Raw genomic sequence first — 72,089 nt, 5'->3', positions numbered from 1 at the left:
CCTGACTTGTTTGGAGAGCTCCTTGGTCTTCATGGTGCTGCTTGCTTGGTGGTGCCCCTTGCTTAGTGGTTTTGCAGACTCTGGGGCCTTTCAGAACAGGTCTATATATATACTGAGATCATGTGACAGATCATGTGACACTTAGATTGCACACAGGTGGACTTTATTTACTAATTATGTGACTTCTGAACGTAATTGGTTGCACCAGATCTTATTTAGGGGCTTCATAGCAAATGGGGTGAATACATTTGCACACACCACTTTTCCAGTATTTATTTTTTTGAATTATCCTCAGGCGGACTATGAAAATGTAAGTCTGTGACTTCTGTACTGCATGTAATATATTGTGTTGTGTTTGTGTATTTTTATGCTGACGTCATGAAATGAATTTCCATGTCAAATCAAAACAAATTTTATTGTCCGCATACACATTTTTTGCAGATGTGTTCCTAGCTCCAACAGTGCAGTAATCTCTAACAATTCACAACAATACACACAAATCTAAAAGTATAAGAATAGAATTAAGAAATATATATTATTAGGACGAGCAATGTCGGAGTCCGGGGTATAAATACAGTATACTCATTCCATGGTTTTTCTTTATTTTTACTATTTTCTACATTGTAGAATAATAGTGAAGACATCAAAATTATGAAATAACGCACATGGAATAGTGTAGTAACCAAAAAAGTGTTAAACAAATCAAAATAGATGTTATATTTGAGATTCTTCAAAGTAGCCACCCTTTGCCTTGATGACAGCTTTGCACACTCTTGGCATTCTCTCAACCAGCTTCACCTGGAATGCTTTTCCAACAGTCTTGAAGGAGTTCCCACATATGCTGAGCACATGTTGGCTGCTTTTCCTTTACTCTGCCGTCTGACTCATCCCAAACCATCTCAATTGGGTTGAGGTCGGGTGATTGTGGAGGCCAGGTCCTCTGATGCAGCACTCCATCACTCTCCTTCTTGGTAAAATAGCCCTTACACAGCCTGGAGGTGTGTTGGGTCATTGTCCTGTTGAAAAACAAATGATAGCCCCAAACCAGATGGGATGGCGTATCGCTGCAGAATACTGTGGTAGCCATGCTGGTTAAGTGTGCCTTGAATTCTAAATAAATCACAGACAGTGTCACCAGCATGGTGTGCACGCCTCCTGAGTCGGACAAGAAGTCCACTCCGAATACCTCTCCTCCGCCGGTGGCATCTTGGAGCAGCCTCAGGGATTAGTTAAATTGCTTTGGGGGTACATTTTACATTTTAGTCATTTAGCAGATGAACAAAGGATCCAATTCGGGAAAGTCGTATTTCTGAGTTTCCACCGCTATGATATCCACAATTTATTTCCGGCTCTATGTTATAATGCAAAAAACGTTCTGTGCTAATAATGTAAGAAATAACACACAAAAAATTACAAAATACTGCAAAGTTGCTTAGGAGCTAGAAACAAAGCTGCCATGTCTATCGGCGCCATCTTGTCATGTAAATAGACAAGAAAGTGTATTGTATCATAAAATATAAATATATTATGCAAATATAAACAAATATTGACATTAGTCATTTATTTACTATCTTTTCTAACAGAATGTTCACCCTGTGAGGTGTATTTTCCACCCTGTTAGGTGCATAATCCTAACAGGGTGGAAATGTGGAGCCTAAATTAGCCATAGCTCTGTGCGATTGAGCTAACATAATGAGAACTATAAGCCATTAAATAATAAAATATTCAAGATCTTTCTTCATTATTTCATAATCCTACTTAAATCTCTCTTGTATATCAAATGTATTTAAAGATTTAGAAATGGTATTAACTTTCTCTATACTTTAGCCTAACAGGGTGGAAATGTATGAGTGAGACAAACAGACTAACATCATGAAACATGGAAAAAAAATAGTGTTTATCCTCCTGGGACACAGCAATTCATTTTTGTCCTCTCTAGTGGACATCAGTTCTTGGTCCGTATCTCTGAGGCCATTCAAGCCGCTGTATTAAGTTCTGTTGTCCCTTTGAGATGATATTCTGGGCATTTCAATTATATCACATGTTCGGAGTGTGACTTTGACAACTTTATCTTCCTGGTTCTTTAAAAAATGGCTGACATCAAAATGTGCACATTTTAAAGGAGGGTGTGTACTTACTAATTATCATTTTTGTGAGTTTGATATTCAAATTGTTTCTAGTAAGTGAATATCTCAGGAATAGTTAAGTGAGTTGTCAGGACTGTGTAATACATTTTGACATTAAATAAGAGCTAAATAAGAGCTAATTAAGAATATTTCTCTGTAGTGGACACCTGGATGCCGCGACTATGTTTCTCACCTACTGTACCCATTGACAGTAATGTTATTTTTTTCATATTTACGTCCTAATGACCACTACAGAGGACAATTTTGCACATACAATAAAAGATCAATAACAATATATTTTTTCACCCCCAAACACTTTTGTAAAAAAATATACAACATCCCTAACTTTTATTTTCGGGTCTCAGGAGGATACATTTATGTAGCCGTTGTTTTACCACCCCAAAGATTATGACACTTATTGAATGTAATGTCATTGTGGGAAGGGGCTGTTTTTTTTAAAGGGAAATTACTACAAACTAACAGGGTGGAAAGTGAAATCAGGGAAACACAGAAAATCTTAATACAATAATCATGAAAACACTTTTTAAACAGAGAATTAAGTAGGATTATGAAATAATGAAGAAAGATCTTTAATATTTTATTATTTAATGGTTAATAGTTCTCATAGAAGTTGATGAATAGCACCCTGGAACATGACAAAAACGCCTACATCCACTAAAAACAAAATGCATCAAATTTACTTTGAAATCCATATCTTTGTGTTTTTATGGTAAAGGACACCTACCTTTATATTTAAAGCCCTTTGGAATGTAAATGTTACACTAAATAAGATATTATCTTTTCTGGGGACAGAAAAGTCACCGGAGTGTAGGAATTAGCCTACCCATCCCATTATTAAACCAACCCCGGTCCACTTCAGGGGGCAGCAGGGGGTATTGGGGTATAAAACCGACCAATGGATGAGGTCGCTCAATCTTTTGTTCTACCGAGAAAGGACTGATTTACTTTTTGCTGCTGTGTGGCAATAGTCAAAGGACAGTTCTTCGTCAAATCAATCCTACTATTTGACACACTTATTTCAGTAATATTAGGATATCCTTAATAAAGCCCTACTGGTACTACAATATAAAACAGACCGGGTTCATCATAAGACTGAAGGACTCGGAAAAGGGAAACTGCTGTGATAATGCAACCGGTCGTTTATTAGGTTTAATTGTTGTATAACTATATGGGTGATACATAGGCGAAGTGAATTAATCGAATCCATGTCTGAGAATATTGCTGCCAAACGCGTTTGCAAAATGTGCAAACCACAGTGCTTTTCCTTTCTCCGTCAGTTCCGAGTTCGACACGCTGGTCTCATTTTCTCCTAGTTTTCTCCTCCCCTTTTCCAATGTGTATGAAGAAATCTCGCGGGGTAATTTTTGCCGCGAATGTTCCTTGCAAAGAAGAGCAGAGCAGTCAGTCTTTCCTTTATCTTTTCTCCGATACAAGTTAGGTCAAATGTTGCATGTCCTGGCAGTGTGACAGTCGCAGTAGGCCAACCACAAAGTAAACTAAAAGTATCTTGACTTGAATACGGCATCTATCCCGTTTTCTACATTCTAACAAATTGCCTGACATGCACACTGGAGCTCAGAATATGGTTATACTGTAGTCTAGCCTTTATTGTCAATAAAGCTGTTGCCTTTATACTGGTGGGTAATCTAAAACATCACGACACTATAGGCTACTGTAGATGTTGTTGACAAACAACATTGTTAATCTAATCTTGTTATTCAGCATTGCCATCTCTAATGTCCCCAAATGTATATGTAAACAAATACTGTAGATTGATTATAAAAGACAGGGAGCATTATTTCTACTGACATTGTTTGATCAAATACAGTACAGGAACAGAGGAGTAAGCATGCCGGTTCCTAAGCTCTTGCCTTGTCTTTTGTGGCAACCAGTCTTTGTGCATTAGGCTCCATGTAGTTGTAGACCACTACACAATGTAGGCTATACAAAATAAACGCACAATCATAGCGTCACCTTGCTTCTCTTGGTGCACGATGGAGAATGATAACCAGTGGCTTTAAAATATGAATCAAGGGTCACCTACCTTCGTCGTCCCTTCCTCCGGGTAGACTCTGCCACCCGGTTTGAGAATCACAGGCTTCTTTCTCGATACTCTCCAATGACGTCTCTCCAACCTGGCTATTCTTGTTCGGGATTGGCGGACTGTACGAAAAGGGGACGTCCCATGGCTATTCATACAATGGTAGCGCTAGAGTAAGAAAAATGTTACGGCCCAGATGTTGAAATTGTGTAAGATTATACAATTATTTTTTATTCCCATTTCGAATACGGTGATTGCTCGACGATTTATGGAAACACACTGTAAAACGCTTGTGTGTAATGTCGACCTCGGTTGATCGTCTCGAACTTTACGGGCAGTAGTGGGGCCAAGTGTTCTTCACCAAGTTGGCCAACTGAAAAACCTTCTGAACATATGGATATCATCTAAACCAAGGCCAACATTTTAGTCATTTAGCAGACACTCTTATCCAGAGTGAGTGCATACATTTTCATACTGGTCCCCCGTGTGAATTGAACCCACAACCCTGGCGTTGCAAGAGCCATGCTCTACCAACTGAGCTACACGGGACTATATACATATAGCCTAACATTAGACCAAACAACCACGAAATGTTTGGTGAAGTTGTCATGAGATTATTCCGCAGTAAACGGTGTCCACTAGTTACCACAGCCACAACAAAATAGATTTTTGGTCTTAATTTAAGGTTAGGGTTAGGCATAAGGTTAGCAGTGTGGTTAAGGTTAGGTTTCAAATCACATTTAAGAACATAAATTGTAGAAATGAGCGGGGGGTTATGACTTTAAGGCTGTGATAACTAGTGATTAACGCTGGTAAACTGATACTTTTGTTGCAACAAAGTTGTCATTTGATAGTTTTTTGCCTTCAACATTCTTAGACGTTCCTCATATGTAATTAAGCCTACGTAGCCTAATAATGTTTTAATATAGGCGTAATCACTTATGCTGTTATGAGCCAGATAGGCCTACTGCAATTCCATCAAAACAAATCCACAAGATTACTACTGTCTGTAGTGTAAAACTTGCTGAAGTTACAAATCATGACACGGATACAATGTATGTAGGCTATCCATCATTTGCAGGGTCTACAATGTAGCCTATCAACTGCAACTGACTAGGTATCCCCTTTCATTACCAATCAAAAGGTAGTGGGAATGTCCATCAACGACGCAACACTGTTTCAAAGTTTGAATAAACTCTTGCCGAATTTCATTTAAATTACACGGCCACAATGGGAGCAAGTTATTGAAATTAGTGTCAAGAAGATGGCGGTGGCTGTGCGTGCTCGGGAGTTGGCCCGAGAGCTTGCACGTGGACGGTTGAAAGTGGGCGGCCATAGAACCTCGTTGAAGACGCACGGCGAAACGCTAGTAGGCTAATTTAAAGGGGCAATATGCTGTTTCTACATCCATTTATTTTATTTTATAAATGATTGATATGTACCCATTGATCCTCGAAGAATATAACTTATAAATGCTTCATGAGCTTAGTTCAACTGTTGTACCCCATCAGAACCCGAAATATTAACTCCAATGTTTGAAAACAAAATATATGTAAACAAACACTGTATAGCCTCAAAACAGCCTCAAAACATGGTTACAACTAATATTTGATATCATGGATGGTCAGACCTTGAATGCATAGCTCTGTCTATGAGAGTGGTAAAAAAATTCCAGCCCCATCCCAGTAGTGGGGTTGACGTTCTTATTGTTTTAACTGCTGATTGCCGCTTTAAGTTCGCGCGAAAGAAACACAAGTTTGGGTTACAAAGTGAATCATTATTGCTTACCATCACGAGGTACAATTTTTGGGTGGATAGCGAAATCATAATGAATCACAGGGACAGATGCAGCAATTTTTCCTATTGATAAATTATAAACCTTTGTCAGTCTCTAATTGGCAGAAAGTAGAAACAAGTTATTCACGAGTTAGATAGTCTAGGACTAGGTTTAGGCTCGGCTGAGTTTACTCAACTCCACAATATATATATCTCGATGGTGTTGAGTTGGAATGAGTGTGGGCAGACTGTACCTCCGACTACATTGAGTCCCTATCAAGCAAGTCCCTATCAATCAGATGTCCATTTTTTAACGCTTTCCTTGGAGGCCTATCTATGTTTGTCCCATGTAACTGCGAGCTTTTCTTTGGGTGCTGAAATCAGTAGTTTTTGATAAAAGTAATATTTTACGTGAGTCCTGACAAGGGAGCAGTTGTTTGTTAAGGGAGAAGGTGCAGTCATTGCATGGACGATTTTTTTGTTTGGGTAGGGGGCGCATAAGATTTTTTTATTTTAATTTTATTTTTACTATGGATTCCAAATCCAACTGACAACTCTATAACAATCAGGACAACAACAGGTATACAGTAAGTGTTAACTAATTGACATTTATACAAGTATCAGTGGTAATGCACACTTGAAGTCGTAACTTCCTACTCCATTGAAAAACAATGGATTAAGGGGCGCATTTTTTGTAATTTTTTTAAACCATTATTTAACTAGGCAAGTCAGTTAAGAACAAATTCTTATTTACAATGACGGCCTACCCCCGCCAAACCCAGAAGACGCTGGGCCAATTGTGCGCTGCCCTATGGGACAGATGTCACATCAAATTAAATGTGTATAAAAAACTATGGATTTCAGCACCCAAAGAAAATCCTGCATTTACACAGGACAAACATGTGTATAAGGAAAGCTTTAAAGAAAAGTTATTTACTTATAGTGACTTGATGTAGTGGCGTTACACTATTCTAGATGCATCGCACTAGAACCCTGTAAGCTTATGGACGATATCCATATTACAGGGATCTAAACTAGAGCTAGGTTTAAGCATAGATCATTAAATCAATAAATAAACATGTAAAGGGTATTGCATTTAGCTGGTAATTTAGCTGGTCAGTTATTTACAGATTATTGGTCTGATGATCTCTCATGGTTTTACTTCAGTTTGTTGTAGCCCAACATTTTTGGTCAGCAGGACTTTTATAGGCCTATATTAGACTTCTAAAGTGGTGTAATGGGTTCGCACGAATGGGTTCGCACGAACCCACTACACCTCTTTGTTTGTCTGAATTCGCGGGTTTTACGCACCAGTCAAGCTTCTGGGAGAGCACGATGGTTCTCTTTTGATTAGCTATAATAGACTTCTCCCAGATGGAAAAATATAATATTGTGAGGGCCAGGGGTCTTTGAATTACTTAATCCAATCACATGATGTTTCTTCAATCATCTCCTTAGGCAAAAGAGAGACAGAGTCACAGTATGAAAGAGTTTATACAGGGCTGAAAAAATGCTCTCAGTAGAAAATAGTTCCATGAGTCCCTCTTCAAGAGGGCAGTATAGATACAGTATTTTGCATTTTTGCAGCAGTCCTGTAATAGTGCAGTTGTGTCATTCTGAAAAGGTTCTTTAAATGTTTTAGGCCTATGACATGACATTCAGAGGTAACTTTACATGATCTGCACCAGCTATATGACAGAAATGTAGCTTCCAGAATAATTGTGTTTTTCCAAAGTTGGGGATAAGTAGGCCTTTTAGGTGCCAGTAGATCATAAAGATAACACCCTGCCCTCCTGACAGGGCTCCAGCCAGGTCCCATCCCTTTCTCAACACCCCGCTTTAGTTTCAGCCCAGTGGAAGCCTGTTATAACCCTTTATAAAGCAGGATCACAGAGGTCAAAGTAGCCTTTGTTTGTCTAGCAACCTCTTCACCATCCCATCCTCGATCTTCCCAAGCATGTGTGAGTCAAGGGATGATAGCAACAAGGGGTAGATAGAAGGTTGAGAGAGTCACAAATGAATGAGATTTGTAGGATATATGAAGGGGAAAAAATGGTTTGTCAATGTGAAGTTGCAACTGGATTCCTGTGTGTTTAAATATTGTCTATGTGTGTTGAAAAATGGAGTGACCAAATAACGATGAAATGGTCTGATTGGCTCCTTGTGAGCTGCTTTGTCTACAGGGTTGAAAGATCAGTGAGGGAATATATGTGGTCTGTGCTGAATCAGTCCGAAAGAGGGAGCACACATCCATAAATTCTACCAACCTTGTAGAGAATTAGTGGCACACATAGATTAGCACACCATGAAGAGTAAGCAAGGTGAGAGCCATTTATATGCATTTAGAAAGGAGGACACTAAAGTGTTTAGGCTACAACAGCCTTTGTCAGAGTGTTCCTAAAGTTAAAACTGTGCCACAACAATGACCAGTTGATTAAACATTACCCATGGTGGATTGTGGCTTATCATTACCCAAAAAACGTAACACCTGTGTGTCGTCATAGTTTTAGGATTACCCAGAGATTCTAATGACATAATGATCAGGATTATTCACTCAGAGTGACATGGTTTAGCCATTGCTGTAAATTATTGACTTTGAGACAAACGCATGGTGCCCATCTCAGTTTGTATGCTAGGCTGTAATAGGCTACTGGGTCAATAGTCTGTAGGGAAGGTTTAAATTAGAAATGTTACTGTAGATGTGCATACCATCAAAAAGTGGTAATAAGCCATCTTGATACTTACCCAGAGTCAGATGAACTCGTGGATACCATTTTTATGGCTATAATTTCATACTGCGCGCAGAGACATAAAAATGGTATCCATGACTTCATCTGACTCTGGGTAAGTAGCAAGACGGCTTATTACCACTTTTTGATGGTATGCACATCTAGAGTAACATTTCTAATTTAAACCTTCCCTACAGACTATTGACCTAGTAGCCTATTACAGCCTAGCATACAGTAAAAAAAAATTATTGCCAGAATCTCGCAGTATCCCTTTAAGAAACAGAAGTAAGTATGTAGGCCTAGATAATATCTTATTTCAAAACCTCAGTTAAATAGAGGGGGAGGTGGGAGAGAATGGGTTGTATTTGTAAGTGAGGGAAAAAGAGAAGGGAGAGGGGGAGTCTGAAAAGGAGAGAAAACAGACACAGGGGTCAGAGGGAAGGAGGGGGGAGGGGAAAATGCTTTAGGGTTGGCTCTGACAGGTGCGATAAGAATTGTCACATGTCCAGGCCCAAGTGAATGTCAGTGTGACCATGGGGGGTCACTATAAGCATGTCACAACCAATCAGGGAGCTAGATTAGGGGTTTGTGGGGTGCAGGGTTTGTATCTCTCACAGTGAACCTGTTATTGCCACGGATCAGAGCTGGGATTGACAGGGGCGAAGGGACAAACACAGGTGGCTGTAACAGTTAAAAAAGACAGCCACGATAAAGTGTGAAAGTGTATCTGTGCATGTAAGACAAGCAGATGTGTTGATATCTAAGGGGCTTTTTGTATGAGATTAGGTAAGAGGGAAAGTTTGTGGCATTTGCAGCAATTTTGTGTCATGTTGGTAGAGTAAATAAATAACATCTTAATTGAAAAATAGTATTATGAACAAAGGACTAGTAGGCAAATGCAATGAACCCTTCATGCAGCTGACAGAATTGGATCATTTTCTTTGGTAAATATGTTTTCACAAGAAGTACACATAGGTATAGTGCAAGTGTTTTCTGGTAGGCCTACTAACTGACCTGGAAGACTATTTCTTGACCAACAGGATTTGTGGTTTATTATCTTGAGCTTGCCAACCCTTTCTACCAGATGTTATGTCAAAGATAAACGTGCTCCAGTGAGCGAGGCTAGGGTCACCAGGGTCACACACACACTTTGCCTTTGTGTAGAATGAACATGCTTCCTCTGTGGAGGGCCCTTCAGGTTTTTACCACAGAGGGAAAAAGAAGAGAAACGAAACCATCTAAATCCTTCAGCTGACAGCAAAACTCAACTTCAGCTGTGTTACAAATCTCCCTTCCATCCCCTCTTTCTTCTACCAGCTAAAACTGCTTTGTCAAGCCTACAAAAACTGTTGATAGGGTCACAAGCGCCTATTGAAATCCTCTTATACAAGCCTAAAGTTTTATTTAATTAATCTCTGAATTGATTCAAATAAATTGTGCAATACCCTTCACAATAGCAGTGCAAAGAGAGCCACAGGGGTTGGATTTGGCTTCACCGGAAGGGTGGAGGGTATGGTATGTGAGGGGTTGGAGAGCATTGGACATGAGCCAACACCTGTCTCTCTCTAGTCTACTGGGTAGGGGTTCAGACGTGTCAGAAGCAGGAAAACTTATATCGACTGAAACACCATTTTTAAGATCATAAGCATTTGTAGCTTTGCAGCCTAGAGAGGAACTTGATGCACACCTCAAATACCTCTAAGGCACTGACCCTCAATTACTATGGGAACCACACTGGTCCCAAATACACTTTAATTGAGTAGAAAGTACAGCCTGCACAAGTGAACATGCATGCACTCACATGCACGTACTCACATAGTAGACTTCACTCAGATTTGAGATTTGTTAAACAGCGCCACCTACCGTCTTGCATTCTCCCTAGCTTAATTCAAAAACTAGGTTTTCCCCCCCCATGGTGAACTAGAATCACATACGTTTTGAGCAGTGGCGGCTCCTGAAAAAATTCTCAGGGGGGGCAATTTTTCTGATGATTTAGGTGACCTACACACATTTAAAAAAAGATATGTCCAGCAACAACATGAAGACAGGGGCAGCATATAAGTCAATACTGATATACACATTACTTGCTTCAAAAAGGCCTCATGGTTGAATTGGAAATATGTGCACCTGAGCAAGCAGGAGCTTTTGATAGAGGCTACTGAAAACATTGATGCAAGTTATTGGTAATAAGAAATTTTTATAGACTTCCATATTCTGCCCTCTTGTATAGATTTGTGAAAATGAACAGTGATAGACATTTTGCCTGAAAACAGAATTTGAAAATAATTTCTAGAAAAGGTAAACACAGCTATCTGTATGGCTTTGTAAATATGAACAACCATATTCTGGCCAATTGTATAGATTTGTAAAAAAAATTGTTTACTTTTTTTAAAATGAAAAATAACTATTTTAAACAACATCAACTGTGAACTGATTTGGGCGTGTGTGTGTTAAAGAGACAGACAGGGAGGGACAAAGAGAGAGAGAGGCTACATTACTTGTACTGAAACTGTTCTCTTCTCTCTTTCAATGCAGCAAAGCGGTCAATGACTTTCTCATTGAAATCAGGCATGCTGAGGACTAGTTTACTAGTTACTTTTTAGCTTGCTGCATGATCAAATTCAGCTGATGCGCATAGCAATGCACGTAATGGCCTTTCTTGAAATGCTCACGCACCTTTTGCCTTCTCTCGCCTCATCACACTGGCTCCATCGTAAGCTTGCGCAATGAGTTTGACTTTCACGTCGTCGGCAAAAAGACCTTTCAGTCTCTCCAAAAGCACACTGGCGATTGAGACTGAGGTTGATTCCGAGATGGGAAGGAACTCAAAAAAGCGCTCCTGCACTTTGTGGTTGTCTCTTTGATGTGAACTTCTTTCAAAGAGACAATCGAGTTGCACTGAACGCTATAGCCATCTTGATAGTAGTACGTGAATTGATTGATGCTGCTACCCGCTCTTTTCTTAGTTACGTTCATGGTTACGTTACGTATGACGAAAGCGCGTAAGTGCAAGCCCTCAGAAACCCATAGAGATTGTATTGAAAGCTCTGAAATTTGAAAAAAATAGATTTTACATGGGAGTCTATGACAGACTTCTGGGCGATTTTCAACCTGACTGAAATCGCCCCAAAAGGGGGGGGGGGGCATTTGAAGCACGACTTTAGCCTGATTGGACATTTAGTGGCAGTGTGGCACTGTGGCAGATCAGACGTCTAGATTACAACACTGATAACTACTGTTGCCGTGATATAATTGATTAGAAAAAAAATCCCTTCCTTTTCCCGTTTGGCAGTGCGTCGCCCATATCGCCCTATTGAACACACCGCCCCTGGTTTTGAGTATTGTGATACCCATAGTTATAGATAGATAATATATTAAATGTATAATACAGATTATAGAAAATATAATCATTTTTATTTAATTGATTTATTATCTATCTTTAAAAAAAATATTTTGCTATTCTATAACCTTTTATTTCACACATTTGGCAGATGAAATGGGAAAGACGATCTTAAATGTATCATTGGCTGGCTATTGTATTTCTCTAAGAAACGTGAGAATCTCTATGCTGGTGTGCAGGTGTTAATGACTGAGTGTTTGCTGCATGGGTATAAATAGAATGAGATATTTATTTGTGTTTGTGGGGGTTTTATGAGTTTGAAAAGTGTAGCTCTTCCAATTCAACAGCCTATGGAGCAGGTCTACTGTAGCAGTGCTTTTACCATGACACCTGTAGCTTACTCCATTCTCTCCTCTCAACTAAGTGCTTCCTGAGCATTATTGCCATGTGGTTTCCAACTGTAGCTTCCTCTGTAGTCTATAGAGCAAGCCCCCCTCTCTGTGTTACCAACCTCTCTCTGGGAGCGCTGTTAGAGTTGAGTAAACAGACCCAGAGTTAAACAGCCTATAAGACACTCTGAAACGAGTGGAGCTCAGCTCATAAACAGCTGGAATGGGATGGGAGGGGGAATGGGGTGGGAGGAGGGGGGGGGGGGGGGGGGGGGAGAAATAACTGGCCTGCAGTATATGTGCTCTAGCTCTTTGTCTTTGTCACATGCACACACAAACAAGCAAGCACAGGCACACACACTATCTCTCTCTCACACACACACATTTGTCAGACTATGCTCAAAGGATTTCAATATTTAATTTGGTACTTAAACATGAAAATAAATATGCAAGCATATTCATATTTGACTCTCTCTCTCTCTCTCTCTCTCTCTCTCTCTCTCTCTCTCTCTCTCTCTCTCTCTCTCTCTCTCTCTCTCTCTCTCTCTCTCTCTCTCTCTCTCCCTCCCATACCCCTCTTCCCATGATTAACCAGGCCTATCGGACTCTATGGTCTGTCGTTTCGTGTTACTTAGTTACCAGTTGCCATGATTTGCCTGGGCCATTTGTGTTTCCATGGTGACTGTGCCCATTCTGTCGTCTCCCGGCTGCCTCTTGGTTTTGCTGTCCCGATGGCCCGACCCACCCCTCTATGCTTCCCTGCCTCACAGTCCCAGAAGGCTGTCAGTGTGTGTTCATGTCGCAACCCAGTGCTCGCCACCATCCCAGATCAGTAATCTAACTTCTGGTGGTCCATGATACCATGCCTTAATAAGCATAGAGAAACAATGATAAACATGTGTTGTAGCACCCAGGCTCTCTCTCTTTCTCTCTCTATTTCAACAACAGCATCTATATATGCATGGATACATCCATATTAGCAGTATCAAATTACATCATAGTACAATATAAATGTGTTTCTTTGTTCCAAATGTCTTTGTTTCTTAGTTCCACATTTCTAATCAAAAGACATTTAAATTAAAAATATATATCTAATAGAAATTTAAAAACATGATTTGATGAACAGAGATTGTTTGTTTTGATACATGGAACTGTGGATGGAATACACAGGACAGGTAACACAATCTCCTCAATCTCCTCACAAGGAAGGACCTCCAGGTGGCAGCAGTCAACCGATCATCTCTGAAAGTATTACATGGAGAGAGGGTCAGTGCGGTGGAGGGTTAACTTGGCATCCTAACTGAGACTGATTCAGTATCACTCCCACTCATTACACCTGCCTCTTATTCTCTCATTCAGTCCCACACTCAGTCTCTGTCCATCTCAGTCACACTCTCTCCTCTCTCTCTCTCTCTCTCTCTCTCTCTCTCGCTGCCTCACACACCGTAAGCTAGAGCTGTTGCACTGCCAAGTGCTGGCCCAAAGTTGATTATTTGAATCAGATTGGTGTTAGTGCTGGGCTGGAGTAAAAGCCTGCACACAGTGTGTGTGTGTGCGCATGCGCGCATGCATACCCATGTCGGTACTCAGTGATGGTGTGCCTATTTGTTTGATCCAAATTCATTTGAGGTTCAAATAAACCAAACCATCACACATTTGTTCCTTTGGTTATGTGGTTTGTCAGTTTGAGCAGCATTTACATCACTGTTCCCGTGGCATCAAGAGTCAGCAAACAACTGAAAAACAACCGAACATTCCTACTCAAACCATGTCCCCAGCAGATGCTGGGACTTATGTAGCCTTGAGCCGGACCTTTCAGTGGGCTGGCTGATCCACTCACCCATTACTAATGCAAGCCAGTCCTGCCAGAGAGATATGTATCAAATACCACATTATGAAACTAAAAGAAATAGCCTCATCTGTGTGGGGCTGGGTAATTAACACACACAAACACATTTTTACTTGGCCTGGGACCTATTGATTCAGTTGAAGCTGGTCATTATTCAGTGTGAGGATGAGGAAGTGAGAGCAGAGGGGTGGGACTATTGTCCAGAATTACATTGTGAGTCAGGGAGGGAGGATGGAGATGAGAATGGGGCATCCCACTCACACTCACCCTCCACTCTGCTCTGCACAGCTGGAGCCTCTGCTGTGCTGCTGTCATGGCAACAGCAGCAGTCACCACCAGCAGCAGTCCCAGCATGGTCCTACACAGAGGCCAGGAGAACTCACACACATACGGGTACAGAGAACACACAGGGGAACATTATAGGACACAAGACAGACGTGCCAAAACATAGACCTACAAGGAGCACAGTGACACATTAAAAAGATGCCAGAGGGCCTAAAGAGCATTTTAACTCAGATCTGAGTATACTGAACGCCTTGGATTTTGTGGGTGAAATAGCACACAGAAAGACAGAGTTGATTAGGCTACATGCTTATGCAATGCCTATCTCACTAAATGTTTAATCTCTCACTATATGTGCAATATTTTTTGGGGGGAGGGCAGATGCACAATTGATATAATATTATAAGGCCTACAATTTTGTCTTCTGTCCAGACCGGACCTGATGTCAGTTTCTTTTTGTGGGTGGAGACTGCGTTTTTCATGACCACCAAATGCACAGGGTGTAATATGTCTTATTCATATCTGAGGAAAATCCACATTGGAGCACCGGCGTCGTCTGTGTAGGCTATCGGACATTTTCTCTCTACGATTAGGCTGCTGCCTATCGTGCGCCTTGTAATTTACCATTCCCTTCCAGATAATGCCTTTAAATTAGCCTAAACTGCTTGGTTTTCGAGGTTGTCTTTACATCGTATTGCTTCTTTGAGAATATATATTTCGACGGAACGTCCGAGGCGGTTCAGGTTGGTGCACACGCAGGTCCCATTCAAACAGGTGGGAAGCAGGGAAACAATCCCCGGTGCGCAAGGTTGCGGTGCGCGTGATTGATGATCAGATAGCCTACATGGCTCAATACCGAGTAGGCCTAAATGTTTGAGAATTGTCACGGATTTCACTTGAGCCTGCATCAGCTCTGACCAAAAATTGTGTCGAATGTCTAAAAGTAAGTCAATAGACAACCACAGTTCAACGTATTTTTCCATCCATGCTTCGCCTGTGTTCTTTGTTGTTTGGTGAGCAGCACTGTTTTTTTTCTCCATATCTCAGCCTCCAGTCAACAGACGGTTTACGCACAGGTGGGAGATACCCGCTCTATAGGACAGCCCCCCTCCCTCAGTTCCTCAGCGGATGATGTGAGCAAGTGACATTTTGCTGTTGTGGTTCGGGACAGCAGGCAAATAGTCTCTGCAAACAGGTGTGCGGCTGCCCGAATCAGTTTCCTACGCCTTTATTCCAGCTGACAAGGAAAGGGAGAAAGCCATCGTAGTTGCGGAAACATCCTCCTCGACGCGGGACGGGGAGAGGAGGGGGAAACCTGCATAGTTGCTATTTTATTATTTGAAGAGCCAAACGGGTTATAAGAGCGAACGCTATGGCAACAAAAAAATCATCATGCACGGATGTAACGAAAAGGAGCCGGAGTCCCGTCGTTTTAGAAGCGGAGATGTTCAGTGAATTTCAGGACTGGTGCCTCCGGACATATGGGGACTCGGGTAAAACAAAGACCGTCACCCGGCGAAAATACAACAAAATCATGCAGACACTGTTGCAAAACGAAGAGTCGGACGGCATGTATGTCGACAATAGCCACATCAATGCCAAATTCAAATTTTGGGTGAAGTCGAAAGGGTTTCAGGTCGGGAGCAACATTCTGGGAGAGCACAAGAAAGGAGCATCAGGGAAGCCCGTCCTATATGTCCCAGTCAAGTCAACGGTAAAGTGTGTGTGTGTGTATGCCAAGTCAACGGTAAAGTGTGTATGTGTGTGTGTGCGCGCATGAGACGGCCCGTTATCATCAATGAAACCTATTTGATTTCACCACAACCACATGCACCTGTCATAACCTATTTGATTACAACTTTTCAGTGTTTTGCTTTCCCCCTTCACCCTAACCTATTCACAGAAAGGTCGGTTTGTCCGACTCTCATCCTTTCAACAGAGCAGTCATACTCCCATCCCCAGCTGCCATAGCAACGCCGGTGCCTATAGAAGCAAAATCGCCAGTGTGGGATATCATTCTGTGGTCGTCTGGCAAATGACTCCGTTAATGTCCTGTCAACGGAACGCTATGCTACTAAGCAGTATTTATGAGTTAATAGCCCATTCACAACATAATGATAAAAAGTATGTCTGGTCCAGACTCCTGACATGTAGGACAATTGAGTGTGCGCGCATACATTGGGTGCCAGCGTTGTGGCCAAATTGTGGGGATGCCGGGATGCTTGGTGTGTCCCTTAGAGGAGGACATTGTATGGAAGGGGGAGGTCAGGGTTTATAGATTATCAAAATAATTGATCATGTTCCTCTTTACCTCGTATAATAGGCCTATAGCATAAATCCACAAAATCCATCCGGTTTTCCATGGGGAGGGCTAATTGCGCACCACCACACATTATCTTTTCGTTTTAATGTCTTGTACTAATTGACAAACAGTCATTTATATTGACAATAATATAATAACTTACGTGCACATGCTATGAAAAGCAAAACTATCCACGGTGCAATCCGCGTAGTTATGTGTGCACCCCACCACTTTACACTGCCCAGTGCAGGATAGATGCGGAACGGTCCACAGGCACTCGTTGCTCTGGTAACCAACCATACCTGCATAGTCCCTACACTTGCATGTCTTTTTATGACTTATCCCCCTTAGTACATTTATCCCCATTCATAAAACGTTCGATTTTGATGTATGCTTACAAATAAATAAAAGTGATATATTGCATTTGTACTGTGTTTGACATGAGAGCACCGTGCGTATTTGGTCCCTCTGAGGGTCTCCGGTGGGAACAAAAGAGAAGGCTATCCAGCAGAAGCATATAGCGCCATCCTCCCTCTATCAAAGTTAAAACCACTGCTGCTTAGAATTTACATTTGAATGATTTCACCATATGATAATCTCGTGCAATATAGCCTAAATGTATTTGAATTTTGTTAATCATGTGGTAATCTGAGGTGAAATTGTAAAATGTATTTAGGTAGGCTATAGGCTACTTGGGGTTGGAAATGTAGATGGATGAATATCCTATCTGATACATTGATTATCTAGGCTGATTGACCAAAGGTTAAGAATACACCCTTTATAGGCACAGGATAGAGGTTGTGTGTGTGTGTTTGTACAGTGCCAGTTGAGACAGACACCATTTTAAATTATGCCTTCAGGGAATCACACCAACCCCCACCATGGTGTTGGGACAAGCTCTCCAAGGACCCTCAAGATTAGTGTGAACAAAATACTAAAATTACAAGAACAGTTTGGAATTTCAGCACCGCTGAGGTGTGGATTATTCGATTGAGGTGTGGATTATTCGATCGATCCTTCCTCAGGTGTCTTACCTGTGTTAATGTATAGCCTTTATTTTTCGGCTTAAATACGTAACTCCACCTGGTCCTATAGGCTAGATAGTTTTTCATGATACATACTCTTGGCAGGTGCATCAAGAGTTGGAGATTTACTTTAGTTTTTCTTTCTTTTTTGTATCTTGGATGATGGAGTGTTAAATAGCCTTTTTCTTTTGTGTTTGTAATGGATGATGTGATAGATTTCCGACCAACAACATTTATTACGCACAGGGATCAATCTACACTTTACATTTCATTATGTCATATTATAGTTCTGAAATGTCTCAGTTTTCAACACTTTATCAATCTTACATTGCTTGTGGGTGCGAAAACCTTTTGTTTTGACACAGATTTATGTCCAAGGCACAAACCCAGAAATGGCTGATGTCACTCTGTGAGGGCCAAGTTTGTCAATTTACAGTAACTTGATCTACAGTAATAAAAGGTTAGCGCCTGGACAGGACACTGTTTTCTACTTCTACCATGCATGCCTGAGAATAGTATGCAAATGATGTTATAGAGGCCTATATGTGATTTCTAGTTCTACTAGATAAAAGGAGAGTATTCCTGAAAATGATGTACCTCTAGTTATTGATGGGATACAGCAGGGGACTCCCTCATGTCCAACCCCCACTTGTGCAAAACTAGACAACAAACAGAACAACAAAAGCAAACACAAGGCAGTCATTTCATCATTAATTAAAGTGGGAAGTAGAAAGTCAAATAGTGAAGTCGAGGTGCAATTAGATGCAAGAAAGGTCCATGTGTATCAATGTGAGTGTGGAGGTGGTTTTTGTGTGTGTTCTCTGGTCTGTCAGCCAGTGGTATGTCATCCTTGACTGTTCCCTTGCTGAGTGGTAGATAGTGTATCAGTCGATTTAATGGTCATGTGCTATCAGTCCTCAGATCTCTCTCTCTCTCTTCTTCATTCTCTCACTGTCTGCTTCAGGCCTATACCATGTGCCACCCAAATAAATGCGTACCAGATACAGAGATTGGGTACACTGTAAAGGGGTTACCATGAATTTGACAGTAATTTACATGCAGCTCAGTGGCAAATCAAATTCTGTATTTAATATTACAAAGCAAGTACTGTGTAATCACACATAGTACAATACCGTAAAATTGATTGTATTATCCTGTAAAAAAGTAAATGCTACCGTCATCTGTCCAAAAGGACATGGCAAAATGCTTAACCATTTAAGGTTTAAGACTAGTCGCCACTCCAATATGTCCCCTATACATTTTAAATTTGATAGGGCATAAGAACCACATAGGAGTTACAGTACCAATCGAAATACATCAATGTTCCCACAATGCACTATCATTTACAGTAGGCTGCAGTAAAATGTTTCAGATTTTTTTTTTATACTGTTGATAATACCTACATTTGCTGTATAAATTACAGTTTTCATTTACAGTGTACTCATAAACCTGTTCTCTCTCTCTCTCTCTCTCTCTCACACACACACACACACACACACACACACACACACACACACACACACACACACACACACACACACACACACACACACACACACACAGAGAGAGAGAGTACCAAACCACAACGCCCAATGCCCTCAGTGCCCCTCCTGTGTGGTGGGGGGCGTGTTTCCAGAGTGTGGCGTTGGAGGCCCCTCTGCAGCTGCTCCTGGGGTGTGCCAAGTTTCACTGAGGGTGCAGGCAGAGGGGCTAAATGAGGGGGAGGTTGATTGGGGGTGGGGGCGAGGATGGCATGGATAGTGGTTGATGGGCAGACAGGAACCTTTTTTCAGTTGGTGTAAACACAGAGAGAGTTATACAGGATAGTCCAGTAGTGGAAGCAAAGAGACAGATACTGACTATAGGGAATAGTGGTTTTAAAGAGTTTTGTAGCACGGGCCTAGTGCAGACTACATTTCAGCCAGCTGATGGGATTGTTTGGAATTTCTCTCTTTCTTTCCCTTGCACACTCTCTCTCTCTCTGTCTATATCCCCCAGTCCTTTCTCTCGCTCTTCTTCTGTATGTCTGAGAGCCTGAGCAGTGCTTAGAGAATCCAGCAGGCCTCAGTGTGGGGATGCAACCAGCTTTCGCACTCATTATGTCCTGATTAGAGCCCAGACAGAGAGGAGGAGGAGAATATAACAATTGATAGACCACGGCACGGTGAGATGTTCTGCATTCATACACTACTGCAGACATGCCCACTGTAGTGGTACATTCACACGTTACCATTACTAGATTCATTCATTCATATCGGCCTGTCATTTTTAGTTTTACATTATTATTAGCAGAGATTTATTGCACACCGATAGATACTCTGCCACCATATATAATACAGTCTAACACTAATCTGGTTTGCACACAATCATTCATTGAGCTATAGGTGTGCCCTCCATTTCAAATAGGAATGTTGTGTTCATTTCTCTCTTGTTGCTCTGAATATGGCACAGAAAAATGTTAGCGGATGAGAGCGGTTGCTTTTTGTTGCCATGCCAACAGAAACCTTTAAATACCTCTATCCCTCATTCACAATCTGGATTTGGTAGGACTTTCTCACCACACACAGAGCACAGCCTCAGGCATGGGACTCCATGTGTAAGATGTTGCAGGAAGTGCTGTCATAAAGGGTACAAAGGGTTAATTGACATCTACAATGCTCTATGAACCTTTATCTCTGGGAGAACTGTAACCCAGTGAATGTATTATTGTAACTTGATGAAAGACAACAGAAAGAAAAGGGTGAGAGGTGTGGGAGTAGTTGAGTATGTCCCCTCTGAGGCAGACAGGGAATGAAGATGAAGTACCAAATGTTTGTGTTCTGCCATCAAAATGGAGTAGGAACGTCATCATTATTTTCCGATTAATTATTCCACGTCTCCTGAGAGCTCCCCTCTGTTAACAGGGCACAGAGTCAAAAGAATAGTGCTCCTTTCATTCAACAACATTTGCATTAATGCTAACAGTTTTGCATGGCACAACTCCAGCATAATCTAGCCAATCTTTCCCCCCTCCTATTCAGTCTCTATGTGTTGGTTTATTATGACTGTACATAGGTATTAGGCCTACAGCAAATGCTAAATACCTTAACAAAAGCCACAACTTTGCTCTTTACTCTCAACCTGGCAAGATTGGGGAGAATTTACCTTAATATAAAAAGGACAAGGGGATATATTGTACTGTTTTAATGTTGATTTTTCAGCAACAAGGCCTCTCTCAAACCAAGTCTCCAATTCACCTACTTTTTTGGGATTGATTGTGTGCTGTGGTTATTTTAGTGCTTTGGCCATATGGGAGTGCCTCCTTAATTTGCCTCCAGTGCCTCCTTAATTTGATCCCTATACAGTTTATTTTACAGAGAATTAAAGATATTGCATTTGGCCCTCAGTGCTCCTTCAAATAAATTATGTGCAAGGCTTCTCTGCTTTGGATGTAGATGACACACATAGACTCATTACACACCGAGAGAGACGATGCAACCACTTATTTTTGTGAATGAGGCCTCTTATAGGACAAGGGGATTCGGTAGGCCTACATATTTTAAGCCAATGTGTTCCTAGCCTTTTGGTAATATATTTGTAATGAATCTCTAATAAGCTGTGCACAGAGTTTGATATCGGAGTGTGTTCTTATGTGAGTGTGTGTGTGTTTTTGTGTGAGAGAGTGAAAATGTGTATGTTACTGTGTGTGTGTCCGTACAAAGAGGGTGTCGTTGATCACGCTGCTCTGTTTTTCCTCCCCTCAGCACCCTCTCTGTTGCCATGGAGAGACAGTTCTTTGCTCCCATAGGAGGATACATTAACACCATTTTTAACTGGCCTGGGGGCTCCCCCCTGTGTGGGAGAGTCTGAGCTCTGCTCCAGATCTCAGCACACACACACACACACACACACATATACACACACACACACACACACACACACACACACACACACACACACACACACACACACACACACACACACACACACACACACACACACACACACACACACACACACACACACACACACACACACACACAGCCTTATGCCTCAGTGTTAAATCTTACTACTACACTCTGCTACTATAATTGTTTTATGCTGTAGCAGGACCAATGTTTAACAAACCCGAACAGTGTAACAGAAATAGAAAATATGTAGTAATTATGTAGTAATAATACAAAGATGATAAAAGGCCCAGATTGCAGAACGTATGTGTAGTACATCAGGATGTTCTGTTTGGGGGTGGTGACTGGAACATCAACAGAAGGATGGGCTCTGTCAGGGCCTGGATGGGTTATTGGGACTGTCACACGCTCTATCATTTAATGATCATCATGGGAGAGAGAGAGACAGAGAAAGAGAGCGAGAGAGAGAGAGCGAGAGGGGGAGGCAGGGAAGGGGACATGGGGGGAGAGCACGGCAGACCTAATGTGGATTTAATGAAGGGGTTTTATGAACTGAGGGAGATTGAGCAAAGGAACGGGGAGAAGAAAAGAGAAAGGGGGGAAATAAAGGAGGGAGGCTGGCAGAAAGAGGAGAGGTTTTAAAAAGAGGGGCAAGGAGATTATGTTTTATACAGATGTAGGATCTTAATTTGAGCCAGTTTGCTACATCAGGAAAATAATCCTGCAGCATCAGGAAATGTGAATTATTATGTGCATTATAATTAATGGACATTTTTTGGGGGTTTATTTTTTGTAAGGGAAAATCAACTCTGAAATGTCAAAGTGGAAATTACAAACCTCAGAAGCCTTTTTAAACTCAAATACACTACACATTCTAAATGTCCTGCATTGCAGGACACAGCTGTATGTCCTCACCGCTGTACCCCCCTCCTACCCCCCTCCCTAATGAGGACACCAGGGCTTTCCCATTTATACATCCATTACCTTGCTGATGGGTTTACAAGGGGGAGATGGGACTTTAAAAGGTGACCTGTCATTACATCTGCAATGAGATAATCTGAGTAATGAGTGATGTTGACACAGCCATCCTTTACCCCCACTGTCCCTCTTTCTTTCCCACACTGTCCCTCTTTCTTTGGGGCACCGTCTACCTGCCACCACCACCCATAACCAACTGCGTATGTTTACAGCTCTCTTCTTGTGTAGTGTAGTCTATTATACATAATATTGTTTCTAGTTTATTTACACAGAGCTATACTGTATCTGTAGTATTGCTACCGGCAGTATTTGTGAAAACATACAACTGTAAATCCTGTATATGTTTTAATGGCTGTGGAGCTTTGCAGTGTTTGCTCTCCCTCCTCCATTGAGGATAAATTGCCTTTTCCATTTGAAATGTTTGCTGTGGTTTCCTCCCTTCCTTTCTCTACTGGCCTGTCTGTGTGACCCAGCTGCCTCCAGCCCCCCCGAACCGTCTGTGTGCAGGACCGCTCCTCTCCTCCGCTCTCTCCTTTCCCCTCAGCGACTCTCTCTCTGCTAGTGTGTGTGACTGCCAGGGGGGTGGGGGGGTGGGGGCGGCTGGGCCGATTCAACCCCTCCAGTCTCCTAGCAACAGAGCTGTTTGGAGCGGGACAGGGAGAGAGAGAGAGAGAGATAGAGAGAGGAGGTGATGGGGGGGGGGGGTGCTGTGTGCTGTGGCTCGGGAGAGCAGTCCTATGGGATTAGAAAGATGGAAAAAAGGAGAAAGGGGAAGAAGGAGAGAGCGAGAGGAAAAGGAAGAGAGACAGTTGGCGTTGAGTGTTGATAGGTTTATGTGGTGATGGTGATTAGGTCTCCCTCCTTCTGTAAAACACTGTGATGCTGATGAGACCACATATTTACCATTCAACAGCTGGTCTTCTCCAGCTACGCAACGTACACCTTGTGGACTATGCTGAATAAACAGATAGAGCATTTAAACATATAAACATGAGGGTGCGCACACACACACACACACAGACAGACACACCAACACCCACACGCAAGCACACACACACACTCACACACACACACACACACACACACACACACACACACACACACACACACACACACACACACACACACACACACACACACACACACACACACACACACACACACAGTGTGTGCATTAATGGTTAAACTACCCCTTGAGTTGTGTATATGTCGCAAGTGAAGAGTTTATCTGTTTATCTTCACTGGCAATCTGCAACCCTTCTAATGCAGGGTTTCCCAATCTCGGTCATGGGCCACCAACTCATCATCAAGCTGTGCAGTGCTAGGGCAAAAACCAAAACCTCGGGCGCAGGACGGAGTTTGGAAAACGCTGTTCTAAGGGTAAATCTTTTGGCAAAATGGATGGCTGGATTGAGTCTGGGTTGATTCCTGCCAAGGGTGATGGAGTCTTGTCTGCTGTACCACAGACGCATAGGAGGCAATAACAGCAATATAAATCTTGGTTAGTGAGATATACAGTATGTTGTAGTGTTAGAGGACAATGGCAGATCTAACACTGGTAGATGTCTGGGTAAGTGCAGTACAAGAGTGTCCCGGGTTGGATCCTATTTTGAGTATGCTGAAAATAATGGACCTGTTCACTATTTTTGTCCTGAATAATGATGATGTCATCAGGAAAATGATACCTTACAGGAGTGATGATGATTAGGATTGTTAGTATTATTATTTCATTATCATTAGGCTATTACATCAAGAACATGCTGACAGGGAGGGAGAGTGGCTACAGAGAGAAAGGAGACGGGCCGGATTAAAACAAACCCGCTCTGTGAGCTGGTTTTAGTTGCCATGGCAACGATCATTACCTTGCACTTGGGAGAGCAGGAGCAGGGAGAATGGGGAAGAAATAACGAACGGGACAGAGGAATGGAGGGAGGTAGAGAAGGACACAGAGCGAAAGAAATGTCAGGTAGCAGGAGCAGGATCAAAATGTCAGAGGAGAGAAAAATAATATATTGTATAATAAAAAGAGTGAGATTCCTCAGTGATGTCAGGCATAACTTTTTATCCTATTTGTTTATATATATATTTTTTTTAGGGGGTAGATCAGCTTTAATATTGCAGATAGATTGTAACTTCCATCAATGTAATTGTCTGCATCACTTCCAATCCCCCGTATGTTTTTATTCCTGTACATAAACCTCAGTTCACATATTTGTTTACATAAAAGTCATTTCTTGAGGAAGTGATACACCAGATGAAATAAAGACCACCACAAGAGGGGAAAAACAAAGTAATATAGAATAGAGACAAATGTAACAAGGAAAAGAAAGAACTTGAGGGAGAAAGAGAGAGAAGGCCCAGTGGTGACCCGATGGAAGAAAGAAAGCCCATGTGGTAAGTAGGCTATTAAGCAACAAGGCCGTTGTAGCGATGTGAGTTCCAACCGAGTGTCACATGACCCTCTGCCCTGCACACCTGCCCAAGAGAGAGATTGTGGCCGTTTCTATGGTGACGGGGTCAGCGGCACTGGAAGCAGGGTGGCTGCTGGGGGTTGGCTGTAGGAGGAGCTGGTACAGTACAGGACTGGTGGTGTTATTTTTAAACAGTGACTGCAGGGATGAGGTGGTGCTGGTGGTGACATTAAATGAAGCCGCAGCTATCTCTCTCTCTCTCTCTCTCTCTCTCTCTCTCTCTCTCTCTCTCTCTCTCTCTCTCTCTCTCTCTCTCTCTCTCTCTCTCTCTCTCTCTCTCTCTCTCTCTCTCTCTCTCTCTCTCTCTCTCTCTCTCTCTCTCTCTCTCTCTCTCTCTCTCTCTCTCTCTCTCTCTCTGCAGTGGAGCAATCTCAGAGAGAGAGACTGACTCTGCAGGGATGAAGAAGCTCTGCTGAGGGGAAGCTAATCTGGCAGCTAATTCTCTAAACACAAGATGGATCGGGGCCCACCGCAGTACACTAGCCTCAGCCCCAGCCCCTGCAGTGCTCTGGCCAGTGGGTGTGATGATACCCAGAGCCAGAAGCAGCGGCCAGAGCCAGTGACATCTGTCAGGAAACACTCTGTTAGGCTAGCCCCAGACACAGACAGGCACCCAGCCTGTAGAGCAGGGAGATACTTAGACACAGACAGGCACCCAGCCTGTAGAGCAGGGAGATACTTAGACACAGACAGGCACCCAGCCTGTAGAGCAGGGAGATACTTAGACACAGACAGGCACCCAGCCTGTAGAGCAGGGAGATACTTAGACACAGACAGGCACCCAGCCTGTAGAGGAGGGAGATACTTAGACACAGACAGGCACCCAGCCTGTAGAGCAGGGAGATACTTAGACACAGACAGGCACCCAGCCTGTAGAGCAGGGAGATACTTAGACACAGACAGGCACCCAGCCTGTAGAGCAGGGAGATACTTAGACACAGACAGGCACCCAGCCTGTAGAGCAGGGAGATACTTAGACACAGACAGTAGCACTGGACATCTCAGTAGAGCTGACCCTGTGGTTATTTGTCCTGGACCCTGCCTGAGCTGCTCTATATTCTTCCCTCCTATGTGCTGATCCATATTGCTCTGCTGAATCATCATCACTGTTCTCAATGCTGGAATAAGAAAATCATCTTGTTAACATTCACACTACGAGCCCTGTATCAGCCAATAGCCTCAGGGGTTCAGATATTTTCAGATTTTCATGACTGTTATGTTTCAGTGATCAGAGAACTGAAACACACACACATGCGCATGCATGCACGCACGCACTTTGCACGCACTTTGCACACACACACACACACACACACACACACACACACCACACACACACACACACACACACACACACACACACACACACACACACACACACAGGCCTTAGTCTTCTCAGGCAGGGTACTGAATGTTTCCCTCTCTGTCTTCCAGTGTGCAGATGCAGGCTCGGCCCAGGACAGCTTGTCCCTGAAGAGGGTGGCAGTGGTGGAGGATTTCTTCGACATCATCTATGCCATGCATGTGGAGATGGGTGCCGAACCTGGTAGAGCACCTAAACACGCTGGCCAGAAGAAGACCTACAAAGCGGTAAAACTGGCACCTAGCCAACAGAAACAATCAATGACAGTTTTTTTTATTGCTAACAAGCATTGTTCAATACTGCAGATACATGTGCAAAATTCTAAATACAGTTATCAAAACAACATGCAACTTGGCAATGCACATCCTACATGTCTCAAAAGCAAATCTTTCTACCAAATGAAAGCTAACGGTCTCTCACGACATGCACACTTTGTCATTCATAGTATCATGACCTACAAAACTCTAAAAACAACTACCACTTGAAAATGTGTCAATTTGTCTTTAATATCATATTTTTCTAGATTAACCAACAGTCATTTTTACAAAAGAAGAGTGGCAAACCTGTACTGTATAGAATGTCCTGCAAGATATGTAAAGAAATAAAGCAAAAAGGCTGCAATATGCTTCAATACAATTTACTGTATTTCTGCAAATTACTGTATTTTGCTTTTTGCAGAGTAATTCCAAAATACAAAAAAAATAAAAAATCCAGTACTGTTAAACAAACAAAAAGGGTATACACACTATGAATATGCATAGCATATTGTCCAAATGAAACAGATATATAACAATGCTAGTCAACCCTGTCTGCTGCATTGGGCCACAAGTTCTCATCCACATCACACTGTATGGCCTCTCGCACAATACACCTGGGAAATAATCTCTTTGCATGCCTGATCCATCCCTGGCAATCTTCTGCAGCAAATTCCAGGCATCCTGCATTCATTGCATCCAAGAGTGACATTTGATCATGTGGATGGTGGTCATAAACTTTCCACCTCCATAAGGAAAATAATTATTCTATTGGGTTGAGGAAGGGAGAGGAAAAGTGACACCATCCCGGGATGGGCTGCAAACCACTCTGTGACTGCATGGGAGTGGTGAAATGCCACATTGTCCCATACAATCACCCAGGTTTCCATATTTCTTCTGACTTGCCCTCTTTCTTCACCTGGCAAAAGCCTTCCATAGAGGTCATCCATGAATTAAATGAGGCGCTCTGTGTTGTATGGGCCAATTAGTGATTTATGTAACAGCAATCCTTCAGAGGATATTGCGGCACACATTGTGATGTTGGCACCCCTCTGGCCCGGGACATTCACTGTTGCTCTTTTCCCAATCACATTCCTTCCACGTCGGTGTATTTTGGCCATGTTAAAACCAGCTTCATCCACAAAGACGAACATGACACTCTAAAATATTGTAAATCCACAGGGCAACATAACAGTCATTCTATAACAGTAGTTTACATTACAGTATACTGTAACTGAAATCACTGCTGAGTGTGCAGTGCTCTGGTGGGTTTTGTTTACAGTAAAAACAGTACTGTATTACAGGATATAGACATCTTACCTGGACATATTGGTACCGGAGTTCCTTGACACGATCAGAGTTCCTCTCAAAGGGAACAGTGTACACCTACTTCATGCTGATATGATGCTTTGTCAAGACTCTAGCAATGGTTGTCGTGCTTACACTTTCAACATTTTGAAATGTATTATTGTCTGCCAACACTCTCTCTTGAATTTCTCTGAGTTTTATGGCATTGTTGCTAATGACATCAATTACAGCTTCCTGTTGAGCAGAGAAAATCCTACCTCTCCCCCGTCCATTTGGTAACCGTTGGGTCCTAAAACAGAAATACAATTACGATTTACTACTCTACAGTAATATTCAGTACAGTTAGATGCCCATGCAGAATGCATATCTTACCTGTTAGTTTGCTGGAAGGTTCTTATAATAGATGACACAGTTGAGCGTTGCAAATTTGGCTGCACTCTGAGACCAGCATCTCTCATTGATAGACCATGATTGACAACATGATCAATGATTGTAGCCCTAATCTCATCTGACACTACAACTCTGGGTCTTCCCCTCAGTCGTCTTCCACCACGGATCCGTAATCCTCTGCCTCTCCCGGCAACTCTTCCACCTCTGTAAGCCACTATACGATCCCTGGCTGGGTCCATGTTTATGTAAAATATATTCCAAAGATGTCCCCTTTTGTAGAGATGGTAATGACAGAAAAATGGAAAACACCTTGGTAGGTCTTCTGTTACGTAATGTAGAATGAAAATCAGCTATGAATAATTAAGAGTTATTATTATTATTTTATTTTTTATTTTATAATTTATATTTTGGTTTTACTGTAGCAATGTAAAAAATTGCAGTCTAATTCAATTTTTAGTCGATTTTGAACTTGAGTTTAACAGTTTTGATAAGGGTATCTTAACATTTGCAAAATGGTCTGTAGATACATAGAGTTTTGTTGGTAAATATGTAATTTGAAAGATGTTGTCATTGAATGCATTTTGTGTCAAAGCAATGACAAATGATCCACAGGTTGCCACATAGAGTGGTGTTGTGATAACTGTATTTAGAGTTTTGCGCATGTATCCGCAATATTGAACAATGCTTGTTAGCAATCGAAAAACAACTATAATCAATAGGCATCCTATAGTCTGTACTTAAGCATCTTCCAATTCTCTTAGAAACTGCCACATAAAATATACATTTTATAGACTGGCTATTTCTTATTCATAGCATCAGTAGTTACTAAGGCAACCATGCATCATCAACAGAAGACAAAAGTATAGTCCATAGATAAACCACATCATGCATTCATAGATTATATTGTTCTATGGTGCAACTGTATTCAACCCAGTCCTAGTGTATTCACCCAGTGTATTCAGGATCTAGTGAGGTCTGAGGTGCCAAGTCTGTGTCTGCAGCTGGGGGGTCTTTGTCTGTGTTGTGAGACAGTGTTTTGGGGAGCATGGCTGTTAAACCCCCTGGGGACCAGGGCCATTTCCCTCTCTCTCCTCTCGCCCCTGCCCTGTAGAGAGGTCCTGTCACATCTCATAGCACGTACCCTTTTGAGAAGGCACTGAGCGCCATTGGGGCATGGGTATAATATGGAGCTGTCACCTTGGCCTTCTGGGAAGTGCAGATTCCTCTGGTCGGCCTTTCCCTCTATGCTGCCCTTGGGGGAGGGGAGAGGGGGGTGAGCTGGGCATCCCTGCTGCCTCGCCATGGTCACGTGAAGGTCGCCTTGTTTAGCAGGGAAACGCCAGTGGGGGCAGAGAAGCAGAGATAAACAGAGAAGGGAGATAGAGCGTGAGAGAGAGAGAGGGGAATATATATGAGTCAGCTGAACCTGAGAGAGAGAGGAGGAGAAAAGGCCCCAGCTCCAGCATGGGATATCAAAGCAGAAATAAGTAGATGGTTGAGTCAAACAGTCAGGATATCAGCAGCAGACGTGTGTGAGAGAGAGAGAGAGAGAGAGAGAGAGAGAGAGAGAGAGAGAGAGAGAGAGAGAGAGAGAGAGAGAGAGAGAGAGAGAGAGAGAGAGAGAGAGAGAGAGAGAGAGAGAGAGAGAGAGAGAGAGAGAGAGAGAGAGAGAGAGAGAGAGTTGTTGGAGCATTGAGAGAGGATTCCTTCCTCACCATGCCAACCCCAGATAACACAGCATTAACATAATCACTGATCCCAGGCTTTAATAACAGTTCATGCCTCCTCTCCTCCTGCCCTGACCTGTGTCCTCTGACCTTTCCCATGGCATAGATAGCGGAGACATACGCCTTCCTGCCCAGGGAGGCAGTGACACGCTTCCTAATGAACTGTGGAGAGTGTCAGAAGAGGATGCACATCAATCCCAGCACTGCAGAGTTCAAAGGTAACTAACTCCCAAGTCAGTCTACTGGCTCCTGTTTATTAATTGACTGTATATATTTATTCTGTTATTATAGCCTTGTTTGATAAGAAAGACTCCTTTCAATTTTATATCTATCTGAATAGCAATAATGGCTTCTAATGCATTAAAAGACGTTACTGTTATAACATATGTCACCTTCCTACTACCTTTGTCAAAATTATGAATTGCAATGCTACTGTAATGAAACATTTAATTGGGCTTCACACACTCAACGCAATGTCCAATCTGTCATTTAAATATATCGTTGTAGGTCTCTGTGAATGTTTCACCAGCCATTTTTAGGGGCAATTAAAGGTGGAGGCCATCATTAAGTCAAATGATGGAACAAAGACCCAAGAGGTTCCAATAGAAGGAGCATGGGGTCCCTCCAGTGGTCATGGTGGGGAAAACAGAGGGCTTCCCATTGTTTAGGTTACAGCGTGGTTGTCATAATTGCCTTTTAATCAGAGATTGATTCTGATTAAGATCAGAGGAACCAGATCAGAAGAATGGACATTCCGGTCAAAGAAAATCAATAGACAGTGTAGGGGTGTTGCAGAGCCCAAAGGGTAAGTGGGAGTACTCAAAAAGCTCTAAATGCGTGTTCTTTTGGTTTGAGCCATGACTGTTTCATGGTACAGAAGACAACAGATCATAGCTTGCTTTACTTGATTATTTGTCTTGAAAATTATCTTACTGTATGTATGTATCTCTATTCTCTGTACAGAAAATGATCGACCAACCTCCTTGGTCCCGGACCTCATTGACTACAACATGCCCCTGACTGCCACCTACCTGAAACAGATGAAACTACAGTGCATGACTGCCAATGAGCGAGTAAGGCATACAGTGTGTGGGTGTGGGAGTGGAGAACGGCTCATAATAATGGCTGGAACGGAGCAAATGGAATGGCATCAAACACCTGGAGATCATGTGTTTTATGTATTTGATACCATTCCATCTATTCCGCTCCAGCCATTACCACGAGCCCGTTCTCCCCAATTAAGGTTCCACCAACCTCCTGTGGTGTGTGTGTGTGTGTGAGAGAGAGAGGGGGAGGGGGGGAGAAGAGGGGGGAAGAGATATAGAGAGATAGGGTGGTGTGGTGGTGGTGTAACATTTCCATAACCACACCTTTCTATTACTTTGCGAGTAGGATAGACACAGATAGGTTTATAATAATATAATAATATGCCATTTAGCAGATGCTTTTATCCAAAGCGACTTACAGTCATGCGTGCATACATTTCTTTGTGTATGGGTGGTCCCGGGGATCGAACCCACTAGCGTTACCAGCGCCGTGCTCTACCAGCTGAGCTACAGAGGACCCTCTCAACTCGAGGACCCACTCAACTGCAGTGTATTGCAAAGAAAAGCCCAGATTGACTCAGTTTATCTTCTTTGTCTTTCTATTCAGCACAGGTCCTAGCTAGACCTACTAGAAATATAACATAAAGTGCCATAAAAAAAAGATGGAGGGGTGAGGACAAAGTTATAGTCAACAAACTAACTAAACAAAGCAAGGGAGGCAGCAGCAGATTTACCAATCAGAATCTAAAGACAAAGGATTTGATTATAAGACACTGTAGGCTACTGTATCGTGAGAGTGACATCAGAGGCAACGCTCTGCCTCATTCTCCTCCAACACTGGACTTCAACGCACACCCGCACAGTAGGATTTTAGTGAAATCACTGGACGGAGTTTTTGACTAAGACAGTCATTATACAATCCGTTGTTTTTTATTGAGGTGAACACCACGATCTTGTCTAGTTAAGCCCTTTTCACCGTGCTTAAACCCATGTTTCTTACGTGTATTTTACACACTTTTATTTACAATATTGACAACAATTTGACCCATCTTCTGTATTAACTAGAAGCGATATTATGCCTTTACGCACTGAACATACACTACATGACCAAAAGTATGTGGACACCTGCTCGTCAAACTTCTCATTCCAAAATCATGGGCATTAATATGGAGTTGGTCCCCACCCCTTGCTTCCATTCAGCCACAAGCGCATTATTGAGGTCGAGCACTGATGTTGGGCGATTAGGCCTGGCTTGCAGTCGGCGTTCCAATTCATCCAAAAGGTGTTCGATGGGATTGAGGTCAGGGCTCTGTGCAGGCCAATCAAGTTCTTCCACACTGATCTCGACAAACCCGACCTCAACCCAATTGAGATGGTTTGGGATGAGTCGGACGGCAGAGTGAAGGAAAAGCAGCCAACAAGTGCTCAGCATATTTGGGAACTACTTCAAGACTGTTGGAAAAGCATTCCAGGTGAAGCTGGTTGAGAGAATGCCAAGAGTGTGCAAAGCTGTCATCAAGGCAAAGGGTGGCTATTTGAAGAATCTCAAATTTAAAATAAACACTACCGTTCAAAAGTTTGGGGTCACTTAGAAATGTCCTTGTTTTCCATGAAAACATACATGAAATGAGTTTGAATAGGAAATATAGCAAAATGAATAGGAAATGTAGTCATTGACAAGGTTAGAAATAATGATTTTTAATTGAAATAATAATTGTGTCCTTCAAACTTTGCTTTCGTCAAAGAATCCTCCATTTGCAGCAATTACAGCCTTGCAGACCTTTGGCATTCTAGTTGTCAATTTGTTGAGGTAATCTGAAGAGATTTCACCCCATGCTTCCTGAAGCACCTCCCACAAGTTGGATTGGCTTGATGGGCACTTCTTACGTACCATACGGTCAAGCTGCTCCCACAACAGCTCAATAGGGTTGAGATCCGGTGACTGTGCTGGCCACTCCATTATAGACAGAATACCAGCTGACTGCTTCTTCCCTAAATAGTTATTGCATAGTTTGGAGCTGTGCTTTGGGTCATTGTCCTGTTGTTGGAGGAAATTGGCTCCAATCAAGCGCCGTCCACAGGTTATGGCATAATAATAATAATATAATAATATGCCATTTAGCAGACGCTTTTATCCAAAGCGACTTACAGTCGTGCGTGCATACATTTTTGTGTATGGGTGGTCCCGGGGATCGAACCCACTACCTTGGCGTTACAAGCGCCGTGCTCTACCAGCTGAGCTACAGAGGACCACGTTACAAAATGGAGTGATAGCTTTCCTTCTTCAAGATCCCTTTTACCCTGTACAAATCTCCCACTTTACCACCACCAAAGCACCCCCAGACCATCACATTGCCTCCACCATGCTTGACAGATGGCATCAAGCACTCCTCCAGCTTTTCATTTGGTCTGCGTCTCACAAATGTTCTTCTTTGTGATCCGAACACTTCAAACTTCGATTTGTCTGTCCATAACACTTTTTTTTCCAATCTTCCTCTGTCCAGTGTCTGTGTTCATTTGCCCATCTTAATCTTTTCTTTTTATTAGCCAGTCTGAGATATGGATTTTTCTTTGCAACTCTGCCTAGAAGGTCAGCATCCCGGAGTCGCCTCTTCACTGTTGATGTTGAGACTGGTGTTTTGCGGATACTATTTAAAGAAGCTGCCAGTTGAGGACCTGTGAGGCGTCTGTTTCTCAAACTAGACACTGTATTTGTCCTCTTGCTCAGTTGTGCACTGGGGCCTCCCACTTTCTATTCTGGTTAGAGCCAGTTTGCACTGTTCTGTGAAGGGAGTAGTACACAGCGTTGTACGAGATCTTCAGTTTCTTGGCAATTTCTTGCATGGCTCAGAACAAGAATAGACTGACGAATTTCAGAAGAAAGTTATTTGTTTCTGGCCATTTTGATCCTTTAATCGAACTCACAATTGCTGATGCTCCAGATACTCAACTAGTCTCAAGAAGGCCAGTTTTATTGCTTCTTTAATCAGCACAACAGTTTTCAGTTGCGCTAACATAATTGCAAAAGGGTTTTCTAATGTGTACCTTTGTATATATAGTATATTTTAAAGATATTGCAGTGATACAGCTCACAGTCAGTTCTGTTTTGAATGAATCTCACCTTTGCGTGCCCAGATGAAATTGTGGCAGCAGGACATGGTAGCCTATGTCATCAATGATGTCACTTTTCACAGCTTTCAGGTCGGAGATTGTGCATGTAGTTTATTCATGCGTAAATGGCTAGATTAATGAATCGCGCCAGAGCATGTGTACGAGAGAGAGAGAAAGAGAGAGAGAATAAAAAACAGCAACAGAAAGAGTGGTGGAGAGTTCTTGTAGAGGGGCCTTCTAATGTGGTGGTCATGGTGTTCCAAACACTATTGGAAGTTTGGGAGGGTGGTTAACATAGAGCAGAATAGGGTAGTCTATTTAATTACATCCCATGTTTCTGCCGGCCGCTGCAGGTCTCCCTCATCTGTTATCACTCTCCAACTCACCCCTTTCTAGCTGTCTCTGCCTCTCTCCTCTTCTCTCTCTCCCTCTCTCAATTCAATTCAAGGGGCTTTATTGGCATGAAATTAACAATAAACAGTAAATATTACATTTTTACATTTTTTACATTTTAGTCATTTAGCAGACACTCTTATCCAGAGCGACTTACAGTCAGTGAGTGCATACATTTTCATAATTGTAGAGTTACTACCCATGACTGTATTTGTTAGTGACAGAGACATGGTTGTTGAATTCGTTCATTACACTCACACAAGTTCCAAAACAATAAAGACATTTCAAATGTCATATTATGTATTTCTCCCCCTCTCTCAATCTATATATCTCTCTCCCCCTCTCTCAATCTATCTCTCTCCAATATCTCTCCTCACCTCTCTCTCTCTCCTCCCCTCTCTCTCTCCTCCCCTCTCCCTCTCTCCTCCCCTCTCCCCTCTCTATCTCTCTCCCCCTCTCTATCTCTCCTCCCCTCTCTATCTCTCCTCCCCTCTCTATCTCTCTCCCCTCTCTCTCTCCTCCCCTCTCTATCTCTCCTCCCCTCTCTCTCTCTTTATTACACCATGCATCACTTGGTACCTAATAGAGCCTTCAGTAAGTGCCTCAGTCCTCTACAGAACACTCAGAGGAGTGCGTTGTGTTTCTTCAGGAGGATATCAGTTTGTGCTTGTTTCTTACTGTACTGTTCTGTATTTGGGGCTCTGCCAACTGTGTTCTCATACATTCATGATATATGCACGGTATTAGCCAGTGTATTAATACATAAGCTAACCCCATCTGCAACACCCCTGGCCTGGCAAGAGCAGTAGATGTTATTTTGTCATGCACACTGTAAAACCAGATACATTTTGGCTACTCAAACATTTGGAGGAAACCGATTACCTAAAACAATTACGTTAAGAAACTTAAATAGCTGAAGTGAGCAGTACTACCTTCATATTTTTTTTGTAAGGTATACTTAAATTGAACGCCCCCCTGTAAGCCACGCCGCTTATAATTTCCCAGTGTGCCTTGCCTTTTCGATTGAATTGTAGAGTTACCACCCATGACTGTATTTGTTAGTGACAGAGACATGGTTGTTGAATTTGTTCAATTTCAGTCCTGTGTCTGTAGGTGAATATTATCATTATTATTGAACCATTACATATATTATAAGGCCTTATACAGTGGCCTGAAACTCATAGTTTACAGGCCATATCAGGCCTGCAAGTAGTGTTTGTCTTAACTCCACAAAGGTTCCCCCCCAAAAATCCAGTAATCTTCCAACCAGGATTTCTGGAAAACCTGGGAAATTGACCAGAATTTTGCAACCCTAACTGTAAATCACATTATGCTGGCTTGCAAAGTAATGTGTAATTCCTATTGGAATCCAGCCAGCGTTAGGCTATCCAACAGTTTGCATTTGTATTCACCCGCAACCTGCATTCATGATGACTGCCAGGGTTAATAACAGTGGAAGGAAACTACCTAAGCCATTTAAACTGGAACAACCATTTCATTAGCAGGTGCAAAAATTCAATGATTGGATTAGTTTAGAAAAAAAAGATGTATCTTTGTGTAGCATAACATTTAATCAATCAATCACTCAATATACATGGAAAAACACAGATATTAAAACCAAATTCAAAAAATCTACCTGCAGTAGAGCATGCTGGGAAAAAAGTTAATTTGTTATCATATCTTTAAAAAACGTAAGAACAACATTTTACATAACAATTACTTTTCATTGACTTTGAGTACAACTTACTAGAAGTATTTAAGTTAAAAATGCCTTGGAGTTTACAGTGCGTATAGGCCAGGCCTCCTTGTAGGTAGATTATTTACCAAAGTCAGGGCAGAACGGCAGATTTTTCCCCCTTGCCGGCTCAGAGATTAGAACCAGCAAACTTTCGGTTATTGGCCCAATACTCTTAACCGCTAGGCTACTCCTGTCTGTGTTCCGTTAGAGTGAACATGTTTGGGGTTTCTACTTTCCACAGTTAAAAATAGCAGCGCTTCAAGACACATTATTTAATAGGGAGATTTTCTCCCTCTTTCTTACCCTTCTGCTGTCAGAGTTCCACAGTGGTGTTGGCAGTGTCAGGAGAAAATGGCATTGCCTAAACTAGGATTGAGTGTGCTTTCCATTTCCATTTTTGATAATTTACTGTTATTATGTGTGTTTAACACGTCCTGAATGCTAGCTTAAATGAAAAGTGGGAAAGGGGAAGCTTTTAGATCTAGCCTACATCCTCCTGAGTGAGAGTGATTTACTTCCTGCAGTCTACTGCTCTCTTCAGCAGCCGTTTTCCTAGACTTCTCCTCAGGGACGAAATCGTAGCTTGATAAGTGTCTCAATCTTCCTCTTTCTATGTCTCGCTCTCTCCTCAGGATGACAGTTCGGTGAGCAGTGAGGACATGGATATGGCTGAGCCCACGTGGGTCTCTGCTGAGCGTCCCCTTGTCCCTGAGCTCAGTCCCCCCAATGGAGAGAGTGTACACAGCCCACAGACCGCACTCAAAGAAGAGGACGGTAAGCTGCCGGCCTTTTTGTGTTTGTGTATAGTATGTTCCTGCTTACACTCATTGGTTGAGTTGGAGTTGGTATGTACATTAAGCAGGTGTGGGGGGCATAAACTCATAGTATAGGATAGGGAGCAGCCTGTGCTGTTATTAATGTACTTATCCAACCAAATCCCCCTTCATGTGGAGTGTTTCACTACCCCAACCCAACCTTCATCCCTAATGCCTAAGGGCATCCACCCACCCCCACCTCCATCCATGACTACCTCATGAAGGGAAAGTGGACATCCACTATAAATAACTAGACACTATGGTTACCAGTTTGTACTGAATAGTGTATTTTAAAAAAGTCAGAGATTTTGCACTGGCTGGATTCTAAGTAGTCAACACAATAGAAAAAAGCCATATGAGGCCTCAAAGGCTCAGCACAACAATGGAAATCCCTGTGAGTGGGGCCTTTTAGATTTGAATGGTGGAAAGGGAGACTTTGATGCCCCCCCCCCGCCTCAGGGAAAAGGCGATGGTTGGAGTGGTAGAAATCAGCTCTCTTTTTGGTTTAACAGCATACCCCCAACAGTGTTATTGTCACACATCAGTACTGCTCCCTCGTACTTCACATGCCAGCCTGTGAGGGTCTGTTTCCCCCCCTTCACCTCTTCCCCCATCACGTCCTTCCCCACCATCCCATCATGTTCTCCCCCTCCTCCCTTCCTCTCTCCTCATCTCCATCCTTCCATCCTTCCATTCTTCCACCCTTTGAAACCTCCATCATAACTCAAGCCTCCACTGCAAAAGCACCCCCTATTAGTTTGACAACTGACCCCAATACCCTCCTCTTCCTATACAAACACAACATATAGCACGTAAACCCCTCCCCCAACACATACACACACAAATAGAGTGAATGCTAAGGAGAGAAATTATTGAGGAAGCAAATACATGCACACATTTACTCCATTAAAAACAACAGCCACACAGTCATCCTCTCAACACACCAACCTAGCTTGGACCATTAGCAAAAACTATATTGGCAGGATTTGTCTGTTTGCATTTTCATTCAAAAATGCTGTAATGGTGAGATAAAAAAAAAAAAGAATGGTAATCTCTGGATTTGTTGAGACTAATTTGAGTGAAGCATAATCTAGTAAATCATTGTACCACCTTGCCTTGCTGGGAATAGGGGCAGTGGTGTTTCCATCGGTGGATTTTACATCAGTGTTTCCATATCTCCACTTTTCTCTCTCTCCTACTCTCTCTGACAGATGACGACTCCTCTGAGAGTGGCAGTGGCCACGGTCTACCAGCCCTGACCCCTCCAGAGGCGATGGTTGTGGGCGGTGTCCCTCCAGACGGATTGGCTCCGTACAGGGAGGTGACTGAGAACGGGGTGAGTGCTCCCCTGGACTTCAGCACCACCACCTCCTCCTCTTCCTCCTCAGAGGACCAGCAACCAGTCAATCTGACCGACAGACTGCTGCCTGTGGGGAGCCCTGTTGGGATGCCCTACCCAACTGACTCCACCAGGAAGTGCCCCGGGAAACCAGACTACGGCAACAAGGTAAGGATAGCAAGGGTATTTGAATAGGGCATTTTGATAGTGAACTTGAACATTCCTTTGTGTCCTCAACTGTTGCTTTAAGAATGGTGTGTGTGTGTGTCTGTGTGTGTGTGCGTGTGCGTGTTTGTATTTAGTCTCCTCAGTACAGCTCCGGAAGCTATGACTCAGTGAAGACTGAACTGAGCATGAGCGCTGAGGACTTGACCTCTGGGCGTGCTCAGATCATTGATGATGATGATGACGATCACGACGACCATGATGACAGTGACAAGATCACTGATGCAGAGGGAATGGACCCAGAGAGGCTGAAAGCCTTCAATGTAAGGTTCCCATCTCAACTGTCACTTCTAAATATAGACTTCAAGGGTTATATTACTTAGCAATTGGCCTTTATGCAACGCAGTTAGTCTTTATGCAACGCAGTTGGTTTTTATGCATGTAATGTTCGATGTGTAAAGGATCGGACCAAGGTGCAGCGTGGTAAGCGTACATAGTCATTTATTTTAATAAACACCGACAAAATAATAAAATCCAACAGAACATGAAGTTCAAGAGGCTAAACATCAAACAAGCCAAACAGAAGCAAGATCCCACAACTAAGGTAGGCAACATGGCTGCCTAAGTATGATCCCCAATCAGAGACAACGACGGACAGCTGCCTCTGATTGGGAACCACACCCGGCCAACATAGAAATATATAAATTAGATTTCACACCCTGACCAACCCAACTAGAGATCTCAATGTCAGGGCGTGACAGTACCCCCCCCCCTGGACTGGGTACCGGTGAAGCGGACTGCCCCGTCTCTGGTAGGGAGCAGATAACCGGAGCTGGACTAGGCACCGGTGGAGCGGACTGCTCTGGCACTGGAGTGAAGCAACTGACCGGAGCTGGACTGGGCACCGGTGGAGCGGACTGCTCTGGCACTGGAGTCGAGCAGCTGACCGGAGCTGGACTTGGCACCGGTGGAGTGGACTGCTCTGGCACTGGAGTGGAGCAGCTGACCGGAGCTGGACTCTCTGGACTGCAGACCGTCGCTGGAGGCTCTGGACTGCAGACCGTCGCAGGATGCTCCAGGCCATGGACCATCACAGGAGGCTTCGTGCCATGGATCATCACTGGAGGCTTCGTGCCATGGATCATCACTGGAGGCTTCGTGACATGGATCATCACTGGAGGCTTCGGGCCATGGATCATCACTGGAGGCTTCGTGCCATGGATCATCACTGGAGGCTTTGTGCCATGGATCATCACTGGAGGCTTCGTGCCATGGATCATCACTGGAGGCTTCGTGCCATGGATCCTCACTGGAGGCTTCGTGCCAGTGTGGGGCGCTGGCACAGGACGCACTGGGCTGTGGACATGTACCACTGGTTTGGTGCGAGGAGCAGGCACGGGCTGTACCGGGTTGGGGACACGCACCACTGGTCTGGTGCGAGGAGCGGGCACAGGCCCTACCGGGCTGGAGACACGCACCACTGGTTTGGTGCGAGGAGCTTGTACGGGGCGCACCGGGCTGGAGACACGCACCACTGGTTTGGTGCGAGGAGCTTGTACGGGGCGCACCGGGCTGGAGACACGCACCACTGGTTTGGTGCGAGGAGCAGGCACGAGCCGTACCGGTCTGTGAAGGCACACTGGCGGCACAGTGCGTAAAGCCGGCGCATAGCCTGGTGCCTGCACGGTCACACGCTCCTCAAAGCGAGTACGGGGAGTTGGCTCTGCTAAACCTGGCTCCGCCAGCCTCTGCTCTAAGGACCGAGCTCTCTGCTGCTGGAGGGTTAACTCCTCTCTCAGCTCCTCCTGTTGCCTGGCCAGCTCCTCTCTCCGTGCATCCACTGACTTTTCTCCCTGTGGGCCTCCTGCAGCGCCTCCTTCTGAAGGGAGAGCTCCTGCTCCCTCTTAACTAACAGCTCCCGTAAGGCGGTGGTCTCCTCTCTCAGAGTACTGAGCTGCAGGTCTTGGAGGGCATCTATCATAGCGGCTTCTTCTATAGCTATCTCCCTCTCCACAATCAGCCCTTCCAGGGCCTCCTGCTGCTCCGCCAACCACCACGTGTGCCCCCCAAAAAATGTTTCTTGGGGCTGCCTCTCGGGCTTCCTTCGTGATTGGGACCTTTTGAGTCGCAGTTATTTTTTTTTTTTGCCTGGGCCTCTTCCTTCGCCCAGGGTCCCTTACCGGCCAATATCTCCTCCCATGTCCAGAATATTTTCCGCACCTGTGTCCAGCGTGTCTGCTCCTCTTGGCCACGCTGCTTGGTCCGTTGATAGTGGGATCTTCTGTCACATTCGTTGTGTAAAGGACCGGACCAAGGTGCAGCGTGGTATGCGTACATAGTCGTTTATTTTAATAAACACCGACAAAATAACAAAATCCAACAGAACGTGAAGTTCAAGAGGCTAAATATCAAACAAGCCAAACAGAAGCAAGATCCCACAACTAAGGTAGGCAACATGGCTGCCTAAGTATGATCCCCAATCAGAGACAACGACGACAGCTGCCTCTGATTGGGAACCACACCCGGCCAACATAGAAATATATAAATTAGATTTCACACCCTGACCAACCCAACTAGAGATCTCAATGTCAGGGCGTGACAATGCAACCCAAATATCAACAAAGAAGTCATGTTTGCTCGTTTTCAAAATAATATGAATGTCAGAGTTAAAATGTAAAATGGCATGCTTCAACCTTGGAGAAGACCATTATCCTGTTCATTTTAATATGTCTATGGTATTCACTATATCTTCTCTCCTCTCTCCCCCCTATTCATCCCCTCTCTCTTTCTTTGCACCCTATTTCATGCTCCACTGCCCTGACTACTCTCCCTTTCTGCTTTGGCTCTTTTTTTCCCTGTTAACACCTCCCCCTCCTACTTCCCCCTACTCTACACCCCCATCCTCTCTCTACCCTCTACACCCCCCATCCTCTCTTGTCTCCCTTCTAAACCCCCTCTTCCCCCTCTCCTCCCCTCTACACCCCAACCTCCTCGCTCTCCTCCCTTCCCCCTGTATCTCTACCTTCTCAGATGTTTGTTCGTCTGTTTGTGGATGAGAACCTGGACCGCATGGTGCCCATCTCCAAGCAGCCCAAGGAGAAAATCCAGGCCATCATTGAGTCATGCAGCCGACAGTTCCCTGAGTTCCAGGAGCGCTCACGCAAGCGCATCCGCACCTACCTCAAGTCCTGCCGCCGTTTGAAGAAGGTTGGTTTTGAGGTAGGCACTGTTCCCCTCCGTATCCTGATTGTTTTTAGAGACTAGGACGGCCAGGATTTGTAGAAAGCTATGCTTTTTTATCTGCCAATGTACATGTTTCATGAACATGCATAAATATTCACAAAATTCACTCGCACATGAATGTTATAATGTACACCTTTAACACTGTCTCTGTTTTGTCTGTGCTGTCAGACACGGCCCACACCCCCCCACCTCACCTCTGCCATGGCAGAGAACATTCTTGCTGCTGCTTGTGAAAGTGAGACACGCAACGCTGCCAAGAGGATGCGACTAGATGTCTATCAAGACCCTGTGAGTGTGTGTGTGTTCACAGCAAGTGTGTATTTGTTCATGAATGTTATTTTAGAGTGTGTTCATTTGTGTGTTTGTTTATCCATGACAGTAGATAAAGAGCATGTTCTTCTGGAATATTTACAGAAAAGTTGGTAACATCACTAGCAGTATGTACAGTACAGATGTTCTATCTTAATTTGACCAGTTTCTCACAGCAGCAATATAATCCTGCAGCAACAGGAAATGTGAATTATTATGTGGATTATTAATGGATATTTTTGTAGGGGTTGATATTTTTTTGTTGTTACAATGCATAAAGGCTGACATTTTAAAGTGGACATTACAAACTTTAGAAGCCTTTTTAAACGTTGAATACACTACAATTTGCTAATTCTCTGTGCGACAACAGAGTGATCAAATTAAGATAACATCTGTAAGTAGCTACAGTATATGAATATACTGTATATCTTGCTAATACTTTACATGTTCTTATTACTATGTTGTTCTTCATGTAAGTACAGTGTCATAACTATTGTAACTACTCCTCTAGGAGGAACCTGCTACTGTTGATAAGAACGGCTCCAGGGACCCAGCCTCAGGGGTCCCCTCAGGCTTCTCCCTGGCTGCCTCAGCCTACTCCCAGTCCCAGATCCAGGACCCAGTCTACACCAACGGCACCAACGGAGGCCTCAACTACAGCTTCCACAGTTACGGGGCAATCAGCAACAACCTGCCGACCACCGGTGCCACCACACAGACCAATGGTAATTACCTTTTACACTATTCCTATATTCCTAGACCTAGAGTCAATGGGAATGTGTTTGTCCATGTGTGTTTGTATGTGCCTGTATCTATATTAGTGTGATTAATGATTGCCTGAATTGCATATCAATAATGTTACATTTTCTATAGGCCCTCTGTATATCAATAACCTTGTGCTTTCTTTACTGTATGGGGAATCACACTTACAGTACACTATAATTTCTCTCTCCAGGTCCCACTGATCTCAGTATGAAGTCTGTGGCTCCCACCTCCTCCTCTTCCTCCAGTTCTAACAGTCACGGTGGCCAGGGTGGAGGCGGGGGAGGAGCCTCGGCTCAGCTCAGCCCCCCTGAGGTCACAGCGGTGCGGCAGCTCATCGCCGGGTATCGAGAGTCTGCCGCCTTCCTGCTCCGCTCTGCAGATGAGCTGGAAAACCTAATCCTGCAGCAGAACTGAAACAGAACCAGACCGGGCCGAACCGTGCCGTGCCAAAACCCGTCTCCCCAGGCTGTCCTTCTGTACTATCCCCCTCAGTCACACACAGTCAGACATATAGACACTCAACTGAATAAAGAGTCAAAGTAAAGAATAAGAGTGAAATTGTATTGCACAATTGGGCCAGATACAGTAGATGGTAGATATCTGGAACACATTCACAGTTAATATATCACAGGAGCAGAAACAATTAACAGAAAATAGAATCCATAATTTCACACTGATCTTATTGCCCAGTTAGCTTTTGCCATTCCCATAACAAACCTACACCCTACCCACTTCATCCATTCCCCCAGAAACACCCTGAAGTCAACTACTTCAATGGATGTTATTTTCTCAACTCTGAGGAGGTATTTGTCAAACATGAATTGCTGCTTCAGATTAGACCTTCTGTAACTGATCTGTTCATCTCAACAGTAGTTTTTAAAGTTTGAAGATTTAGGTATGCAAACAGGGATGTTAAATCTGTAGGGTAAAGTACTGTAATGTTTCCAAACCTATAGGCTTTGAATCATAGTCAAAAGGTTACTGCTTCTGGGAAAAGTGTGGAACAAGGTGCAATATGGAAGATAATCAGTAAATGTGCATGTATGGATATGCCATTTGGCAAGTCAAGCCAATGTCCACATAGTCATGATGGCTCAAGGCTTTTTGTGAGACTTTGTGCAAAAGGAGGTCTTCTTATTGTACCTCTACCTCCTCCTCATGCTTTCAGTCTCAGTGTGATGAGCTAACCTGAAAAACAAACATCCCATACTTTGTGATGCTCCACTGGGAGCAGAAACGTTAGTTGTCAATCAGGAATGCTGTGTAAATGGAAGGGGAAGAAAGAAATAATATCCCATGGCAGAACTGTAGCTTCATTGTTGTTTGTTTTGAACGTTGCTCTTCTTTATCTTTAACATCATAACTGAAGCCTTTCATTGAATGGCACCAATCAGACAAATGTGAATAGGACAGAGGACCTGACAGAATGATATGAAACTTAAGAATATATCATAGTCCAATTGCAAGAGTTTTGTAAGAGTTTGTGTTGGTGTAAGTCAGTCAGATATGAACAGCACATGGTTGCACATGAACTTTGTCTCATGAACGTCACATGGTCGTCTCATGGAATTATATGAGGAATGCATTGCGCTCCTTGTAACGGCTGTTGGCATGCTATAGAAAAAGATTTCCCTCCAAATCCCACCATATCCTCTCCACCTCAACTCCTCTTTCTTACCCGTCTTTGCATTTCTCATCAACAGAAATTGCGATATCAAACACAAAAAAAGAAGCAAAAGACAATCTTGAAAATGTGTGATCGCGTCACAGTTTACTCTCACAATTTCTTGCTATGGTGTGTGTGCTGTATGTGAGGGGCAGCACAGAGTACCGTAGCCATAAGCAGAGCACATCCTTTCTCTGAACAGATACACAGACAGGCCAGTCAGTGGAGCACTCAGCACTAAGAAATGTGTTGCAAGAATTCTATTTATCTACTTTTGTTATTGTTGTTGACCGTTGGCATTATTGTATGTTGTTTTTGATTTCTATTTGTTGTGTGAAGTGATGTGGAGTGGCCCTTTTGTACAAGACATTGTAGACAAGTTTGCTCTGTAACCTTAACATTCGAAACAAAGAAAAACTATTATTTTACGCAGTCAACCTGGTCAGCACCTTATAGATTTGTCAGATAATTCATATCAGAGAGGAATATATTTCAGTGTCATTTATCATAAACGATTGATGTCAGCAGCACATATATTTACTGAACTGCTGGGATGCTCATTCCAAGAACCGGTCAGTCTATGTTTAAAATGACATGCACAAAATAATCTGTAATTTATTAATGGTCACCATCCATGACATAATTGGACTGCTTTATTATATTTCAAATGTATAATCTATTGCAAGTTTGGAAGCACTTTACAGCTCAGGATAAAATAACATGGGACATATTTGTAACCGGACGTTGTTACAGAACATCATACTTGATTCACAAATTCAATTTACACATTTAAGCTAAACGTGCTTGACAATGGGATGGTGATGGTGGTGTATGTGATGAGAGCTGAAATGAGTGTGTGTTTTGCGTTTCACTTGTCTGTATCGATTTAAATGTAGATATTTTTGTCCACTCAACTGATAATCGTATGCGGGGCACAACTTTCACTGGAGATGGGGGTGACATGTCCCTCCTACATTCTAAAATTGAATTTTTGTCCCCCGCAGTTTTATCATTGGAATGTGATACAAAACAATGCAACGGTGGGCTTTAGGACCATGCGGACGCCTCCGATCGGTCGGGTAGGCTGTTTGGAGTGTTTATCCGAATGAATAAAACATGCACAATACTGGGTTATAAAGTTTATGGCAAGGCTCAAGCAAGACTCAGCCAATCTCATTGTCTTGAAAACTTAATTACTTAAATCTGAATTTTTACTAGCAACACAAGTACAGTGCTGCATTAAAATCTCATTCTATTTTGCACACATCAGACTTCCGGATTTGTATTTTAGCTAAACTAGTCAGGCTTTACAAATGGTTATTTTGAAAAATCATGGGGGCTCAGGCGTCTACGCATTTGAACGCAGTTAAAACGTTAATTTGGATAGACTACTTTGGATAGACTTTATCAATCAACTTGATAGCTACCTGGGGCTCTGTCCCGGTATTCTTAGATGTCTTCTGTGTCTCCTCCCCTTGACCCTTGTCTACTTTTGGCCAGCCATCAGGAAACTACTATCTACACTTCATTATGTTACTGATGCCAGGTTGATCTTAATTCTATTCATTCACAATTAAATAATGCATCACTTTGCTTTGTGTGTTCAAAAAAATGAAGAGATAACGTTCTCTTCTTAATTTGTCTTAAGACTACGAGCTACATTTTATGTGTGCTGCAGCTACTGTGACCAATGAGAGAACCATTTGTAGACACATTTTAGTGGCCAGTGGGATTTCTCTTTGCATAGGCAGGACAATGTAATGTATAGATGTTTGATTAAAAACGTAGCGTAAAAGCCCAAGTAGCTTGTGCATTGCTGATGTGGTCAGATGTTTGTATAACTGTTCAAAGGGTTGTAAAAGAAACATTTAAAATCTAAATACTTTTTCTGTGGGGTACAGCACTGTTCCAGAAAAATCTACGCGGCTTCAACCCTTGCCTGTTTTAACTTATCAGTTGGTGGTGCTCTGTAAAACGTATATTGTTCTTGATATTACTTTATTTGTTACTTCTCCTGCGTTGGCCAGAGACTGCAGTTCGGTGCGGGGGTGTAATTTACTGTATACCAATGTGACGCTTTGTATTTTTTCCTTCTGGTTTTTTGGACTCAGTGAAAGTGTGATGTTTACATGTACAGATTTTTCAAAATACTTTTACTTTTCGTCCATGTTATTTTCTCACCCTACCCCACCTGCTACGGTTTATATTTACTCAGACATTTCTTTAGTGCATTGCATCAAATGCAGACAGATGCTTACTGCTTTGAAAGGTTGTCAGGTCAGATGACATTCACATGGCCAAAGTGAGGATAGACTAAGACAACCAGGTTGGAGTGGTCTCTGGTAATGGCTGATAGCCCTATAGGGATTCTGGAGTGAGAGGGAGTGTCACGCCAGTTCAAAGTGCACCATGAATAGCCTTTGTCTGAGATTTATCAGTAGCATAATATGATACACGGATCCCCACTAAAGGATTGCAGAAAACCCACACGTTTTCCCCCTTCTGAATAGCCCTCTTTAACATGCTGATAGCAGCTCATGGCGGCTGGTGCCGAATGGATTCATTAGCATTTAACTCAATTACTGAGAAACATTTACATTTGATATTTTAGTTATTTAGCAAACGCGCTTATCCAGAGGGACTTCCAGTTACTGAGTGCATACATTTTTTTCGTACTGTCCCCCCGTGGGGATCGAACCCACAACCCCGGCGTTGCAAACGCCATGCTCTACCAACTGAGCTACACGGGACCATTTAATAATAGAACATGTGTACAGTAGTTGAAACATAGTGGCAGCCAATCATTTTATGATGATTCTATTATGATCACATTCCCTGGTTGTTATAAGGTACACTTTGACCTCTCGTAACAGCTCCTCAGTGATGTGATGTAAAAGCCATTCCCCTCTCCTGGTCCTCAAGGGGGAACACAGGAACCTCAGGAAACACTGAATCTCTGAGTTAATTTTTTATCCATTATGATCTTTACTGATGACAGTAAAGTATCTCTACCTATTACCATTACATTTATATAAAATGTGTATCATTGTTTTGTACATTTATCATTGTGATCTAAAAGTGGAGCTTTTTCCAGTACCTGTGACTGAATATGTAGAATTTTTTTGAAAAGTGTTTATAGGTATAAATATTTATTGATATATGTGAAGCGACTAAAAAGACAAAAGAAAAGGCAGAAAATTGTAGTTTGTTTGTTTCATGCAAAGCCGCCCAGACGGGATATTCTCTGCCTCTTACATATCACTATTGATGAGGGACTTGTGTTTGTTTTGAAATAGCGCTTTTTTCAGTGTAACGTCAACGCTACGGTAAAAAATGTTGGTTACCAACAGCAGCATTGCAAGGCTCTGTACTGAGATGTCAGTAACTGAATAAAACAGTGCGATGAGCTATCAACCGAAACTTGGCTACTTGGATTGCTTTCTTGGATTGGGGTTGGAGAGCAGAAAACGTATGGGAGAGATGGAGAGATGGAGTAGCCTTGTGGATAGATGTGCTCCACAAGCTCTTCTCTGTTGCCACGGTACCTCTTCAGTCTCTTTGAGTCTATACACTACCAGTCAAAAGTTTGGACACACCTACTCATTCAAGAGTTTTTCTTTATTTTAAATATTTGTTTACATTGTAGAATAATAGTGAAGACATCAAAACTATTAAATAACACATACGGAATCAGGTAGTAACCAAAAAAAGTGTTAAACAAATCAAAATAGGAGCCTCGGTCTGGCTCTGATGCCACGGTGCCAGAACCGGCTGATAACCTAAAACACATTGAAATGGCATTAGGTTAGTGGAGGAGTGGCGGAGAGAGTTCTGGGCATAGTCGAACCATGGCAAGAACACCGACCACTCCCCCGGCCGGTCCTGGCAGTAGGATCGCAGGAACCTACCCACATCCTGATTCACCCGTTCCACCTGCCCATTAGACTTGGGGTGAAAACCAGAGGTCAAGCTGACCGAGACCCCCAGATGTTCCATGAACGCCTTCCAGACCCTGGATGTGAACTGGGGACCCTGGTCAGACACTATGTCCTATGGCACCCTGTAGTGCCGGAAGACGTGTTTAAACAGGGCCTCCGCAGTCTGCAGGGCCGTGGGAAGACCGGGCAAAGGAAGGAGGCGGCAGGCTTTAGAAAAGCGGTCCACAATGACCAGGATGGTGGTGTTACCTTGAGAGAGGGGAAGATCAGTAAGGAAGTCAATACACAAGTGGAACCATGGCCGTTGTGGAACTGGTAAGGGCTGTAACTTACCCGCTGGAAGGTGCCTGGGTGCCTTACTGTGGGCGCACACTGAGCAGGAGTATAACTATACACAGTCTCCTTCCAAGGCCTCAAATATGTTTAGAGTGTGCAGTACTCAATCTGTCGTGCTGATGACACAGAGAGAAGAATGCATTTCCAGTTCATCAGGCTCTAGCAGCTAGTAGAATGATGATGTCATAAGACGCAAACCATCAAACAACACTTGAGAAGGAGGGAACAGAGTAAATGTAGTCTCTCTGCTTAGGGGAAGGTCTTCTGACAGTGTACCACTATGCAAAGGACTGCAGTGACAGCCTAAGTCCATAAGAGATCAGCAATGAGCCAGAAAGCAGCAACAGGGAGACTACAAGCAGCCAGTCCAGTTAAACTTCAGCAATCAACCAATAACATCCACAGGGGTGCAGCATAGGACCATAGCCAGCTGACAGTAACAGCACTGACTGCAAAACTGTGGGATTTTCTATGAGCTCAACCTATGTTAAAAGTGTTGTTTATGCCCATACTTAGCTGCTAATAGCATGTGTTTGAGTGAATTACCTCTGTCCAAATGGATAATATCTGTGACTAAGTGAGTGTGTGAGTGTAAAGTTATTATAGTGCACCCATTCCAAAGAACTGAGTGTTCTGCATCATGTGAAGAAATAATATCAACACTATTTTCCTAAAATGCAGTCCATTTAAATTTGACAAGTCTTCATCGTGGCCTCTTTGGTTTGAATGCAGGCCTTAGACATTTTAGTCATTTTATCCAGAGCGACTTACAGTTAGTGAGTGCATACATAATTATTATTTTTTTCATACTGGCCCCCCGTGGGAATGGTTTATTAAAGAAGGATTGAAATGTCATGGTGACAAGGTAGAGGGTATGAACTAACATGTTGCAGGTTTACATATTTCTGGCTGGGATCAAAAGGCAAAAGCTATTTCACAATCAGCGCACATGTTTGGAAATGTAAAAGCATCCAGTTGGAGGGAGAGCTTAGTCCTACCAAGAGGCTACCATACCAGAAGCACAGGCTGGATTTCCCTCTCTCATGTTTCACATGCGGCAATTTATCAGACCTCTAAAGCTCAGTGGGGTTGCATTATAACTGTATTATAACAGTAGCTAACTTATTTATTGTATTGTAACACTAACTTATTGTTTGTATTATAACACTAACTTATTCTCCAGAGTTCATGCCTTTTATCTTTATGCTCTGGAGTTGACCAGAAATGTGTGGAGGTCAGCTGAGTAATAGTTTACTGCCAGGAGACTGTTGTTGTCGACTCAAAACATTACTGAGCTTATCAATCATGGGAGAGGAACACTTCAGGGAACACTGTGTTAACATGGAAGTTCCTATCGGAACGTGTGCACCAACAGTCTGCAAACCCTCAATAACATGATCCCAGTGTGTACACGTTCTCCCTGCGTGCTGCTGATCAGAAATAGTTCAGTGATAGAGTAACACATTAACCCTGGCTTACTGAACTTGGTGGTTCTGGCCACAAACCGAGTCAGTGATACGAACTCTGTGTTCCTCCCCACTCTTAATACTTATAGGTTACTTGTTTATTCCATTTAAAGGGGAGAACATCCTGACCTTGGCCTTGGCTTTAGCCTTAAACGTAACCCTAACCCTAGCTTCATGTTCACATCCCGGTTCAACCCTAACCCTAGCTTTATGTCCACATCCCAGTTCAACCCTAACCCTCAACCCTAACCCTAACCCTAGCTTTATGTCCACATCCCAGTTCAACCCTCAACCCTCAACCCTCAACCCTAACCCTAGCTTCATGTCCACATCCTGCTTCAACCCTAACCTTAGTCTCAACCCTAACCCTAACTCTAACCCTAGCCTCATGTCCACATCCCAGTTCAACCCTAACCCTAACCCTAGCTTCATGTCCACATCCCGGTTCAACCCTAACCCTAGCTTCAACTCTAACCCTAGCTTCAACCATTTGAGAGCATGCTCAGACTATGAGTGTGCTGGATGGGAGATTCCCATGTCTGTAGGTGTGCCAGATTTAGAGAGCGGAACATTTTTAGACACACGCTAGGTCAGGAAAAGCAACAGGGAGGGCAGGGGGGAGGAGAGGGGGTGTATGTATTTGTTGAAAGTTATGGAGTTTTTGAGACAATGGTATTTAGGTGCATAGTCGTTTAATGTCACATGGACACAGGTCAACTGCTCTGAACAACCTTTGGCAGTCACATGTTCAGTTTTGTTCCAGGTTATTGTTTAGTTTGAACCAGTTTTAAACTGTTAATACAGATTTTTCTGTGTTTCAGTGGTAAGATAAGTAGTAAGATAAGTTCAAGATTCTGTACTTAAAGCTCTCCCAGTAGTGCAGTGGACTCTAAATACTTATTATTATGTTTAGTTTCACGGTCAATCTACAGTACAAAACAACTACCAAGAGGAACGTGCAAGTGTATTGTGGATGCTCACAGAATATCCTCCATGAATTAATGAAATGTTTGAGTGGTGCTATACATATCAGACTGAGTGCATCGCAACATGTACCTGTATGTCAACATGTAGCATGCATGTAAGCTTTGTTTATACCTGCCGCTAACATGAGTCTTTTGTCCTGATCTTGTCCCATTCTGATTGTGTCCACATTTTCAGAACTATGTCTACACATGGTATTAAAATGTGTCTCATATCCGTCTACTGTGTCAGCATTGTGACCAGATTTTCTGGTCCCTCCTATTTATTTATTTTAAGACACATATTGATGCCATAAGTTAATGGTTCCACCTGTCAATGATTTTTAAAAAGGTGGGATGATGATCCAATTATGAATTTAAATGGTTTCACTGTCCAGAACCATTTACACTTGTAAGACATCCAGACACAATGGCTGCATTTAGACAGGCAGCCCAATTCTGATTTTTTTCTCTCACTAATTGGTCTTTTGACCAATCACATCAGATCTTTCCATATCAGAAAAAGATCTGATGTGGAAAGATATGATGTGATTGGTCGAAAGACCAATTAGTGGAAAAAATATCAGATTTGGTCTGCCTGTGTAAACCAATGGGTCCCTGACTACCTCCAGAGGCGGTCAGGAAGATCTGATCACAATGCGTCTTTTAATCATCTACACCTGTCTGAAAATGTATGCACAATCAGAATGTGGAAAAGATCAGGACAAAGAAATCATGTTAGAACCAGGTATAAACGATACTTATGTCTACAGGTCTCTCTTGTGAAATAGAGTTTTATCTAATGACAATAACAATATATAAATAAAGGTTCAATCAAATGCTTAGCTACAGTAACTGGAGTAAACCTCGTTGACGACTTCAGTCAGTGTAAAACGAGTGAAGTCTTCCCATTAGTTCCATGCTTTAATGAACAATCCTGAAAGTGTATTTTATTGTATCCTTGTTGATATCATCAGGTGGTGACTCCACCAATGTGTTGAGATCATAGAAAGACTGTATAAAAATATATTTGACATTCACTTTTATCCCCTAAGAGATTGTGCTAAACAATGTGAATGACTCTGCAGCAACACAGAATGTTCCACAGGTGGTTGACCTATATTTCAGAACAGGTGTACTGTATTATATAAGCGTAAGCCATCGACTTTACCAATTAGCTGTTGCTAATCATATTGTAGCCTAACCGGCTTAATTCCATTAAACAAGTACATTAACAGTGGCTGTTATAAAACAGACACTACACTCATCAGTATTGACGAACAAAACTGACAATGGAGTTTTCGGGATTATTATCATTTGGTTACATATTATGGACACCAGAACTGTTCATTCTCAAATCTGTCTATCCCCTATCATAGCCATGGACACTTTACATGTTCAGTATAGTGGCTATGAGTTAAGAATAGTGACTTGTTATAAAAGTTATTATAAACTACACTTTCATCACTAACTTAATACATCAGGTAAGATAACTACTTCGCAATTTCTGCCCAATCTAAGATTTTATTTTAAATTCTGTTTGTGTAAACTATACATACAGTGGCTTGCGAAAGTATTCACCCCCCTTGGCATTTTTCCTATTTTGTTGCCTAACAACCTGGAATTAAAATTGATTTTGGGGGGGTTTGTATCATTTGATTTACACAACATGCCTACCACTTTGAAGATGCAAAATATTTGTTATTGTGAAACAAACAAAAAAACTGAAAACTTGAGCGTGCATATGCATATGCATATTCACCCCCCCAAAGTCAGTACTTGGTAGAGCCACCTTTTGCAGCAATTACAGCTGCACGTCTCTTGGTGTATGTCTCTTTAAGCTTGGCACATCTAGCCACTGGGATTTTTGCCCATTCTTCAAGGCAAAACTGCTCCAGCTCCTTCAAGTTGGATGGGTTCCGCTGGTTATAAGTCATGCCACAGATTCTCAATTGGATTGAGGTCTGGGCTTTGACTAGGCCATTCCAATGCATTTAAAATGTTTCCCCTTAAACCACTCGAGTGTTGCTTTAGCAGTATGCTTAGGGTCATTGTCCTGCTGGAAGGTGAACCTCCGTCCCAGTCTCAAATCTCTGGAAGACTGAAACAGGTTTCCCTCAAGAATTTCCCTGTATTTAGCGCCATCCATCATACCTTCAATTCTGACCAGTTTCCCAGTCCCTGCCGATGAAAAACATCCCCACAGCATGATGCTGCCACCACCATGCTTCACTGTGGGGATGCTGTTCTCGGGGTGATGAGAGGTGTTGGGTTTGCGCCAGACATAGCGTTTTCCTTGATGGCCAAAAAGCTCTATTTTAGTCTCATCTGACCAGTGTACCTTCTTCCATATGTTTGGGGAGTCTCCCACATGCCTTTTGGCAAACACTAAACGTGTTTGCTTATTTTTTTCTTTAACCAATGGCTTTTTTCTGGCCACTCTTCCATAAAGCCCAGCTCTGTGGAGTGTACGGCTTAAAGTGGTCCTATGGACAGATACTCCAATCTCCGCTGTGGAGCTTTGCAGCTCCTTCAGGGTTATCTTTGGTCTCTTTGTTGCCTCTCTGATTAATGCCCTCCTTGCATGGTCCGTGAGTTTTGGTGGGTGGCCCTCTCTTGGCAGGTTTGTTGTGGTGCCATATTCTTTCCATTTTTTAATAATGGATTTAATTTTGCTCAAAGTTTCTGATATTTTTTTATAACCCAACCCTGATCTGTACTTCTCCACAATGTTGTCCCTGACCTGTTTGGAGAGCTCCTTGGTCTTCATGGTGCCGCTTGCTTGGTGGTGCCCCTTGCTAAGTGGTGTTGCAGACTCTGGGGCATTTCAGAACAGGTGTATATATATATATACATACTGAGATCATGTGACAGATCGCACACAGGTGGACTTTAACTAATTATGTGACTTCTGAAGGTAATTGGTTGCACCAGATCATATTTAGGGGCTTCATAGCAAAGGGGGTGAATACATATGCACGCACCACTTTTCCATTATTTATTTTTTAGAATGTTTTGAAACAAGTTATTTTTTTCATTTCACTTCACCAATTTGGACTATTTTGTGTATGTCCATTACATGAAATCCAAATAAAAATCAATTTAAATTACAGGTTGTAATGCAACAAAATAGGAAAAACGCCAAGGGGGATGAATACTTTTGCAAGGCACTGTACACACAGTTATATATATACACAAACAAATATTTACGGACTTATTTAGTCACTTGAATAGGGAATACAATTCAATACAAAAGTATGCATTGCAAGAACTTTGATTTATTCAACAACAAAAAGCATGACATCAGAGAAATACTGGGTAAAGTAATTTGTTAGGATTTTTTTGTCTTTAATTATAAAAAGCTATATTATTTATAAACATAGAGGGAGGAAAAGCAGCCTCCATCACTAAAAGGTAAAAAAATCTCAGCCGCCTCAATTTCCTAGATTAGACTCAAGGTGTGGGGTGATGAGGAGTGGGATGTTGGGTGTTGAAGAGAAGGGTTTGGGGAGAAGAGAAGATGGAATTAGGAGGGTGGTGGGCTCCCAGGTTCCACCTTCCCAGAGTCGCTGCTTTCAGCGAGTTGCCTACTGAGCTGCTTCTTCAACACCATCTCCCTGGCGATACACGCCACCTGACCGTTGGCCACTGTGTACGTTCCACTCCTGCAACAAGGAAATATTGTTTAGCTAAAGAGGTACAGAAAAACAATGAACTGGTTACTTAAGATGAGAAGTCTTACAAAGTAAGGACAAATTAAGCACAACATTTAAACTATGCATGGATTTAATCAATTTATGTGACTCTTCGGTTAGGGAACTCACTTCTGTTCAGATCCAACCATGCTGCCAGGCTGGTTCTGTTTGTTTGGGAAGAAGAAAGAAGACCACCAGTGACCAGAGTCTTGTCTCTGCAGACCTGAGGAAGAAAAAACAAGAGGAAACGTTAGGAACCTGGTCATTAGGAATCGAGTGACCGAGAGAGATAAAGTAAAACTCGTCATCGTGCGAGAAACTGGTCTGTACCTGGGGGGTGTGGAATGACTTCGCCAGCGTACTCAGAACTGCCACAGGAGCTGTTGCTAGAGGTGGATCCTATGCGCCTTCTATAGTAATCATGGGTGGCGATGAGAGAGCCAGTGGATGGAATTGATGCCATTTTCTTAAACCTTTACCTCAAACCCTTTCAAAGATGGAAGATGGGAAACCTAGGGAAGAAGGGGATATTATTATGTGTGTGGAGACAGGAACCATACAAGCAGAGGCAAGTGATACTGGGATGAGCCAAATAATATTGGCTATGGATGCTGCTAGATCTCACTGAATGCACCATAACACAACATCAACATAGGCTTTTGTACAGATTTGTCTGTGCAAAGTGTAAGACCTATTTCATCAGCCTGCAACCCATTCCCAGCATTGACACCGCAGAGAACAGGCCTATATTCAACTTCAGCCAAAGTGAGTTAGAAACGTGACTGAGTGACAAAAAAAATTGTTTCTGGATTACTAGCATCATCCATTAACAGAAGCCTATCATTAGCCTATTATAGGCAACGTGTGTTTCCACTTCCCATGCTCCTGACCCCTTGAGCCTCTATCTGATATCACTGTTGGCTTAGCCCCCAGTCTGAGGGTTGTGATAGAGACCAACAGCTGTGCCGAGTGACTTCCACACCATTTTCTGTAAATAAGTGGGCTGTCTGGGACCGGGGTATGCAGGTATAATGTTCCAACTTCTGGGCACCTATCCAGGAAACAGAGTGCTGTGCACGTGCTAGGAGAGTCAAAGGGCTCAACACTTGGTGCTGGCCGCTACAGGACCTCTAAGGTGCTGAGTAAGCCACTCAAAAAGCAGGATATACCAGAAAGCAGGACTATACAGGTTGTGTGAATGTGCATTGCACATTGTATTCATGCCAGCATGGCCAATCCAACCTCATGTGCAGAAAAACAAATGAGACCAGCACTGGCAAGTGTATGATAAACAGACCATCTAGACAAAATGTAGATGCAAAGAGACTAGACAATATCAGCAGTCAAGGCAACAATTATCCAATTGATTAGATAATTATTATTGATATTCCTATTTGATGATATGATGATCAGAATCAGATAGGATACCAAGCTGGTGGAAAAGAGAACCCCACATTCTGATTTCAGTATTTTAAGGCTATTAGCCTACATTGTTAAAGGCAATGTGAAATCTTACTTTTTTATAATTTGTGCCAGGACAATAAATAAAATATCATTACTGTCATAGCTAGCTCTTCCTTTAGTAGGTCAACATATGATTGGACACACATTGTCCATTATTATCTGGGCAAGTAGCCTAGGTTACTCAATGGCCCATATTATTTAGCCTTTTCTAAAAGCAATCAAATCAATCTTACCTTTTTTATTTGGCGTTTGATGATGTTGAAAAACACCAAAGGCAGGTGAGGGTCTGTTGACAAGACTCGGTGAATTAAGCTAAACGACTACTTTTGCCCATTTGTGGTATTTTCTCGAATGGAACCCTTCAAAGTCTTTCCAGTGTCCTCAGTGTAGAATGATGAATAGGGACAGGCAGGTAACTTTATACAGTGCGGGCTGTAACCCATCCTTGACGAGCTGCTCATGGGTGGGGTTAGGGCACGTTAAGGCCTACGTTTCCAGGGAAGCCAACCTGAACTCAGGGGTAGACGTAAAATAGTAAACGGAAAGATGACTGCAAATAGTGCCAATATTACTTTTCGTATGATATATTACACATTACAATTCTTATGATATGTTACGAATTGCAATTTGTATAATATGTAACGAATTTGCAAAAGGTATGATATGTTACGAGTTCCAATTTGTTGTGGCTAACGTTAGCTAGGTGGCTAGCACTAACGTTAGCTAGGTGGATAATGTTATCTAGGCTAGAGGTTAGGGGTTAAAGTTAGGGTTAGGGTTACGCTTTGAACACACCAACTGTGTTTTTTGCGTTTTGGTACACCAGAAGTACATTAATTTCCAATGGAACGCTGCGTTCGCCTTGCAGCATTGCGTTGCAGAGGCAGTCACAGTGCTTTCTGTGTGGTGCATACATTGGATTTATCGAACCTAAGTGTCAAACTGTATGTGTAAACGGGTTGACAGAAATGGTAGCAGAAGGTGAATGTTGAACTTTTGTTGCACACATATCTATTTTGCGCAATGACACAGTCGGTGTGTTCAAAGCGTTAGGGCTAAGGTCAGGGTAAGGGGTTAGGAGTTAGGCTAAAGGGTTAATATTAGGGTTAGGGGTAGGGTTAGCTAACATGCTAAGTAGTTGCAAAGTAGCTAAAAGTTGTAAGTAGTTGCAAAGTTGATAATTAGCTAACATTGTCCATGATGAGAGTCAAACACAACCTTTGGGTTGCTAGACTTCGCGTTATATGCACGCATGCCCTTCCGTCCATACCGACCAACTACCCTATGTAATCATTCCAAACATAACATATCATACTAAATACTTTTTCCGGATTTACGTTTAACATGTTACGTCTAGTCTATAAGGCTGGGCAAGCACAAAACATGCGTTGCAATCAATTGCAATGCTTTTGACAGACACTTCATCCAGAATCCGCAGCTGTCGCAAATGTGCAAACAACGAATAACCGAACTTTAACCCAGTAGCCCACTGCTTTAATCTGTTCTTCTACCGCGTGAAAGCAGAACATAATGTCAAAATGTGATTATCTGGCTTTTCCTTTTCAATATTTGTAAGATGATTGGAATCACAGACTATTGTAACAGTTCCTATACATTATCAAGTTTAATTCGGTCAATAATATCGTAATGAAAAGGAAAGACAGAATAATGGGTTTTTCAGGGTTAAAAATATAATATTCTAATTTTCGTATCTGGCTTCAGCCTTCCCTGGTAGTCTAGTGGTTAGGATTCGGCGCTCTCACCGCCGCGGCCCGGGTTCGATTCCCGGTCAGGGAATACGATTTTTTTTTTATGACAGTCACTGTTCTACCGGAGTCTATTATACCACCGTACCATGGTTGTAGCTGTCAACAGTAACAACAATATTCACTTTTATGCATCTCTTTATTTTTACCGAAAGGTACAGTATCCAAAATCATTACACATTAGATCAGACCACATACGTTTTAATTGAAAATTCTCTTAAAAGTACAAAAATACATCACTGTACATTTGTGATTGTTATGTTCTTAGAATGCAATAGCAGAATATGACAATGACATTTTCCTACAAACAGTAGGCCAATATAAATAACTACATATTGGAAATACTACTTCAAATTTAGAATGAATGGTTGGAACCAACACTGTCAATGCCAAACCCAAGTCATTACTCCCCTCTATCTCACAACTGAAGCTACATTCATTTATAACATCATAGAATAATCCTTGTAGCTTGACACACATTCAATTCACAGTATGACATTTTAAAGGTCTCCCACCCCACTCCAACAACAAATAAACTGTTAAATATCTCTGCATAGCCCACACATGGAATCCATATACATTTTACTTTGTCATTCATGTATTTATCAACCTCCTGCACAATGTTTACTCTTTGAAGGAGTAGTGTGGACAATGCCATCAGGTTAAAGTGATTAAGGGAGTATAGTGAGATTACAGATGGTGGATAGAAAAATAAATTGATTATGTTAGAAGGAACCACTGTTCTGAGATGGGCTTCTTCCAAACCCAGAGACCTCTCCATCATTCCCTCGACTCATGGACACCTTGTTCTGTGTGGGAGAGACAGAAGACAGTAGAGAAATTAGGATTTAGTTTTAATATTAAAGATGAGAAAATACAGTATTTTCTGTTCTTTATGTTTGTGATTGTGAGAGAACACAGACACTCACCTTCACGCTTCCCACCATGTCTTCAAAGGACTTGAATGTATTGGAATGTCTACAAGGAGGCAGAAAGACACATTATCTCTTAAACAATAGAAATCACTTTGAGGTACCATTTCAGGGTAAAGTAACTTTTTCAGCTTTAAATGTAACTTTATTTACTTGCAGCATTAATGTAATTCTAATCTTGTTCACCAGACTCTTCCTCCCCAAGCGCTGTTCGCAATTAGCCTGGGGATGAAGTTAATATCATTCAAACATCATTCACCGCCTATGGAGGTACTGCAGGAAGTAGTAGTAGGGCAGAATTTCAGTGATGTCTGACTGGGAAAGAGGTGTGCACAGTGTTTTACCTCATTGACATAGCAGGCACACTGATGGAGTGGCCCAAGGAGGGGCTGGTGCGTCAGAGAGCAGAAAGAGAGACAAAGAGACATTAGTAAGAGCAGTACATCATGTAGTATAGTAGTGCATCATATAGTATAGTAGTACATCATGTAGTATAGTAGTACATCATGTAATATAGTAGTGCATCATGTAATATAGTAGTACGTCATGTAGTATAGTAGTACATCATGTAGTATAGCAGTACATCATGTAGTATAGTAGTACATCATCTAGTATAGCAGTACATCATGTAGTATAGCAGTACATCCTGTAGTATAGTAGTGCATCATGTAATATAGTAGTACATCATGTAGTATAGTAGTACATCATGTAGTATAGCAGTACATCATGTAGTATAGTAGTACATCATCTAGTATAGCTGTACATCATGCAGTATAGCAGTACATCATGTAATATAGTAGTGCATCATGTAATATAGTAGTACGTCATGTAGTATAGTAGTACGTCATCTAGTATAGCAGTACATCATGTAGTATAGCAGTACATCCTGTAGTATAGTAGTGCATCATGTAATATAGTAGTACATCATGTAATATAGTAGTACATCATGTAGTATAGTAGTACATCATGTAGTATAGCAGTACATCATGTAGTATAGTAGTACATCATCTAGTATAGCTGTACATCATGCAGTATAGCACTACATCATATAGTATAGCAGTACATAATGTAGTATAGCAGTACATCCTGTAGTATAGCAGTACATCCTGTAGTATAGCAGTACATCCTGTAGTATAGCAGTACATCATGTAGCATAGCAGTACAACATGTAGTATAGTAGTACATAATGTAGTATAGTAGTATAGCATGTGAGCAAGAAAAACAGATAAGATCAGTAGCAGCTTAATCAGGTCAGGTTGAAAGGTCAGCAAGCCAAGAAGGTCAGCAACATTAACGTTGACCTATCAACTTGGGTAGTTCACTCAGGTCTAAACTAATGCAACAGTCCACTCAGTAGTTAGTTTGAGTAAGTAGTTCACTCAGATCTAAGGTAGTAAAGTCTTGCAGGGCCGAGGAGCTAATGCAACAGTCTGTGAGAATATATCACCAGGGAACTCCTACTATCCTTACCGAGGTGGGCTTGGCAAAGGCAGTGCCCTGTCCGGTCAGTGGGCAGCGTTACAGGAAAGCAATGGGGAAAGAGAGACGGTCAGATACAGTAATCAAGAGGCCACATGGAGGTGTAAATATTGGCAGTGCGCTGTATGAGTGTGTGTGTATAACTTAAACCATCATTAATGGCAAGCAAAAATGCATCACACCGACAGCTACCCTTTACACAGGCTCAATTTAAAGGCTTTGTGAAAGAACAGTAAAGTAGATAAGCGATATTGCGTAAACAAGTGCACAAGAAGAAACCTTTGTCCTCAACAAATGTGTCCTGTGAAGGGGAACGGCATTGTTATGACATGCATTACGCCATTACGTTTGTACTATGTTGTGTATGGCTGCTCAGAGGATAAAAAGTTGTGTATATATATACACATGACTCTACAAGGTGTCGAAAGCATGCCACAGGGATGCTGGCCCATGTTGACTCCAATGCTTCCCACAGTTGTGTCAAGTTGCCTGGATGTCTTTTGGGTGGTGGACCATTCTTGATACACACGGAAAACTGTTGAACGTGAAAAACCCAGCAGCGTTGCAGTTCTTGACACACTCAAACCGGTGAGCCTGGCACCTACTACCATACCCCGTTCAAAGGCACTTAAATATTTTGTCTTGCCCATTCACCCTCTGAATGGCACACATACAGAATCCATGTCTCAATTGTCTCAAGGCTTAAAAATATATTTTTAACATGTCTCCTCCCCTTCATCTACACTGATTGAAGTGGATTTAACAGGTGCCATCAATAAGGGATCATAGCTTTCACCTTGATTCACCTGGTCAGTCTATGTCATGAAAAGAGCAGTTGTATATATATATATATATATATATATATATATATATATATATATATATATATATATATATATATAACTGGATTAAAAAGATGGATGATTGATTTAGTGGATTTAGACAAAATGACGGATATGAAGGGTGGACATAGCTGGTGGACAGATGAGTAATAGAGGTGGTGAAGGAAGATGGAAAGAATAGAAGAGTGTATGGGAGGATGAGCTGAGGGTACCTCATGTCTCCAAGTCTCCTTGTAATGGCCACACCCATTGTGGACAGGGCAGCACTGGTCATCTGTCCTGCATTAGAGATACTCTCCTGGGTCCTCTTATACCTAGTCACAGAAAGCGAGAGACAGAGTCAGAGATATAGAAAAGATAGGAAGTTTATATTTTGACTGCCAATCAGTCGGCATGACTACTATAGTATATCAAGGGGGAAAAGGGCAAAACTTAACCTATGTCACTGAGGTGTGTTCAAAGTACACCCTACACAAGAACTTCATTTGCATATTGGCGCATCCACATCCTCATATTCCACTTTCATGGATCCTCCTTTTCACAGTGACGAGCATGCTGTGTGCCACCACAGCAGCAGCAGGAGGACACATGCTGTGAGCATGGATGGACCGGTTGAAACACGATGGGTGAAACCCCAAAACACGAGCCATCAGCTCCTTTGTCATCACCCCCGTCCTAGTGCAGATAGCCAGACACCCCCACCTCCTCTGGTTTCACCAAGTGAAGTGCTCCCTCCCCGGCCAGGCCAGCCACAGCCTGTTGTTAATGCTGCTGCCAGTGTTAAACAGGCTATTAGACAGGCTATTAACAGGCCTCTGATCCAGCTGACTTTAAAATCCTATCAGCTGTTCCAACATAGAGCTTAGAACAACATAGAACAACAACACTTTTAGAAAAGCCCGTCTTGGTTAACTTTATATACAGTGGGGAGAACAAGTATTTGATACACTGCCGATTTTGCAGGTTTTCCTACTTACAAAGCATGTAGAGGTCTGTAATTTTTATCATAGGTACACTTCAACTGTGAGAGACGGAATCTAAAACAAAAATCCAGAAAATCACATAGAATGATTTTTAAGTAATTAATTTGCATTTTATTGCATAACATAAGTATTTGATCACCTACCAACCAGTAAGAATTCCGGCTCTCACAGACCTGTTAGTTTTTCTTTAAGAAGCCCTCCTGTTCTCCACTCATTACCTGTATTAACTGCACCTGTTTGAACTCGTTACCTGTATAAAAGACACCTGTCCACACACTCAATCAAACAGACTCCATCCTCTCCACAATGGCCAAGACCAGAGAGCTGTGTAAGGACATCAGGGATAAAATTGTAGACCTGCACAAGGCTGGGATGGGCTACAGGACAATAGGCAAGCAGCTTGGTGAGAAGGCAACAACTGTTGGCACAATTATTAGAAAATGGAAGAAGTTCAAGATGACGGTCAACCTCAGTCTGGGGCTCCATGCAAGATCTCACCTCGTGGGGCATCAATGATCATGAGGAAGGTGAGGGATCAGCCCAGAACTACACGGCAGGACCTGGTCAATGACCTGAAGAGAGCTGGGACCACAGTCTCAAAGAAAACCATTAGTACACACTGCGCCGTCATGGATTAAAATCCTGCAGCGCACGCAAGGTCCACCTGCTCAAGCCAGCGCATGTCCAGGCCCGTCTGAAGTTTGCCAATGACCATCTGGATGATCCAGAGGAGGAATGGGAGAAGGTCATGTGGTCTGATGAGACAAAAATAGAGCTTTTTGGTCTAAACTCCACTCGCCGTGTTTGGAGGAAGAAGAAGGATGAGTACAACCCCAAGAACACCATCCCAACCGTGAAGCATGGAGGTGGAAACATCATTCTTTGGGGATGCTTTTCTGCAAAGGGGACAGGACGACTGCACCGTATTGAGTGGAGGATGGATGGGGCCATGTATCGCGAGATCTTGGCCAACAACCTCCTTCCCTCAGTAAGAGCATTGAAGATGGGTCGTGGCTGGGTCTTCCAGCATGACAACGACCCGAAACACACAGCCAGGGCAACTAAGGAGTGGCTCCGTAAGAAGCATCTCAAGGTCCTGGAGTGGCCTAGCCAGTCTCCGGACCTGAACCCAATAGAACATCTTTGGAGGGAGCTGAAAGTCCGTATTGCCCAGCGACAGCCCTGAAACCTGAAGGATCTGGAGAAGGTCTGTATGGAGGAGTGGGCCAAAATCCCTGCTGAAGTGTGTGCAAACCTGGTCAAGACCTACAGGAAACGTATGATCTCTGTAATTGCAAACAAAGGTTTCTGTACCAAATATTAAGTTCTGCTTTTCTGATGTATCAAATACTTATGTCATGCAATAAAATGCAATAAAATGCAAATGAATTACTTAAAAATCATACAATGTGATTTTCTGGATTTTTGTTTTAGATTCCGTCTCTCACAGTTGAAGTGTACCTATGATAAAAATTACAGACCTCTACATGCTTTGTAAGTAGGAAAACCTGCAAAATCGGCAGTGTATCAAATACTTGTTCTCCCCACTGTATATAATGGATGTAAACATAGTGACCACTCACACGTTAGATTGGCTGATGTCCTCCAGAGTAGCTGAGGCTGTCAGATATCTGTAAATACAGAGGTACATTATCATCAGGGCTCCATCTTGGAGAGAGCACTAAGTACTGAAGATGAGCGTGCATTTCAGGATTATGTACAGTTGAAGTCGGAAGTTTACATACACTTAGGTTGGAGTCATTAAAACTTGTTTTTCAACCACTCCACAAATTTCTTGTTAACAAACTATAGTTTTGGCAAGTTGGTTAGGACATCTACTTTGTGCATGACACAAGTAATTTGTCCAACAATTGTTTACAGACAGATTATTTCACTTATAATTCACTGTATCACAATTCCAGTGGGTCAGAAGTTTACTAAGTTGACTGTGCCTTTAAACAGCTTGTAAAATTCCAGAAAACTATGTCATGGCTTTAGAAGCTTCTGATAGGCTAATTGACATCATTTGAGTCAATTGGAGGTGTACCTGTGGATGTTTTTCAAGGCCTATCTTCAAACTCAGTGCCTCTTTGCTTGACATCATGGGAAAATCAAAAGAAATCAGCCAAGACCTCAGAAAATAATTGTAGACCTCCACAAGTCTGTGGTCCTCTGTAGCTCAGCTGGTAGAGCACGGTGCTTGTAACGCCAAGGTAGTGGGTTCGATCCCCGGGACCACCCATACACAAAAATGTATGCACGCACGACTGTAAGTCGCTTTGGATAAAGGCGTCTGCTAAATGGCATATTAAATTTAAAATTAAATTAAAAGTCTGGTTCATCCTCGGGAGCAATTTCCAAACGCCTGAAGGTACCACGTTCATCTGTACAAACAATAGTACGCAAGTATAAACACCATGGGACCATGCAGCCGTCGTACCGCTCAGGAAGGAGACGTGTTCTGTCTCCTAGAGATGAACGTACTTTGGTGCGAAAAGTGCAAATCAATCCCAGAACAACAGCAAAGGACCTTGTGAAGATGCTGGAGGAAACAGGTACAAAAGTATCTATAGCCACAGTAAAACGAGTCCTATATCGACATAACCTGAAAGGCCGCTCAGCAAGGAAGAAGCCACTGCTCCAAAACCGCCATAAAAAAGCCAGACTACGGTTTGCAACTGCACATGGGGACAAAAATCGTACGTTTTGGAGAAATGTCCTCTGGTCTGATGAAACAAAAATAGAACTGTTTGGCCATAATGACCATCGTTATGTTTGGAGGAAAAAGGGGGTAACTTACAAGCCGAAGAACACCATCCCAACCGTGAAGCACGGGGGTGGCAGCATCATGCTGTGGGGGTGCATTGCTGCAGGAGGGACTGGTGCACTTCACAAAATAGATGGCATCATGAGGAAGGAAAATTATGTGGATATATTGAAGCAACATCTCAAGACATCAGTCAGGAAGTTAAAGCTTGGTCGCAAATGGGTCTTCCAAATGGAATAATGACCCCAAGCATACTTCCAAAGTTGTGGCAAAATGGCTTAAGGACAACAGCGTCAAGGTATTGGAGTGGCCATCACAAAGCCCTGACCTCAATCCTATAGAACATTTGTGGGCAGAACTGAAAAAGCGTGTGCGAGCAAGGAGGCCTACAAACGTGACTCAGTTACACCAGCTCTGTCAGGAGGAATGGGCCAAAATTCACCCAACTTTTTGTGGGAAGCTTGTGGAAGGCTACCCGAAATGTTTGACCCAAGTTAAACAATTTAAAGGCAATGCTACCAAATACTAATTGCGTGTATGTAAACTTCTGACCCACTGGGAATGTGATGAAATAAATACAGTGGGGTAAAAAAGTATTTAGTCAGCCACCAATTGTGCAAGTTCTCCCACTTAAAAAGATGAGAGAGGCCTGTAATTTTCATCATAGGTACACGTCAACTATGACAGACAAAATGAGAGAAAAAAAATCCAGAAAATCACATTGTAGGATTTTTTTATGAATTTATTTGCAAATTATGGTGGAAAATAAGTATTTGGTCAATAACAAAAGTTTCTCAATACTTTGTTATATACCCTTTGTTGGCAATGACACAGGTCAAACGTTTTCTGTAAGTCTTCACAAGGTTTTCACACACTGTTGCTGGTATTTTGGCCCATTCCTCCATGCAGATCTCCTCTAGAGCAGTGATGTTTTGGGGCTGTCGCTGGGCAACACAGACTTTCAATTCCCTCCAAAGATTTTCTATGGGGTTGAGATCTGGAGACTGGCTAGGCCACTCCAGGACCTTGAAATGCTTCTTACGAAGCCACTCCTTCGTTGCCCGGGCGGTGTGTTTGGGATCATTGTCATGCTGAAAGACCCAGCCACGTTTTATCTTCAATGCCCTTGCTGATGGAAGGAGGTTTTCACTCAATCTCACGATACATGGCCCCATTCATTCTTTCCTTTACACAGATCAGTCGTCCTGGTCCCTTTGCAGAAAAACAGCCCCAAAGCATGATGTTTCCACCCCCATGCTTCACAGTAGGTATGGTGTTCTTTGGATGCAACTCAGCATTCTTTGTCCTCCAAACACGACGAGTTGAGTTTTTACCAAAAAGTTCTATTTTGGTTTCATCTGACCATATGACATTCTCCCAATCCTCTTCTGGATCATCCAAATGCACTCTAGCAAACTTCAGACGGGCCTGGACATGTACTGGCTTAAGCAGGGGGACACGTCTGGCACTGCAGGATTTGAGTCCCTGGCGGCGTAGTGTGTTACTGATGGTAGGCTTTGTTACTTTGGTCCCAGCTCTCTGCAGGTCATTCACTAGGTCCCCCCGTGTGGTTCTGGGATTTTTGCTCACCGTTCTTGTGATCATTTTGAACCCACAAGGTTAGATCTTGCGTGGAGCCCCAGATCGAGGGAGATTATCAGTGGTCTTGTATGTCTTCCATTTCCTAATAATTGCTCCCACAGTTGATTTCTTCAAACCAAGCTGCTTACCTATTGCAGATTCAGTCTTCCCAGCCTGGTGCAGGTCTACAATTTTGTTTCTGGTGTCCTTTGACAGCTCTTTGGTCTTAGCCATAGTGGAGTTTGGAGTGTGACTGTTTGAGGTTGTGGACAGGTGTCTTTTATACTGATAACAAGTTCAAACAGGTGCCATTAATACAGGTAACGAGTGGAGGACAGAGGAGCCTCTTAAAGAAGAAGTTACAGGTCTGTGAGAGCCAGAAATCCTGCTTGTTTGTAGGTGACCAAATACTTATTTTCCACCATACTTTGCAAATAAATTCATTAAAAATCCTACAATGTGATTTCCTAGAAAAAAAAATCTCAATTTGTCTGTCATAGTTGACGTGTACCTATGATGAAAATTACAGGCCTCTCTCATCTTTTTAAGTGGGAGAACTTGCACAATTGGTGGCTGACTAAATACTTTTTTCCCCACTGTAAAAGCCGAAATAAATCATTATCTTTACTATTATTCTGACATTTCACATTCTTAAAATAAAGTGGTGATCCTAACTGACCTAAGACAGGGAATTTTTACTAGTATTAAATGTCAGGAATTGTGAAAAACTGAGTATAAAGGTTTTTGGCTAAGGTGTATGTAAACTTCCGACTTCAACTGTAGGTATTATGCCAGGCTAAAACAGGGTGCTGACATTGCATGCTTTTCTACAGCGTTCTGCCAGAAATAATAATAGATACAATAGCCGTTTTGGCAGGCTTAGTTCACCTTTGCCCAACTTTTACTCACATTAAGTCAGAGTCAAAACTGCCCTGGTTCATTTGCAAAGGCTCGCCATTAGTTTGAAATCTATCCACAGTTTTGGAATGCCTTCAATTCTGATAGTGTCTCAGGGGGAGTTGGAATATGCAAAAAAACAATTTCCAATTCACAAATGCATATAATACACAATTGTACATGTGTGACATAGGACAAATATACTGAACAGAAATATAAACGCAACATGTAAAGTGTTGGTCCCATGTTTCATGAGCTGAAATAAAAGATCCCAGAAATGTTCCATACGCACAAAAAGCTTATTTCTCTCAAATGTTGAATGTTCATTTCTCTACCATAAGCCGTCTTAGGGAAGCTCATCTGCGTGCTCGTCATTCTCACCAGGGTCTTGACCTGACTGCAGTTTGATTTCAGTGGGCAAATGCTCACCTTCGATGGCCACTGGCACGCTGGAGAATTGTGCTCTTCACGGATGAATCCCTGTTTCAAATGCACCGGGCAGAAGGCAAACAGTGTGTTTGTGGGCGAACGGTTTGCTGATGCCAACGTTGTGAACAGAGTGCCCCAGGGTGGCAGTGTGGTTATGGTATGGGCAGGCATAAGCTACAGACAACGAACAAAATTGCATTTTATTGATGGCAATTTGAATGCACAAAGATACCATGATGAGATCCAGAGGCCCATTGTTGTGTCATTCATCCACCGCCATCACCTCATGTTTCAGCCTGATAATGCATGGCCCCATGTCGCAAGGATCTGTACACAATTCCTGGAAGCTGAAAATGTCCCAGTTCTTCCATGGCCTGCATACTCAACAGACATGTCACCCATTGAGCATGTTTGGGATGCTCTGGATCGACGTGTACGACAGTGTGTTCTAGTTCCCACCGATATTCAGCATCTTCGCACAGCCATTGAAGAGGAGTGGGACAACATTTCACAGGCCACAATCAACAGACTTATCAACTCTATGCGAAGGAGCTGTGTCTGTCACACTCCATGAGACAAACTGTGGTCACACCAGATATTGACTGGTTTTCTGATCCACGGCTCTACTTTGTTTAAAAGGTATCTGTGACCAACAGATGCATATCTGTATTCCCAGTCAAGTGAAATCCATAGATTAGGGCCTAATGAATTTATTTCAATTGACTGATTTCTTTTTTTTGCAGTGTATATATAAGCACCCACCAAATTATTATTATTATTATTACCAATTCTGATGTATTATTATCAAGCTTGTTATGTCATTCACTGACAGTCACTCAATCAGTCCATGTCAGCTAACTTTTTTTTAGATGGGTAAGTTAGTCTTTATAATGCCTCAGGTTACTTTAATACATTTCTGGTGGTGATGTCGTATAGGCGGTTGAAGAAGCAGGAGTGTTGTGTGACATCATGAGGGCATCTCACAGGAGGAAGTACTTACGCATTGGAGGTCTGGACTTCCTGCCAGCCTTTGGACAGGTTCTGTTTAATCTCACTGAAGGGGCCCATACCCAGCTGCCTCTTGATGTCCATCGCATATTTCTCTTTGGCCAAGAGTACCTGCCGCAAAGTCTGTATTTCATCCTCCGTCTGAGCAGAACAAAATGGCAAAAAAGTTTACAACGTTCAAGGATCCAGAGTTCAGACTAAAAAGTAAAAATTGTGGATTTTTTAATTATTCTATGACTTGTCTTTTTCCATTCACTTGGGTGCAAATCAAAATCTGAACAAAATATTATCCTAAGAGACACATTCAACATAAATGAATATGACAATGTTTGACAACATGAAGAATGGGACAAAAGGGCAAAGTTGGACAGACACAGAGAGAATAATACCTTTGCCAGCTCCATCTTTAAATCAACCTCATCCTCCTCTGATAGACCGTTAGTAGGACTTCCAATTCTTGATATTCCAATGGAAATGTTCCTTGGTGAAACATTTTCCCCACTGTAACCTTTGAAAGGAGTATACATGTTACTGTCTACAATGCATACCCATATCAATGCTCGAGCTGTGACTTAATTCATTAATATTCAATCAGTTGTTGACATAAATTATTGCTCTACTGGCAGTTCATCTTCATGAAGTCAACAGCTTGTAAGGACAGGCTGAAGATGTCCTCAACAATATGTGTGTAGCATACATCATTATTTTTATTTTTTTAGGAACTCAGTCAGGTCTCAACTTACTGTTGAGAGTTAGAATAGTAAAATGCACAAGGTGCAATTTCGAAATGTGGTTGTGCATCAGCAGTCTTTCTCTTGTAATATCAGTCACTGAGAGTCACTCAATTAGCCCATTTCAGCTCACTTTTTTTAGATGGGTAAGTTAGTCTAGCGGCCATCTATCTAAACTTGTAGTATTCATGGTCGAATTATAGACCGGAGGGCACCCATTGATTTTGTTATTCACTCTCAGTCAGATATCATATTAAACATGCAATGCAAACATTTCTCTCCGCCCAATGGCAAATTGTGTAGAATTGCAGAAAACTTGCTTTAAAACAGCAACATTTTCTCTACACCCCATGGCAAAATGTGTAGAATTGCAGGAATCGAACTCTAAAACATATTATTTTTTGTCTCCGCTGTCAAGAGGAGGCCGCTAAAAAGTGGGGGGGGGGGGGGGGGGGGGACAACATTTCGTTTAGAGCCCCCAAAAGGCTAGGGCCGGCTCTGAGCTGCATGTGTGGGTATGGATGTGGTGGGTACGCAGACCCGCAAGCGACTGCGACCCCTAATGATGAGTTCAGATTTTTTTGTGTCCCACACTCCTATCAAAGTTGCCCATCCCTGGTGTAGGCCTACTGGGCCACTGTGTTGACCCAGTGCGTTGTTCTCAATTTCGCCCAGCGCGCTGTCCATGGTGCTGAAATCCATGGCTACCTGTAGCGCTAGCAATAGCATTGCGTGTGGCTGATCACGCATAGCAGGAGAGGCTAGGTACGGTCGAATTGAAAGTATTTTTTATCTCACCGTGTGATCCAGAGTAGGATGTCAGTCGGTCATTTAACAATTCAACAATCTAGCCATAGTAAATTAAATGCAACCGACTTACCTTGCCTATTCATGATCAGCAGAGGCATAAACAATTCCGTTTCACCCAGCACGTCTTTTCCGTGTTCGAGCTAACGTTAGCTCTTGCTAAATGGTGTCCAATCCCTACTGGTCAATACTAGATCTCTCAAATGCTTCTCTATACTCAAATGCAGTATCACGCAATGGTTTACATGCCTAAGCCATTTACTGAAAATCAAAAACACTATAATGTAGTCTTATTGGAATATTAACGTTATGTTGCGTTGTTTATTCAAGGCGAAAAAGCTATGTGTTTTGAGAATGGGAGTTAATCCCGCACGTGAGTGTGTGAGATGATAGGGGCGTGCCCCTGTCGAGTAAACAAATTCGAGGAATTTTTATACAGATCGTCCACATTGTTCATCGATGTTATTTTATAAAGTATAGGCTATCCTATTCATGCAGAACGAACTTTGCTGCTGCTGCGGGAAACACAAATAGCCACCTGTGCAGCCTGTGCTGGATCTTTCAGGGTTGGTCAAATATCCATCAGGTGGTAAAATGAGTGAGCGCTGAAGAGAGGATTCCACAGCACGAGCTCTGTCTCCATCTACTGGCGAAATCAATGCACCAAGACACCTCATATTCTAGTGTTGGCCTCCAGTACGTCGTAGGCCTATTTGAAGGTACCAGCACTATAATATTATATTTTTAGTCTACTGTAGTAGCACGACACTTAATGATACTTGCATATCGTAATTGCAGCATAGCATGATAATTGAAATGATAAACAAAACAACAGGTAAATGTTCAAGAACATTTATTTTACCAACAGCAAATCAGATCAATGACCCACTTCGTTTTCTTTCAGACACACAAGTATTACCATGCTACAACATAAAGGTCAAGATTTATACTACATATTTAAGTGTATGTACAAGAGACCTTAACCATTAAACCATGCGTTGCAAAATTTAATGGCCACATCAAAACAACATACCATTTATTACTATAGCCGCTCATCATCAAAAACATGACAAAATAAGATACCAAAAATAAAATAAATTGCATCAAATTATTATATCACTATCATTACACGTCCTCTGTATCAAGAAAAATGTTATGTAA

The 72,089-nt window shown here is 42.5% G+C and overlaps 3 protein-coding genes across 3 annotated transcripts; 1 reads left to right on the top strand and 2 right to left on the bottom strand.

Annotated features, from left to right (window-relative positions):
• Positions 1-15,925: 15,925 nt before the first annotated feature.
• Positions 15,926-43,593, top strand: LOC311150011 (nucleolar protein 4-like; the record flags this gene model as incomplete). Its single annotated transcript, XM_084187252.1, has 11 exons — positions 15,926-16,267; positions 26,648-26,803; positions 30,362-30,473; positions 31,219-31,328; positions 37,176-37,317; positions 38,570-38,865; positions 39,000-39,185; positions 41,893-42,081; positions 42,274-42,393; positions 42,926-43,139; positions 43,370-43,593. The coding sequence occupies 11 exons, from the start codon at positions 15,926-15,928 to the stop codon at positions 43,591-43,593; spliced, it is 2,091 nt and encodes a 696-aa protein (XP_084043378.1).
• Positions 43,594-54,530: 10,937 nt separating this feature from the next.
• LOC311149793 (pancreatic progenitor cell differentiation and proliferation factor) lies at positions 54,531-57,099 on the bottom strand. Its single transcript, XM_084187020.1, has 4 exons — positions 56,940-57,099; positions 55,573-55,754; positions 55,372-55,465; positions 54,531-55,212 (listed from the first exon to the last, which is right to left on the bottom strand). Exons 2-4 carry the CDS (start codon positions 55,703-55,705, stop codon positions 55,074-55,076), a joined length of 366 nt encoding a protein of 121 aa, XP_084043146.1. The 5' UTR covers positions 55,706-55,754; positions 56,940-57,099; the 3' UTR covers positions 54,531-55,073.
• A 2,098-nt stretch (positions 57,100-59,197) lies between these two features.
• On the bottom strand, positions 59,198-71,029 carry LOC311149912 (tumor protein D54-like; the record flags this gene model as incomplete). The annotated part of the gene is made up of 9 exons (XM_084187140.1): positions 59,198-59,281; positions 59,402-59,450; positions 59,749-59,793; positions 60,875-60,901; positions 61,938-62,039; positions 64,292-64,339; positions 69,383-69,531; positions 69,780-69,898; positions 71,002-71,029. The coding sequence occupies 9 exons, from the start codon at positions 71,027-71,029 to the stop codon at positions 59,198-59,200; spliced, it is 651 nt and encodes a 216-aa protein (XP_084043266.1).
• Positions 71,030-72,089: the final 1,060 nt, after the last annotated feature.

The sequence above is a fragment of the Coregonus lavaretus genome (assembly GCF_964263955.1).
Source record: "Coregonus lavaretus genome assembly, chromosome: 22".
Lineage (NCBI taxonomy): Eukaryota > Metazoa > Chordata > Actinopteri > Salmoniformes > Salmonidae > Coregonus > Coregonus lavaretus.
Note: the sequence above shows the minus strand (reverse complement) of the source record. Positions and strands in the feature narration are given on the sequence as shown.

Excerpts from the sequence above, each read along its gene's own strand:
- LOC311149793 (XM_084187020.1), bottom strand. The coding sequence starts at position 55,705 with ATGGCATCAATTCCATCCACTGGCTCTCTCATCGCCACCCATGATTAC. Across the intron at positions 55,466-55,572 it reads AGTCATTCCACACCCCCCAG|GTCTGCAGAGACAAGACTCT; the intron begins GTACAGACCAGT and ends TTTCTTCCTCAG. Across the intron at positions 55,213-55,371 it reads ATGGTTGGATCTGAACAGAA|GAGTGGAACGTACACAGTGG; the intron begins GTGAGTTCCCTA and ends TCCTTGTTGCAG.